Below are 70,617 nucleotides of genomic sequence, written 5' to 3'. Positions count from 1 at the left end.
TGAGCCAAAACTTCATCCGTGATTGTCAAAGAATTCTCATTCGAAGGAACAAGAAATAAAGATTATTCTTTCAATATTCAATTTTTTAACCCCAGAAGCAAGGTGAAGTTGTACTTGAAGATTATGTGACAGATTACATTGAAGCCTCTTCAATCAATTTGCTGCTATCTATGTACCTGCTGAAGTGATCCAGAAGATTCGTTGTCTCTGATATTATCTCTGAAGATTCTCAAGCCGAGAATCTCTACATGAAGCCTCCTCACCCAACGTTCGTTCAAAACCAAATTATGAAGAAATGCCCATCCGTTCAAGATGAAGTCATTCAGCTAGAAGATTCAGTTGTTCATCTTGAAGTTGTGAAGAAATTGACGATTAAAGTTGACGACAAGCTCCAAATGAAGATTGACAAGAAAAGTCAGATACATTTTTAGGGGGAGTTTGTTGGGTCAATAGAAAAGAAAACTACAAACCAGAGGGGTGGGGGGTGGGGGTGAGGATTGTTGGGTCTGAAAATATGGTTTATACTTTGTATTTCTAGGATTTAATAATTTTTGGTCTAGAACCGAAAACAGCCTTGGGTTTACGGTTCATGTGGTGTTTACGGTTGGGTGTGTTTGTGACTGCAAATTCGTTTGCAGCCATTACAGATGAAGTTTTCTTTTAGTTTTGTTTTTATCTCAAATTTTTCTGTCTTGAAAAGTGAATTCAGATGTAAATGAGACTCATGATGACTGTATTGAGATTTTCTGATCCAAAACTTCATCCGTGATTGTCAAAGAATTCTCATTTGAAGGAACAAGAAATAAAGATTATTCTTTCAATATTTAATTTTTTAACCCCAGAAGTAAGGTGAAGTTTTACTTGAAGATTATGTGACAGATTACATTGAAGCCTCTTCAATCAATTTGCTGCTATCTATGTACCTGTTGAAGTGATCCAGAAGATTTGTTGTCTCTGATATTATCTCTGAAGATTCTCAAGCCGAGAATCTCTACATGAAGCCTCCTCACCCAACGTTCGTTCAAAACCAAATTCTGAAGAAATGCCTATCCTTTCAAGATGAAGTCATTCAGCTAGAAGATTCAGTTCTTCATCTTGAAGTTGTGAAGAAATTGACGATTAAAGTTGACGACAAGCTCCAAATGAAGATTGACAAGAAAAGTCAAATACATTTTTAGGGGGAGTTTGTTGGGTCAATAGAAAAGAAAACTACAAACCAGAGGGTGGGGGGGGGGGGGGGGATTGTTGGGTCTAAAAATATGGTTTATACTTTGTATTTCTAGGATTTAATAGTTTTTGGTCTATAACCGAAAACAGCCTTGGGTTTACGGTTCATGTGGTGTTTACGGTTGGGTGTGTTTGCAACTGCAAATTTGTTTGCGGCTATAAACGTTTTTGCAGCCATTGTTCCCTATATATATATATATATATATATATATATATATATATATATATACAGAGAGAGAGAGAGAGAGAGTCATAGGGGGGGTGTTCAAAACCAAATTCTGAAGAAATGCCCATCCTTTCAAGATGAAGTCATTCAGCTAGAAGATTCAGTTCTTCATCTTGAAGTTGTGAAGAAATTGACGATTAAAGTTGACGACAAGCTCTAAATGAAGATTGACAAGAAAAGTCAGATACATTTTTAGGGGGAGTTTGTTGGGTCAATAGAAAAGAAAACTACAAACCAGAGGGGTGGGGGGGATTGTTGGATCTAAAAATATGGTTTATACTTTGTATTTCTAGGATTTAATAGTTTTTGGTCTAGAACCGAAAACAGCCTTGGGTTTACGGTTCATGTGGTGTTTACTGTTGGGTGTGTTTGCGACTGCAAATTCGTTTGCGGCTATAAACGTCTTTGCAGCCATTGTTCTATATATATATATATATATATATATATATATATATATATATATATATATATATATATATATATATATATATATATATATATATATATATATATAGAGAGAGAGAGAGAGAGAGAGTCATAGGGGGGGGGGGGGGGGGGGCTAAGTGTACGTGAGAATCTCATATGTATAGAGCATTCATTCATAATCATATTGTAGAGACAGAAAGTTAGAGAGAATAAATATGTGTGAATCTTGTGTTGGAGCACCAATTTTATCATTAATATATTAATACATCATACATTCTTCTTCTTCTCCATTTGATATTCTTGATTGAGATTCCAGACCATCAAGTGGATCTAATTGATATATCAAACTAATATTTAGGACTTACAATTGTATTTTTTAAACTACAAATATCAATTTAATGATGTTTTATTGAACCGAATAACCTGTCAAAATAGTGCTTTCTAAACAATAAATATAAATTTAAATATAAATTGTATAAAAAAAAATAATACTTTATTAATTAAAAAAGTTATTTTCCCTATTAAATAGTAAAGTTGCATTGAATTTGTACACATTTTCTTAACCATCGGTATACCCTGCTATTTCTCACGTAGTTATCTTGGGAGTTGGATTCGATTGAAGTCACGGAGATCGTTATCCTTTTCATATTTTAAAACTTTTTTTGTTAGACTAATATAAATATAAAATTATAACTAAAAATATCAAAATGTAATAAACAAAACAACAAATTTTAACAAATAAACTTTCTTAACGTTTTCCAACCTTCTAGGCTATTTAAACTCCTAAAGATTGTAAATAGCATGTCAAATTATGTAACGATATTCTACTGTATCCTTATTGGTCAGATCATTTCAGTGCATTTATAATGTCACCCACTCCTCACCCGGCCACCGCCGCCACTCCACCGCTTCACACCTCCCACCTCCTCCGCCGCACCACCATTAACCGCGCATTCGCCATAATCTACGCTTCCGCCATCTTGGCTTTGCTCTACTACCACCTCCTCACCCTCCGCCATTCCACCACATTCATCTCCTCCGCCACCACCGTCATTCTCTTGGTCGCCGACATCGTCCTTGCCTTCATGTGGACAACCACCACCTCCTTCAGACTCTTCCCCACCGACCGGAAAGTTTTTCCCGAGAATCTTGGGAAGGTTATTGAGAAAAAAGATTTTCCGGCGTTAGACATATTCATCTGCACGGCAGATCCCTACAAGGAGCCGCCAATGAATGTGGTGAACACGGCGTTGTCTTTGATGGCTTATGATTATCCGCCGGAGAAGATCTCTGTGTATGTCTCCGATGACGGTGGCTCTGAGCTTACACTTTTTGCTTTCTTTGAGGCTGCAAAGTTTGCAAAGATTTGGTTGCCGTTTTGTAGGGATAATAACATCACCGACAGATGCCCGGAAGCTTTTTTCCGATCAAACGGCATTACATTTTCCGACGGCGCCAAGATCAAGGTATATGACAATAATTCTACATTACACATTTAAAGTTGTACTATAGTTATTGAAGTATTCATAGGAGAAATTGGAAAGGTATTGAATTTCTTTTAAAACACAATATAAATATTTGGCCTTAAATTTTATGACTATCACAAATATTATCGAAAACTCGTTAAATTTAATGTCCTAATTAAGGTAGGTGTTGTTTGATAGTTGACGAATAAAATACAGATTTTTTAATAGACATACATACATATCAAACGTGTAGTTACGAATTTATGAAATTGAAAGTAACAGACGAGTATATATGAGTATGACTAGACGCAGACAGCCTTATCCTGTCATCATGTGTCATTTGTTGAGTTTTTTATTTTAAAATTTGTCCACCAAACAATTCGATTTGGGGTCTATATAAAATGAGAAATTAAATTGCCTCCTACCTTTTATTCCTACAATTATTCCTACCCACTCAAATTATGACAAATCACCATTCAATTTAATTGTATTTGATATATTCCTAATATAGTGTTAATGATTTAGTTTAAAAAAATAGAAAGATGACAGTTATCATAATTTTATTGGGTATTAATATTTGTAGGCATAAAAAATATATAAAATATATTTTATTCTATTTTGAATAAGTATTTATTACGTTAATAAATGATCATTAGTTTACGTATATATATATTGATTTGCTTGTTTTGTCGATAATTTTGCCTTTTCAATATCAAGTAGGCATATAAAGCCAAAAAACCAGCGAATCTAGTCATGATTTGTAAAGAAAATTGCGGAATAGTCCCTAAGACTATGATTTTATTGCGGAAGTATCCTTGTACTTTGGAAATTAGCATTCACGCCTCAAAATTAGAAATAAGTTTATCGACCACTTTTCAAAGAGTAGACTGTATCATGAATGTAAAACAATCATGAGGTGTGCGGAATTTGATTAAACTTTTTTTTTTTTTATATTTTCTTATATAAATATTTCGCATAAAAATATAGGTTTGAGGGAGAATGTTATACAATAACAAAATGGACACATCAAATAAGTGGAATATACAGTCAAAATGTGGTTGGGTAAAGGACAATATGATTACAATAATATGGCTTAAATATAGTTACAAAAATAATAATATGATATGGTTACAAGATTTATATCATCAAAACCAATTAGCATATAGTAAGAATTTGTGTGCACTTTAAAATGACTTTCAACCGTTTTTTATGTTATTTAATTTGTTTATTTTACTCATTTTCACTCGTTAAAGACAAATATAACCAAATTGACTTATCTAGTGCACATTGCTTTCATAATCGACTTGAATTCTTATGTGTTTTGTGGGTTACATCTAAATCCTATTTGCCTTATATAATTTTGTCTCATTTTTTTCAAAATTCTTATTATAAATCAGTCAATGTATGAGAAAATGAGAATAAAAGTCGAAAGCGTAGTCGAAAGAGGAAACATAAATCCTGAGTATATCACAAATGAAGAGGAACAAATAGCTTTCAACAAATGGAGCAAAGGGTTCAGTCGTCATGAACATCCAGCCGTTATTCAGGTTGGTTTTATAAAATCTATAAAATTTACTACAACTTATGCTACACTTTATAAAACTTATTAAAATTTATAAAGATAACTGAAACAGGTTTTGTTAGAAAGTAGACAAGATAGAGACATTGAAGAGCATCCAATGCCAAATCTTATATATGTTTCAAGGGAAAAAAATAAGGCCTCACCACACAACTTTAAGGCTGGTGCCCTTAATACCTTGGTAAGTATTTATCGTGTACATGGATTTTTTTAAGGATTTTTTTCAAGGTTAATAACATATATGGGTAGCAAACTATTTGTTTTTTTTTAAAACATTATTGTTTAACAAAAGTATTATCACAAGGTCAACAATTAGAACGTTCTATTCACAAAATACAATTAAAATAAGGACACTTTTGTTAAAAGAACGGTGTTTTTGAACATCTCAAACCCGTTTATGAAATTAACATGTTAATTGTTTTGGAGTAACGATATTCTAAATAGTATTGTACTTTTATTTTCTGATTTGTGGTTTTGTAGCTTCGTGTATCGGCTATAATGACAAATGCACCTATAGTCCTAACTCAAGATTGTGACATGTACTCAAATGATCCAAAAACGCCTCAACAAATGCTATGTTTTTATGCCGATGAATCAATCCGACACAATTTAGGGTATATTCAATTCCCACAACGGTTTCATGGTATAAATAAAGCTGATATTTATAGTAGTGAATATAAACGTCTTTATGTGATAAATCCCGGGGGTATGGATGGTCTTAAAGGCCCGTGTTATGTTGGGAGTGGTTGCTTTTTTGTTCGTCGGGTGTTTTTTGGCGGGCCAGGATCACCCGAATTGCCCGAAGCACGTGAACTTTGGCCCGATCATGTGGTTAAAAAGCCCATTAAAAGCCAAGAAATTCTTGATTTGGCCCATGGAGTTGCAGGGTCAAATTACGAAAATAATTCCTCTTGGGGTTCAAAGGTTAGCCAAATCGAGCCCATTATTTTTCTTGCTTGTGTTATTAACCTGTTAAATACCGACTTTTTTGTTGTTTTTTTAGATGGGTTTTAGATACGGATCATTATCTGAAGATTTTTTTACGGGCCTTCATCAGCATTGTAGGGGATGGAAGTCATTATTCTTCCATCCCAGAAGACCCGCCTTTTTAGGTGATCTACCAATTACACTATTCGATGCACTAACTCAAAACAGAAGGTGGTGCATCGGTCTGCTAGAGGTTGTATTTTCAAAATACAACCCTTTAACGTTCGGAAGTCGCTTCATGGGCCCTTTAATGGGCCTTGCTTATGCACACAATGCGTTCTGGCCTATTTGGTCAATTCCAATCTATATATACTCTTTCATCCCTCAACTAGCACTCCTCAATCGTGTATCTGTCTTCCCGAAGGTATGCATATACCTAAATTTACTACACTCCTTGCAATACTAATCCATATCCTAATTAAACATTTGCAATGATTGAAATGCAGGTTACAGATTACTGGTTTCTTTTGTACGTTTTTTTGTTTCTTGGGGCCAACATTCAAGACTGTCTTGATTTTATGTTGGCCCAGGGTACATTCCAACAATGGTGGAATGACCAACGAATGTGGTTCATACGAGGTCTCTCATCGTATATATTTGGGTTCATTGAATTCTCCATTAAACGTTTGGGTATTGCTTCGAAAGGGTTTCATGTGACAAACAAAGTGGTTGACAATGAACAAAGCAAGAGATACGACAATGGGGTTTTTGAATTTAGAGTCCCCTCGCCAATGTTTGTGCCTTTAGCAACGGTTGCAATCGTCAATTTGATTGCATTTGTGTTTGGCATTTTGCAAATTTTAAAAGGAGGAAACGTTAATGGACTTTTTGGGCAAATGTTTCTAGCTTGTTTTGGGCTTGTGAATTCTTGGCCCATTTATAAAGCTATGGTATGGAGGACTGATAATGGGAGAATGCATAGAAGTATAAACGTAACTTCTACATTGTTTGGACTCACATTGTGTATGCTGGTTAAGCTTGTACCAAATGCGTAACACGCATCAGTCACTTGTACTTTTAATGTTCTTGTGCAATTCACATATATACTTCATGTATTAGGACAACAAGACTTATTACATGTGATGAGTTTTTTATAGTATATGAATTGTTGTGGACGTCTGATTTTTTATTAGTTATAATCGACACACAAATACTTCATAGTAAAATGACACGTGTGATAAGAATGCCTAAAATGATGATTTCCACACTAGTATGAGATCCCTTGGACATAATATTAAGAAATAAAAAGTTATTCCTAGCAATGCAACCATAAAAGCTGCTTCTGAATTTACAGAAAAGATTATAAATAAAAGTCAATTATAACGAATATTGCTGCGAAGTTTGGATTATCTTCCATCTTTTTATGAAAACATAATAATGCACATATCAAAGTGCCCATTAACCAACTACCTAACCTTTACGTATCTTGTGTGCTAATATGATACGATCGTAGCATATCAATAGCTCTAATTAACAACTTTGTTCGACAAGATCCAACCATTATTTATTCAAGCGTAGGGTCTTAAGTCACATATGTGTTACCATAAATTTGGAAAGGGGCACTATCTCCTGAAAATAATATCTTTAAATTTAAATAAAAGATAAACATATAAATTGATAAGCCTTATAATCGGATAAGGACCCAATCTCAATACTTATAAATACTAACGGCTATGAACATCTCCAAACACACTGGAAAACACCGAGAGGGAAAACATGGGATTAGGACCACCTCTTCACACATACAAGCACATGCCATGCACTGTCTTCAACCGTCTATTTGCAATTATTTACATTTGTGCCATCGTCGCCCTTTTCTACCACCATTTCCTCACCCTCAGCCACTCCACTACCTTCATCTCCGTCGCCATCACCACCTCCCTCTTGATCTCCGACCTCATCCTCGCCTTTATGTGGGCCACCACCACTTCCTTCCGCCTCCGCCCCATCCTCCGGCAAGTCTTCCCTGAAAACCTGGAGAAAGTCCTCGACAGAAAAGATTTTCCGGCCATGGACATATTCATATGCACGGCGGATCCCTACAAGGAACCACCCATTAACGTAATCAACACTGCGCTGTCTCTTATGGCTTACGACTATCCACCGGAGAAGATTTCTGTGTATGTTTCAGACGATGGTGGGTCGGAGCTTACTCTTTTTGCGTTCATGGAGGCTGTAAATTTTGCAAAGATTTGGCTGCCGTTTTGTCGGGATAATAATATCATGGATAGATGCCCGGAAGCATATTTCAGCTCTGAACGCCATGGAAGAGCTGAGCTAGAGAGTGAGGAGATTAAGGTAATATTTAGAACTAAGATTTTAAAAACTATTTTATTATCTATATATGTTCTTCTTGCATGATTTTTTTTATTAGCTACTTCACTCGCACTAACACTCACATACATTCATATATCAGAACCACCAAAAATTAATTTGTCCAATCAAACTTACCAGCCCAATTAAAATCGATTGATTAGTGTCACGTATCGAATTGTAATTGGATTCGGTTTAAACATTTTCAAGATCCAAATTAGAGATTGACATAGTCATGATTTGCTCAAATTTAGATATGATTTTTTATAGCCTTTTTGAGTTTTGTGTTTGTCTTTTTGCTAGATTTTTTTGAAGTAAATTATTGCCATTCTAAAATAATATATTGAACATGTTCCGTGTAGAGAATCATTTTTATTTTTCCGAATGTGTTATTATATGCGCGCATTTATGTTAATACCACGTAATTCTTTTCTACAACGTGTTTGTATTGAGTAAGCTGAGATGTACGGATTCATAGATTTTCCCTCTAAACGATAATCGATGATGTTCATGAGTTTTTACATCAGGCGATTTATGAGAGCATGAAGATGAAAGTGGAGAATGTGGTTGAAAGAGGTGAAGTATGCCACGATTACATCATGAACGAACTACAACGTCAAACATTTAACAAATATCGAACCCCAGGGTTTTCTCGTTCACATCACCCTCCTATTATTCAGGTATATTTGCTCTTTAACTTTATATGTATAGGTTAAAATGATATATCGATCCGACTACCATATTAGACAATATAAAACATTATGAACTTGAGCCATTGATTCAAGTAGTCATCCTATATGGTCTTTGATTTTGTTATCCATAGGTCAAATCACCATGTTTATGAATGGTCCTATACTTGTTTTATCTCATGTATTAATGCTAAGTTTTCATATCAAAAGGACATTAAACATTCAATGGTCTTAATCATTTCTTTGTTGATAGGTATTGATAGATGGTGGAAAAGAAAAGGACAAGAAAGGGCACTCCATGCCAAATCTTGTGTATGTATCAAGAGGAAAAAACATCAACGTCCCACACCATTTCAAGGCGGGTGCTCTCAATACATTGGTAAGATTCCGAAACTTGTTTTCATTCTTTTTGGTCCAAAAAGACGTCTTTAGTTTTATTGGACCATATTCTTAATAAATAGATATAAAGCTAGTAGCGTTAAATGTTTGGACACATGACTAATAATTTGATTAATATCGATAAACATGACATTTTCAATCTAAAATTTGGTAAACCAACACATCTTAGTGGTCTAGGTAAGCCTAATCAATTAATACTAGCAATATTTTAAAGTAAATTCAGGACATCATGACGAAATTATATTTCTCAACGACTCCTATTAAAGAGTAACAGTTTCAATCTAATTATGATAGATGATATAGGGGTTATGTGTTATATCTAAAACACAGTAGTGTTTTCCATAAAAATATAGAAAAATTAAGATTGTTTTGACCCGGACCCGGCCCCGCCCCGCCCCGCCCCGCCCATTTCATTTATCTTGTATTCTTGGAGGAAAAAATATTCAACTTATTATTCAACACATCTATTTCGTCACTCTACTTTTGGTAAATTTAAAGTACCACGACCCATTCCATTTATCTTGTAGAAAAGAATATTCGACTTATCATTCAACACATCTATTTCGTCACTCTACCTTTGTTAAATTTAAAGTACCAAATGACGGAAAATAATATATATATATATATATATATATATATATATATATATATATATATATATATATATATATATATATATATATATATATATATATATATATAAGTCGGGAGAATTTTCAATAGGTTTTTCCAACCTCTCTGTTTTGTATCTATTGATATTATCCGTTTTTTTTTTTTTTTTTTTGTAAAATTAGATTTTCTAGCTTATATTTTGTAAAATATCATTTTTATTCTTTCAAGTGGAAAAAATTTTAAATTACTTTAACCCCCATTATTTCCACCTCTATTTTTTTTTTTAAAATTTTGCTTTTATCCTTCAACTTTGAACCTTTTAAAATTTCACTTTCATTTATTCATGTTCTAAATTTTTGTGTTTAACATTGGTAGTATATATAATCTAATTTGTATATGGTTACTGCCCTTCGATTTTGTAAAATGTCATTGACCCCATCGGTTTTAAACTTTGTAAAATTCGCTAAGTTAAAATAAAAAAATAAAATAAAATAAAATAAAACTAATTTATTACATGTTTATTTTTTATGTATGTATCGGTATAAATTCAAGATGGTCAATGTTTCGACATAAATTTAGAATATTTGTTCGTTAACTAAAAAAAAACTTATTTGCTTTTTTTTATGTACGTGTGAAGTGGATTGAATAATGAAGGAGATGAAAAAACGAGGGTGTTTCCCCTTGCTTATCCACGACCCGACAACCGTGAAATCACAACCGCTCGCTGGTTCTTCCCACCTGCATCGCTTAGCTCTCGTCGACCCGGAGACTTCTCCCTCCTCACGATCTACAATCACCGATACCTCCCTCGATCCTCTTTCTGGCCTACGATGAGCAAGGAACCAAGGATCGAACCCTCCAAAATCGAACTTGGTGTTCGATTTCTCCTCTACTTGCAATGACGCTTCCTGTTTTCTTGTTGTACGGCGTCAAACGAAGGAAGGGAATGGTGTTGAGTTAGGTTTGATCGATGAAGGCAATGGGCCAATGGGCGGTGGCAACGGTGATGTTGTGGTGGAGCAAGGTGGTCCTCGGTGGTGTTGGGGTAATGGAGGTTGTTGCCTTCTTTTATGTCTTTAAAAAACACTAATGGTCCTTTATGGGGGAATAGAGAGAGAGAGAGAGTGTGTGTGTGTGTGTGTGTGTGTGTGTGTGTGAGAGAGAGAGAGAGAGAGAGAGAGAATTATTTTCTTTTTTATTTTTCTTTTAATTATGAAAATATTTAAATAAATAAAAAAAACTGAAAAAAAAAACAAGAAAGAATGGTAAAATCGCCATTACAAAATATTTTAAAGTAAATTGGGTCAAACTCGCAACAAAATGAAAACTTTGGACCTGTGATGCTAGTGCAAAACTTTTTGGACCAAAGTGGTAATTTTCAGCAAACCACAGTAACCATTTTTGCAGTTTTGTCTATAATTTTTTAAACATATATCATTTCATGGTATATCTTTTTAATATATTGTTTATGTTATATTTATCTAATTTAACTAAACTATTTAAAATAAATCATTAATAATCCTATCATACACAGATCTAGCAACATACTGTTGTTGAATTGGAACCGATTAGTGGTATTTAGTTGGTTCCTGATTCTATCAATCCATTATTTTCGGTTTTCGTTTATTTTGGTTTCGATACGAACACTTTCTTAGATAACACACTTTTAATAGACCAAAACAGGAACCGCTTAGTGGTGTTCGATCCGATTCTCGATTCCATGTTCATTCTTTAATTAGTCTTCGATTATTCCGGTTTCGGTCTACTTCCAAAACAGATTACATCCCTGTCAATTTTAATACATAATACATGGATTAGCAATTAAATTTAATAATATATAAAGTACATTGCTAATCATAATTTAATTACCGACTGTGTTTCAAATAGTAAATAAATTAATTAATATTTTAAGGGTCATGTATTACCCTTCACAATTATTGATTACAATAAGAATAATCATAATAATAATTGTTATTATTAGTATTTTTTTAGAATGGATTACGGATTATCATAGTGTTTTACTCTTAAATTTACACCTTAAGGATGGTGGACGTAATATCTGATCTTACCACACTTTTGGCATGTTACGTTAGGGTACACATCATTTTCCCCTCATTCTCCCCTCACCCCACAAAACTGATAAGGACAGATTTTGATTTATATATATATATATATATATATATATATATATATATATATATATATATATATATATATATATATATATATATATATATATATATATATATATATATATATTATGTTTTTATCTATTTTTCCATAATCAAGACTTATTGTTGTAAATGGTAATGGAGTAATCTTACTTTAAAACTTGTTTTTACATAATAATTGAGTTTAGTTTTCTGATCTAATTATTACTCATGTTTTTTAAGCTTCGAGTATCGGGTGTACTGACCAATGCACCTATAGTTCTTACTCAAGATTGTGACATGTACTCTAATGATCCACATACGCCTAAAAGAGCGTTGTGTTATATTTCCAATCCATCGGTTCGACCCCAATTAGGATACATCCAGTTTCCTCAACGTTATCATGGGCTCAACAAAGATGACATCTATGGTGGCGAGTTCTTGCGTTTATTTGTAGCAAACCCTGTTGGAATGGATGGTTTACAAGGCCCTTCTTATGTCGGAAGTGGTTGCTTTTTCCGTCGTCGAGTTTTCTTTGGTGGCCCCACGTCAATGGTGCTGCCAGAAATACCAGAACTCCGACCAGACTGTGTGGTGGAGAACCCCATTACATCAGAAGCCATTATTGAATTGGCCCACCATGTGGGTGAATGTAACTACGAAAACAACACCAAATGGGGATTCGAAGTAAGTCATATAAATTCGAAACTTGTTATTTGTAATAACATAATATGAAAATATTTGACTTCTTTTTTACGTGTAGTTAGGCTTTCGTTATGGGTCACTTGTGGAGGACTATTTCACCGGATATCGATTGCAATGTGAAGGATGGGAGTCTATATTTTGCCACCCAAGTAGGCCGGCCTTTTTGGGTGATGTTCCAATCTCACTCATCGATGCAGTTAGTCAAACAAAAAGATGGGCTATCGGACTTCTTGAGGTTGGCTTCTCCAAGTATACACCGATGATTTTCGGGTCACCATACATGGGTCATGTCATGGGTTTATGTTACGCACACTATGCCTTTTGGCCCATTTGGTCAATTCCCATTGTTATATACTCATTTATCCCTCAAATCGCTCTTCTAAATGGATTATATATATTCCCGGAGGTACGTATTTCAATTTTTGGTATTTGTAAACATATGTTCGAGTCCATTTAATTACCTTTGAACATGTTCTTTTTAACTGTAGGCGACAAATCCATGGTTCTTGTTGTACGTTTTTTTATTTCTTGGAGCATATGCACAAGATTGTTATGATTTCATCTTATTTGGAAGCACGTTTAAGAGATGGTGGAATGATCAACGGATATGGTTAATTAAGGGATTATCGCCTTACTTGTTTGGACTTGCTGAGTACATTGCTAAACATTTAGGGATTGCTTCACAAGGGTTCAATGTGACAAGCAAAGTGCAAGATGATGAACAAAGCAAGAGATATGATCAGGGTCTTATGGAGTTTGGGGTCCATTCCGTAATGTTTTTACCCCTCGCAACAGCATCAATTGTTAGTTTATTCTCGTTGGTAGTTGGAATAATTCAAATGTTGAGCATTTGGGAAGTGGAGAAGTTGTTTGGGCAATTGATTATAGCTGGTTTTGGGGTATTGAATAGTTTGCCAATATATGAAGCCACGATATTAAGGAGTGATAAAGGAAGGATTCCTATCAAGACTACGATCAGTTCAATATGTTTGGCAATCCTTCTCTGTGGTGGAGCTTTTCTTGTACTATAAATCTTGTGTTAGTAATTAGTTATGATAATAATAAAATATATTTGTAGCAACTAAAGCTTTAGTAGTAACAATCTGTTTGGTATATTTGAAGACAGATTTATTCAAGCATATATAATATCATGTATTAGACTATTCAATACCCCATAACCATTCACTAAGTCTTAATTATCATATATCCTTGTTCATACATTTAGTGTAACAAATATCTTCTTTTTCTTGGCTATGATCTGAGAAGCAAAAGTCCAAAACAAAGATAAAGGAAACACGATGAGTACGTGGGTGTGTGTGTCTATTGTGCCATCAACAAAAACAGACAACAAGAAAGGGGAGCCACACAACTTTTTGTTTAACTAAACTGAACCAACACATGAGGTAAAATACAACTAATCTTTATAGATCAATTAGGGTTTATAGATCTATAATATTTTAAATTTATGAACGATTCAAATTGTAGGATGATAATCAATCAACCTTGGATTCACAGGTTTTACCTGGTTTACTTTTATATAAAGTCATAAATTAAGTAGTGGAATTGGGAATGCCTCTTCAAAATATTTATATTTATAACAATAAACATGTATTATTCAACAAAAATATCATTATATCAAGGATAAAATTACATTGTTATTTGTAATGAAAGTTGCAAGCAATAAAAATCAAAAATAGTGATATTAATTGGTTTGGCACATATTTGGTAAAATTAGTTGGAAGTTAGTAGCTAGAAACTGTAGCTTTTGGCTTTTAATTGTGTAAAGTTAGATTAAAAAAAAAACAAAAGCTAAAAGCTCACAAAAGTTACTTGAAGTAGCTTTTGGATATGAATTTTTTGTTTAATAGAAAAGCTAAAAGCTCCTATCGCCAAGCATATTTTTTATTTTTCAGGTTTCTTGAAGCTTTTACAATCCCTTAAAAGCTACGTGCCAAATTCGCCGATATTATTACATTATTAGCTTCATAAAGTGGTTGGCATTAGTTGATAATGGCGGGTCAATTAAGTGATAAATGGGATATATGTGTTAATCTCTTAATGACTTGACCATATAATGGAATTAAGAATTAAAACTTTGATCATATTAGGTAGTAATGTCATGGGACATGACAGAAATATAACATATGATTTGACATAAACAAAAACATCAACAGAAATAGCTTTAGCTTGTGACTAAATGTTAGAAAATAACATCTACATTATTATACATCACCGCATTTTATTATAATACGTTCATTTTAATAGGAATCCAATGCCAAAAGTAAACATATGGTTATGTGATAGCTCATAGGTTAATATAGACAAAACTATGTGATTGGTCATTGGTCCATGTGGTTTGCCAAAACAAACTGATTTAGTATAACTATCGAAAACGCTACATGTTGGGTTTATTGTGTGTGTTGTAGAAGGGTTTTGATTTTGAAGGGGTTGAAGGAAAAATCGTTTGAAGGTCATCACATATATAGACACAAATTGGAAAACGTTTTGAAGGTTTTCCTAGTTTTGCATTTTGAAGTCATTTTAAAAATTCATTTTTAGTGGGAGCAGATGATGGTGTTGGTGATTGACGTTGTTCGAATTTTGAATTGTTTCTAAAACTAAAGTTGATTTCCAAGTATGTATGTGTTTGTCGCGTGGTGGTGGCGGTTTGGTAGTGGAGCGGCAAATGCCGATGGTGGCAATCGACAGTGATGACAAAGGGTGGTCATTGTTCTTGAATGTGTGTTTATAAAGATGCTCATGAATATGTATGCGCACATGAAGATGTTTTTTAGTATGTGTATTCATTAAGGACAAACCCACATGAATATTCATTAAGTGTTTTTTTATTTTTTGTTTTTTAATTAAAAAAAACAAACAAATAATGTATAACAAATAAAAAATGATAGTCATTTTATATGCAATAAAAACCAACCATATAGTAAATAAAATAACAAGGATCCAACATGTAGAGTCTGCGGTAGTTATACTGAATCAGTTTGTTTTAGCAATATATTTCAAAATAAGTATACACTTCAAGACTTGAAAAAAAAAAACGCTCTTACTATAATTCATTCTTATATATGAAATGAGAGCATGACTTTGTGAACCGGAAGATCACTTTAATTTCAAAAAACCTTTCCTTCATATCATTTTGTCTCACAAGGAAATCCTTCAAATTACATATTTTAATAAATTATCTATATGTAAAATATGATTAAAAAGAGTTAACTAAATTAGCAATTAAAGTCTTTCAAATAGATAGATTTACTATATGGTATGTGTCTAAAGACATAATATGACTCAAAACTACCTATTTACCAAACATTTTGGCTAATTTTAGTTTATTTGATGTCTCGTACTTCAATTGTCTTTCCAAGGTGTTTCTGACTTTAGCTAATGATCTAAATGTATTTATTAAACCATTACATTGTGTTATATATTGATTAGGTCTTACAAAAAGGAGTGCAACCTGTGGAGATAAAAACTAAAAAGTTAATTGTTCATTATTAGTTATTACTTTTGTTTTTCATTATACGGGTGTGTAATTAAATCTTTACATTAAATAAATAAAGCGAGTAGGATCGATGAGGTGACATAAGGTCCATAGAAGTCGATTTTTGTCTCCAATCTTAATGTTTATGATGAAAAAATAAGAATTCATAAAACCAAAAATGATTAGTTTTTAAATTTTTTATCATAGAATTCCACACGGGTCAAAAAGATATAGGTCCACAAAGATTAAACACATCGATAATTCTAACAAATTTGATAGAGAAATCCCAACTAGAATGCAAACAGATTTGGGGTTTGTAATTTTGTATAATTGCTTATGGTGGACCATTTTTCACACTTGGATTCTTTTAAAATTTAAGCAGTTGTGGCAAATTGGTAATTACGCTTTCCTATATTCTAAAAATCTTTCACAACGATTCCCTCTTCTTCACGCACCCAATTATTGTTGACCCTACATGTATTTTCTTGCATTCCCTCAACCTCACAAGTGTAATACTAGGTTTTATAATGTCGACTAAAGAATTAATATTATAAATATGACCATAAAGATTAAATTTCATTTGCGTTAGGTCAAGTAAATGAACTAAAACAAGCATTAAGACATTGACTTTTATTTCCATAGCGTAAATGACAAATTTGAGAGCAAACTACAACCTTCAATGAATGATATACACGTTTTACATCATTATTTTCATTTCTTCCTTAAAATGGCTTTACCTTCTTTTAACTCAACATCATTGAAAAACTACCTTCCTCAAGACGCAATAATCCAATAAACTCACCACTATGAGACTAATCATGAAATTTGTTTGTGTATGTGTGTGGCCTAAGTGTATATATATATATATATATATATATATATATATATATATATATATATATATGACCCACTCTCACTCTCACTTACTCACCCCTACAACAAGTGGTCTGTCTCTATTTAAACTTTAGCCACTATCAAAACTTTCATGTTTTGTGCTTAGGTGTCATAATGGAGGGTAAAATTGTAATTGATCTTCTTCCCCATCCCATCTATGATGAAGGTCTCTTTGCCAATGGTCTCAAGGTCTCTTTTCACTTTCTAAAATGTCAAATGCTTTTTTTCACCATGTTATACTACTGATATTAATATGAGAAAGCCTTTATAAATCGGTTGTATTTCTATAGGACTTAAGAAATGTGAAAGAACAGTTGTATTCAGCTGCAGATCATTTTGAAGATTCGTATTACAAGAATGATCAGAAACAAATGTGAGTGTCGTTTTTTGTGATATTTTTATCCACTTTTGTTATGTTTTTCTATTTGATTAGTTTTTTTGTTTTGCTTAAGGTTGTTTGAAAGCTTAAAGAACTACATCTCCAAATCTCTCATTAAAACCATAGACCATTTGGGGTCTGTCATGTATAAACTCAACAACTTTGTAGATCACAATGTCAACGAAGCTTCCAGACTAAACCTTCAACTCTTATGCATTGAACAGGTAATCTTTTTATAAAAATATATATTTTTTATAATTATAAACTTGTATTTTTTTTATATATTATTATTGCTTGCAGAGGTTACAAACATGTCAAGCATATGCTAACAAAGTTGGATTATATCAATACTTAGAGACTCCACATACACCCAAGTGTCCTAAGAAGTACACTCTCCCAGGTGGATTTTTATTTTTTAATTTTTAAAAAATTTTCATGAATCTTATTGAGATTTTTTCTAATTATTGCTACAGAGAATTGTGTTTTTGAAGGAAAGGCTGAGTCATTTGGTGTAAGGTAACATATATATACATACATATATATATATATATATATATATATATATATATATATATATATATATATATATATATAATAAGTAAATCATATGTAGGCATTGTCGTTATAAGAAGTTACCTTTGTAACAGCAGAAAGGGGTATTCTGGACAATTCCCACCGGGTTCGGTTGACTTTTCATTTAGGAAGGCTGCATTGAACAAAAGAATAGGTGAGCAGAAACAAAGTTCTTTCCACTTTCCACTTTCCAGTTTGATAATATATTTTTTTTAAAAACAATTTTTTTATTTACTAATTAAATTCACCTGAAAAACCAGAAAAACGATCAAGATCAATTTCACCAAATCAATTCCGGATTAAGCGATCAGAGTCTGCATCTTGTGTTCATCGATCCATGAGTCCAAACATATCAAGAAGATCTTGTTCATCGTATCCACAAAGAGAAAGTCCAAAAGATATGGAAGCCTACTCTAAGAAAACCAGAAATCTTTTCAAAATGTTGCTAAACATGTACAAGTCAAAGAATAAGGCGTAAAAAGATCCTGAAAAGCGTACAACTTAATTTGTTTCTATCGATGTTTTGCTAATCATTAACCAAAAATAAACAATTTGGTTCTTTTCCTTTTGGGGGAGTGGTTTTGTGAGAAAAGTGGGGTCTAGTCAAATCCAAGATCAAAACTTGGGAAGTCTGCATTTCTTGAGTTTGTATTCTTGAAATCATTCGGATCATTGTAATCATCAACTGGTTTGCAATTTTCCTCATTGCAAATTGCCACGTCAGAAGTACTAGTATATGAGTCTTTTTGCTTCTCTATTTCACCACTTTCTTGAGTAGTAGGTCTTTTTAGAATGGACAAAATCGAACGTGCTGCTTAGAAAAAGAAAAAGAAAAAGAAAAAGAAAAAGAGAAATGAAGATAACACCCAAATTTTAGTGCAAATCCAAATAGAAATTGAAATAGGGATCAATTATATACCATCACGTAAAGGCTTGTTGTTTAAGATAGTTGTTGATACAGCTTCATCTTCCAATTGCAAAGCTCTTTTTGGAGGTTTTTCTACAAATATAACATATAAATTTACAAAGGATAACTTCATAACCACATGATAAACCAAAAGATAAAAACAAGTTACAATTTAACCAAAAAGCAACCCCTGAAATAAATGGAATGTTAATTCATATTACACAACATAATTGGTATCATGCATCAAGATAATGATTGGTATATGCAGTAATCAGATATGTGGAATGGAATTGGAGCATTATGATGGAAAGTGAAAATCATATTTGTTTGCCACATAGGAATGGAATGGAACATTTATCATGCAATGTGATGCATTCCATGATGGAATGGAATGATATATCATGGTTATAGATTATTTTATTTAAAAAATCTTTGATAACACCAATATCTTTAAAATTAAGTTTAATTACATTGCTTTTTTTTATTCTTTTAAGTCTACTTCAAGATTCCATGGTATATTTAATTTAATTTATTTTTTTATTTGTGTAAACAATTTTTTTAAAACGAAAATAAACTTTTTTTACTACGTGAAATATATATATAGTCTACATTTGAAACGAACATGAAATACTTTTATATGTCATTAACTTAGCAATGCAGTTGATTAAAGTTTATTTGTATAAAATAACATTTTTTCTTTATCAATCAATTTAAATTCATTTAGTTTTCTAAATGTACATAACAAACAAGATGTTTGAATGACTTATTCCATTCCTTCAAGGCAACCAAACATGATAATGGAATGTAATCATCCATTCCATTACTTTGTTGATTTTATTCCATCATACCAAACAGACTATTAAATCTTACCATCAAATAGAGGTCTGTTAGCTGGGATTCTCTTAGATAATTTGATATTCTCTACATCTTCATTTTCCAATGTAGAAGCTTTCCTTGAACTTTCCCCTACACATTTAAGCCAATAACAGAATAACAGATCATCATCCATAGTTTCATGTAATTTCACACAACTATGACACTAAAGAAATATAAAATCTACCTTGAGAACATTTCCTTTGTTCACCAATTTCCACCAAGTAATGTGACATGTTGAATAAACTTCCACTGTTGATGCCTTCAGAGAGTTTAAGGTATCTATGTGACAATATTGTTCCATCTTCTGCTAACAAAGTAGCCTCCTGTGATGATATCCTCCCATTGGTAAACAAAAGAGATAGAAACATGTTTGTATAATAAAAATGACAAATTTGACCTCTCTCCCTTGTGATCCACAACTTGCAAGTTTTAAGACACCATCATGGAACTTCTTGGCCTTTTGGGTTATTTGTGTAGTGTACATCACATTCCACTCTAATTGAAAAAGACAACGATAAATCATAATAATGCAATAGACATAACAGAACATTGTGGATGCTTAAAGTCAATGAGAAATGTGCCTTGCAGAAGTCAAATAATGTATAGAACTGACCTTTTAAATCTGTTTTTGTGAAAGACATGTTTGTTTCATGTTTCTTGAACTCTGAATTTACATAACAATGACATAAGATAAATAAGATTCACCAAAAAAATGCAACAAAATGAATAGATGAACAAACCAGCAAGATGCTCATTATGATTCTTGGAAGGCATTGTGTTCTGTTTATAGAAATTTCTTCCATCAGCATCTGTATCTTTGAGAGGTTTATGGTCTCTGAGTTCTATAATGTCAACTATATGACCATCAAATTTCATTGATTCGCCAGCTGTAATAGTTTCCTCCTTTTTAAGGAATCTGCTGTCTAATTGTGCCCTTGTTTCATCATACAGAATCGCCTAAGGGAAAAAAAAAAAAAAAAAAAAAAAAAAAGTATGAAAATGTGTAATTTTGTTTGGTGAGTATGCAAAAATGTGTTGAAATTTAACCTGCCTCCCCCGCAACCCAGAAATTAAAACTTTTAAGATTCCATCGTGAAATTTCTTGGCTTTTTGTGTTAATTGAGTAGTGTATAAGACCTGCCATTCTAATTGGAAAAAAGAAAATGGAATCAGCAATGTGAAAACAATATGCAACTATTTCAGAAATTGTTCATTTAGAAAACAAACCTGTTGAATCATCTTTAGATGTGTCTGGAGAACAATACTTCTTGACTTGACGTTTCTTGAACTCTGATATCATGAAGGTTAACATGAGTGCAATGGCACTTAACATTGTTAAGTTACATGATTATGAATGTAATATAACTAACCTCTGATAATTTTCTGTGATGGACTCAGATTGATTGATGGTGTTTTACCGATTCGTGAGCTAACCTTGTTGGTTTCTAAATGAGAAAATAGAAGCATGAAAATGTGTAGTATTTAGTTATATACCAACTAAACATCATAAAAACAAGTTGTTATGCATCAACTTCTGCAATATATGATAGATAAGGGCAATATGAGAAATTCAACAAATAAAAGGACATTAGGGGCAGTTTAGGTATTTTATATTATTTAGTATAAGTAGAGGGTAGTGGGCAGGCAGTGAAAATCTATCTTTGGAGTGAAAACTGGAATTTATTCCTATCTAGAATCAGCTATCCTATCTTCAAACTTGTAATCATTTGGTATTATAGAGTGTTTCTCAATCGTTATTAGAATCTTTTGATTGTTTTATGTTATTGAATCTGTTCTTATAAGTCCAGTCTATAACAAATGGTATCAGAGCATTCATCTGGGATAAGGGTTGGAGATAAAGGAGGCAAGGATGCTGGAGGAGCTCAACTCAAGAGGGTTGAGTTGCTTGAGACAGAATTAGGGCATTTGTATGCTCGAATGGAGAATCAAGGACATCAGATCCAACAGAACGCTGAATCCATAGCCTCTCTTCAGTTGAAGATGGATCAAAAGTTTGAGGAGATGGATCAAAAGTTTGAGGAGATTTTGGGTGCCATAGCCAAAAGTCGACCAACAATCAACAATGAGAAGAAAACCGTTAAGGGGGAGCCTAGCAACACGCCGGTTCTATCCATGGAGGAAGCTCCAAGGGTTTACAGTGGAGTGTCGCACACTGATATAGGAGGTCGTTCCGCCAGTGGAGGCGGCGGCTATATTACCGGAGGCGAATACAGAGGAACGACCAACCGGAGATTTCACAAACCTGAGATTCCCTTGTTTGATGGAACTAACACAGAGCAGTGGATTTGTAATGTGGAAAGGTCTTTTTGCTCGCATGAAGATGAAGAAACAATGGAAGCTGCCGTGGGGGCTCTAGAAGACGACGTCCTACTGTGGTATGAATGGGAGCATCGAAGACGATCCATTAGAGATTGGCAAGAGATGAAGAGCTTGATTCGTCGTAGATTCAAAACACCCACGTCATCACTTCCGGGAACTGGAAGCAAGGAACAGAGAAAAGAGAGATTCGATTTTGAAGCAGGAAGGAGCAGTTGGGGATCGCCGGAAGCTTGTCGCGTATTCTCAAGCCGCCGCAACAGTAACGGAGTACAACCCTAACATGACAGCTCCGTTAATAGAAGTAACGGACGAGTGTTACCTAGGTCATCGAAGGAATGGGCTAGGAAATAATGAGTGGGCCAAAATTAGATCTGTGGGCACACAATGGAATCAAACAGCAGGAGACTGGCCCATGAATGTTAAAGAGAAATCAGGCCCAACTGCAGTTAAACCTACGACAACAAAAGTAACCGAGTCGGCATTGATATCACCTAATCGTACCATCGCCTCGCCCTTACCGTCGTGTCACAATTCTTCATCTTCCTCATTCTATCGAGAAAGCTTGTCTACAGATAATGCATTAAAGAAGGGTAAGGAAATTATTCACACTAGCATTGACATTATCGGACATGTCGACTCCAGCAAGTCTACAACCACCGATCACTTGAGCTACAAGCTGGGAGGTATCAAGAAGGAAGCCTTCAACCTATTCAAGGATGGATACGGTTGCATCACAACAAATGAACTGGGAACACTTATGAGATTACTTGGGAAAAATAGAATTGAAGTTGAACTTCAGGATATGATCAATGAATTCAAAGCAGCAGGTAATGGAACCATTGATTTCTCAAAATTTCTAAACCTGAGAACAAGGAAGATAAACACTCAAAGGGGTGCAGTTTTCACAAACATAAAGAATAATGTTAACAAGTTAGCTAAATGGACCACTCCACTCGTGACTAGTGCTCACATGGTGAAAATGGGTTATACAACCAGGGTTCATCCTTGTGATCATTTTGATCAAGTGATATTGGCAATGGTTGGGAACAAGCGGAAGGGAATTGCTGGTCAGATCGGAACAAACCTTGTTGATCAGTTTACCCCACACGAAAAGGTTCTACTGTTACCATTGAATCTTAAAATAGTAAAACTCAAAGAAAAGCTCACAACCAGCCGGAAAAAACAAGCATCACTTGTGATGGAGATAGAAGATAAAAACACTTCATTTATAGGGTCACGAGAATGGATTGGTGCCTTTGAGGTAAGTTGTGTTTTGGATAAACTCATTTGTGTAAGCTACAAGTTCGAAGATACCATATCAGGGGATGAATTAACCGAAAAATATAGAGAATTCGTGATGAATTTTGAGATCCCGGGAACATCATTCAAGATTGATGGCAAGGTTCTTGCATATATATATTTTTTGGAACTGATTACATTGAATCAAGTGGAAATTGTGTAATGTTAATAGTTGACCCTCCAAACTTACGTCATGGGTTTGAGGAATTAAGCATCCATCAGTTGGGAGCTCTCCTTGACCAATCAAACCTAACAACTAAAGAATATAGAGTTGTACACCGAGCAAAAGAAAACATACTTACATGTGGTAATTCCCATATAGTTTTAAGTCAACGGTTTGAAAGACGGATAATTGCAGATCCAATTGAGAATTATAGAGAGCTGAGAATTGGGAATCCATACATGACTTATTTGCAGGCTCAAGGGTGTATTTGGGTTGGTTCAAGTCCTCAAGTTCTGAATCGTGTGAAGGATATAGTGGATAGACTAATTGTGGTTACTGAGGATCTAGAAAGCTATTTTCCTCCTTCAAGGAGAGGGGTTGGAATGATAGAATGTGTTTATGTAAACAAGAATTTTGATCTGATTGCAAGTGGTGGTGACCGTTCATCTGCTGTGAATCTGATACAACTCACTGGAAAGGGGCATACAAAGGGGGTTTCTGCAATTTGGTTCTCTGCGAAGCATTGTCACTTGATTTTGTCAACTGAGAAAGATAACAAGGCCAATATTTAGGAAGATTTTAATTCAAACATGTATGAGGAATGGATAGAGGTTAAGGTTACTGATCCCATGAAGTTGATGATATCTTATTTGGAGTATGTGGCAGAGACGTCCCTCACATTAGATTTAGTGGAGCAAGTGAGTGGGACGTATGTAGGGATTGATGATCATGGCAAGGCAAAGGGCAAGACAAAGAGGTCACCAGGGAGCGTTTGGATGCTATACACCATTTCTATCCACCTTGAGGACAAGGTGGTTCTTTTGGGGGTGGGGTATTGTTATGCATCAACTTCTGCAATATATGATAGATAAGGGCAATATGAGAAATTCAACAAATAAAAGGACATTAGGGGCAGTTTAGGTGTTTTATATTATTTAGTTTGTTATGTCAGATAGTATAAGTAGAGGGTAGTGGGCAGGGAGTGAAAATCTATCTTTGGAGTGAAAACTGGAATTTATTCCTTGGAGAGTAGCTATCTCGAATCAGCTATCCTATCTTCAAACTTGTAATCATTTGGTATTATAGAGTGTTTCTCAATCGTTATTAGAATCTTTTGATTGTTTTATGTTATTGAATCCGTTCTAATAAGTCCAGTCTATAACACAAGTGGAGTTATTGTTTAGCTTACTACTGTTGGACATGTGAGCCTTATCAGTAGTATATTTGTCTCTTTGAAGAATCAAGTTTGGAATGGGTTTACTATCTCCATGAGGATCACCAATGTCAACAAGATAAGCACCAAGTGTTATTGTTTCACCCAATTTAACAACATCATCAAGCTTCACAATTTTGCTATCCAAAAGTTTATCGCAATCGTCATATAGCTTAACCTGTTAGAAGACTGATAAAAGTGAAAAAAGTGGCAATGCTCTTTAGATATGAGGTAATTGATCAGTTGTTAATATCACCCATAGCAATCACTGTACTCTTTTTCTTTTAAGTGTTCTATTTGAAAAGGTATATAATCTCATAGGAACCAGAAGTCCAAAATATAATTATCTTATGGTGTTATAAGAAACTTGCAGATTCTTGCAGTGACACTAGCAATAGAAGTGGGCTATGCTATTGTAGTGTTATGAACAAACCATACTTTTCTATCATCTGGAAATGAATTTCTGAATAGTTTTTATATAGAATCTCTCGAAATCAATATACATAAATTATGTATCATGTGAAAGCATAGATAGATTTACTAATTCTGCATCTACACCACTGCTATCTGTAAATTGGCAACATATATGGATTTTTTGTGGTCTAACAAAGCACTCGAAGTATCAAAAACCATCATATGTTCTCGTTGATTTCTAAAGAACAGTAGGTGTAGCTGTTGACTTGTTAGTCGTCGACTTGTTTCATAACGTTTAACATATATCACGTCATCAATTCGGCTGTTACAGATAACTTATCTGACTATAAAAGCCAAAATCACTATTAGGAAGTCAAATTCAGGTCGATTTTTCCAGATGAGAGGATAAGATGTAGACAAAACTTAAAAACAAAGTTCGAATCAAACAGACAGTAGAACGAATGAACGATCATCACGATGATTAACATTGTGTGTCCTCGCACGCAATTAACCGACACAATAAACAAATTAAGTGTATGATGCGAAAGCAACCTTATGACTAGATGATTGAACATCTAAGAATCCGTCTTGATAAACTTTACGCTTCTGTTTTATGTGCTTCGTGTAGGTCACCGACCATCTCGTTACATCATCCGCCATTTTTCCTCTTTTTTCACTGCTTGTTCTTGTATGAATAACGATAATCCAAACTTTCAAAAGCTAGAATTCGATTGCATCAAATTGAAGCCAGAATTTCAGAATGAATGAACAATTCGACTTGAATTTGTATATTTTGTAATGGCGGGAAACTGATAAAAATGTTGGTGTGAAAGAGATTCGTCGTCTACTTCGTCATTCGGTAAATGGATTTTGGCCGGATAGGCAATGACCCATATCTGACTCTCGACCCGGTCTGATAATCTAGGATTTTTTGTGGTCTAACAAAGCACTCGAAGTATCAAAAACCATCATATGTTCTCGTTGATTTCTAAAGAACAGTAGGTGTAGCTGTTGACTTGTTAGTCGTCGACTTGTTTCATAACATTTAACATGTATCACGTCATCAATTCAGATGTTACAGATAACTTATCTGACTATAAAAGCCAAAGTCACTATTAGGAAGTCAAATTCAGGTCGATTTTTCCAGATGAGAGGATAAGATGTAGACAAAACTTAAAAACAAAGTTCGAATCAAACAGACAGTAGAACGAATGAACGATCATCACGATGATTAACATTGTGTGTGCTCGCACGCAATTAACCGACGCAATAAACAAATTAAGTATATGATGCGAAAGCAACCTTATGACTAGATGATTGAACATCTAAGAATCCGTCTTGATAAACTTTACGCTTTTATTTTATGTGCTTCGTGTAGGTCACCGACCATCTCGTTACATCATCCGCCATTTTTCCTCTTTCTTCACTGCTTGTTCTTGTATGAATAACGATAATCCAAACTTTCAAAAGCTAGAATTCGATTGCATCAAATTGAAGCCAAAATTTCAGAATGAATGAACAATTCGACTTGAATTTGTATATTTTGTAATGGCGGGAAACTGATAAAAATGTTGGTGTGAAAGAGATTCGTCGTCTACTTCGTCATTCGGTAAATGGATTTTGGCCGGATAGGCAATGACCCATATCCGACTCTCGACCCTGTCTGATAATCTAGGTTTCGGTTTTCAACAAGGGTTTTTGTCATAAAAGACCCCGAATTTACATAAAAAATCGGTTATGCTCAAATCGAGTTTTTTTTGCAACAGATGCCTAACACTTATCCCTCATGTTTCATTTTAACGTTTTTTACGGGTTCCTCTTTACCAACCAATTACATCCCCCCTTTAACCCCCAAACATCATCGTCTTTTGTTAACATCGATCTAAAGTCTTTCCCCCGTCTTCTACCCTAAGCATATGTAAAATGTCAACTTTGTCTGCCAAATCAAGCTTCCACGGTGGTCCAACATCGAGAAAGAAAAGAATAGTTAGATGTGGTTGTGGAGATGTATGCAAGGTATTTGTTGCTCGAACACCTGAGAACTATGGAAAGAAGTTTTACGGGTGCCCTAATTACAAGGTAAACAATTTGCCCTAATTTGTAAATTTCTTGAGAAACCTTGAAAAAAGGTATGTAATTCATACAAATTATTGTTTTTTTTTCTAAGTGGAAGAAGAGGATTGTGGTTTTTTCAAATGGTACAATGAAGAAGATGGCCACATTATCGACCCAACTCACACGAAGCAGGGGTAGGGGCATGGACCGTTGAAGACTTTGGTGGAAATAATTGTAGGTCTCTTAGTTCTTATTTTTGTAATGGTGGCAATAGTTGTTTTGAAGATGTAAATCATTTTGTATTGGCTTTTGGTAGAATGTTTGGATCGACTTGGCTTTTGGTAGAACGTTTGGATTGATTTTAGATGCAAATGGAAGTACAATGTTGAAATTGGTTGGTAACTGTTGTTTTGGATGAAGATTTTAGATACAAATTATCTGTGAAATGCAAATGGTAAACTACAATGATGAAATAGCACAATGATGTGAAATGGTAAAGTACGATGAACTCGTACAATGTTGTGAAATGGTAAAATACAAATTATCTGTGAAATGCAAATGGTAAGCATAACAAACATATGGTTCATAATATAGATTAAATTGCTAAATGGTAAAGTACAATGCTGAAAATAGCTAACTGTAATTACAAATGGTACATAATATAGATGCAAATGGTATGGATAAAAAAACATAATATAAAATAACAAACATATTATAACCATAATGGGGGGATTCATTACATCATATTCATGTACCACTACAAAATATTATAAAAGATCAACTAACATATACCATCCATCCATTTGTACTAGGGCTTATGGTCTGTATTTTTTCCATGTTTCTCAAGAAGTCACCTTCAACACAACTCATTGCACAAGCCCATAACAACTTCTTAAACTCTAATCTCGATAAAGATTTATTAAAAGTTGCATAAATGTGTCTAGCACATTGCCTGTGCTCCATATGTGGCAAAATAACCTTAACATATTCAAGTAAACCCTATGAACAAACATATTATCTTAGTATTTATAACCATATTGAAATAATCAAATTGAAATATACTATAATTATAAAGGAACTTACTTTATGTTGATCATAAATAACAACCAAATCTACACCAGTACCAAGGTCAAGATCATCCTTCGGAAGCTCCATAAACCAAGTCCAATTATCCTTCTTTTCCACATCAACAACAACCCAAGCTATTAGGAACACATGGTTATTAGCATCTTTACCTATGGCTGTGAGTAATTCACCTTTTTCCTGGCCCTTTAGGAAGCATCCATCCAACCCTATTACCTTCCTACACCCTATTTTCCAACAAACACTTAAAGATTTGAAACATATGTAAAACCTTTTAAAATAATTCTTATCATCTGGATTGTTAGTAACACCAACTTTGCATGTAAACATAGGGTTTGATCTTAATAACTCTTGGGTATAATCCCAAATTTTTGCATAGTGCTCATTTAATTTACCCTCAACCAGTTCTTTTGCCCATTGTTTTGCCCTTCTAACCTGTCCTATAGATACCACACATCTATATATTTTTTTGATGTCACTTATCATCTCCCTAAGTTTAACTTTGGGCTTATTTGCTATCTCAGTAACATAATGTCTTCCAATCCATTCCGGGGTAACAATAGACCTAAATTTAAACACTCTAGAACAAAGATGCTCATAATTTATTGCCTTAACCTGGAAGGTTTTGTCATTGTACATCCAATCTGCATAAAGTCTAAAAGGGCATTTATTATCTTCATGTACCTTACCACATCTGGCAACAATTATTCTATTGTCACTCTTTTGAAAGTATATTTGGTACCCCTCCATTTACTGCATAGTTTGTCACACATAATTTTAGTTGTGCAGGTGATTCGAACACGTCCCCTAACTTAGGTTCAATCTTATCTCACCTAACATTTGGATCATGTATTATATAGTTGTTTGTCACTTCTTCCTCTGCATCCTCATCATTTTGCAAATCATTACCATGGTCCACTCGATCTTTCACCTCATCAGTCATACTTGCATTTCTAATGTTCGCATCACAAAGTAAAATGTTAAGAAAATGATCCTTACATTTATCAAGCCTTGATACAAACTCCTGTTGTGGTTCATGATCCATGTAAACCTTGTGCAGCTCAAAATTCATCTCATTTAACCCAAAAAATGGCTCGTAAATTCCAAAAAATGGGTCGTCGTAACCATCGTCTGAAGAACCCATTTCTAACCCCTACTGTCACAACTTGCAATTTTGCTAGGAAATTATACGCCCATGCAATCATTCACCTAGGGTAATAACTTGTACTCTAAGTGAATACTATACTCTATTCTCATCCAAATATATTTCATATGCTCAAATAAGAGTTGAAAACCCTAGACATCCCGGTTCAAGTTCACTATGGACTAGGATTCTCTTATTGGGCCTAATGGACCAATAAACCTTCAACTTGAATATCTTGGGCCTAGAAACCCTAGTTGGGCTCTAAATAGACCACATTCATAAAACTTTAGCATTTTGGGCCATGTGAGCCTAAAATAATCCATCTTATCTCTAATGAGCCTTGTTGGGCCATAAAAGATTTCATTTGCCCCAATGGGCCGAAAATTTATTTTTGGGCTTCATAATTTCGAGTAAGGACCAAGATAAGGCCCAAACTCCTCCATGATTACTCCATTTCGGCCCAAGTGTGTAAAAATAAATAAATATCTTAACAAGGAGGACCAAACTAATCTAAACATGACACCTCATTATTGTATGGAGGATAACCAAGTCTAATACACATCATGTATCTATGTATTTCCCATGTTTCCATGCAAAAAAATATCTCCTTTCTCTCTCCCTTCTTAATCTCGGCCTAAGGCCATTCTCCCTCACCAAAAATCATTCATGTTTCCTTTCACTCCCAAAAACCTCAATAACTCCTCCATTTTCTCTATAAACCCGTGAGTGGGTGTGTGTGCATAAGAAAGTTCATCAAACTCACATGCTAGGTAAGTTACTTCACCCTCAAGTTGTATAAATTCATCTATGATCAAATCCTCCTAGAAACATCACAAATCTCTTGATTATCCTACTAGAAACATCATAGTTTTGAGGATCCTCTCAAGAAGCAAGCTAGGCCGAAATCTCTCACTTTCTTCATCCAAAAACCGAACCATCAACTCCAAGGTGAGCTTCATACCCCCTATTTTCTGTTTTTATGAGTTTTGTGGGGGGGGGGGGGGGGATACAAGTGAAAGTGTAGATCTATATATGTTTTGTATGCCTTGTATGATTTCTATGCTTATATGTGTGTTTTTGTGTGTTATAATGTTGGATCTAGCCTTAAAACCCCTAAAAACCGAGATATACTTTATGATTAATGATACTAGCATCAAGTATATTTCTACATACAAAGTGTTCCAAGAAAAATAGCTAAATGGCTTAATAACATTTTATTTGGACTAAAAACGCAATTTTTGGACATAAAATGATAAAAATATAAAGTTAAAGGGTCCAAAATGTCATATCACGAATTCTGATGGATGAGGAGTGTCAAAACAGTTTCAATGAAATATTTTCTGAAAATATACTCATTTGGAGGATTAAAAATATAAATTTCAAGCTTAATGGGCTAAAAATGACAATTTCAGCCCAATAGGGCCCATTATGCGAAATTTTCTGTTTTGGAGGGCCAAAACTGTGTTTTTCTGTAAAACAGTGGACTATTAAGGTTCCAAGTACTTTTCAAAGGTTTAAAATGCTTTTCCAATTTAAAAAAGGACCAAAGTTGCAAAATTTTTCCAATTTGGGCCAAAATTGTAAAAACTGCGAAAAAGATGGGCTATAACCGAGAAAACTGCAATTTCAGGGACTTAAATTGTTTTCAATGAAAAATATGCTGAAAAATATTAATTTCAATAATTTTTGGTGTAAAATGTCAAGAAAAATGATTTAAGGACCAAACCGGAAAATTATTTAATTAGAGGGTTGAAAAGAGTAAATTTTACAAACAATGAGGGGCTAAAAACAGAAAACTTTCAAGGCTAATTCAATGCACGCAACTTGATTAAATATTGGGACCGCGACTACCTACGTAATACCATACACAACAATACCAAAAATCGTTGTTAAACGAATTGATTCGGTCTCGAATCAGTAACAATTCGAAAATACTAACACGACAATAACTCGATTCATACACGAAAACATTTGGTAATTCAATATACACGTGAGAGTGCACAGACGTCTACGCACCATCTTTGGGCCCCAAAGTGTAAAATCTTGTTTGTTGGGCCTAGCTAGCCCAATGACCTGATCTTAAGGCCCGAAGACTTCTACCTTACGAGTTGTTGGGTCTTACATGATCTGACACAGCGTAAAAGGACTTTCAATGGCTTATATACTATTGGTCCCCAAGGGTCCTATGGTATTGCTAGTAAAGTCGGTATTTTATGCGAGGCGGGTCAAGGACCCCTCGTACCCTTTTTTTTTATCCCCAACCGGTTAATGGAGTCATCGTGGTCTTCGTGCCCTTTTTCTCTTCGGATGTGGGACTACAAGAAGTCAGGGCGGTTGGATGACGTGATTAGTACGGACGACGCCTACGGGATTGTTAGTATAGTTATAAACGGGTCGTTTGTGTAACGCGTGTTTATAGCAATTAATCATGCGCAAAAATAATCCGACGTCGCCTGGACTTAATGACTTCGCGCGCTACAATGGTTTTATTTTAACTTCATGGAATCCAAGGAATTAGGAAAACATCGGGTTTTCCTAGGGTTTTTCAATACACACGATTTTCAAAACGTACACAATTTTGATGAACATTTTTCTTACAACTATAGAAACAAACAAGCATACCTATGGATCTTCACAAATGTTTTCAAAAGCTCTTTTCAGAAAATATCGGATTTTCTGGTGGTTTTCAAAACGATACAAAACATTGTTTTTCAAATACCGCTTATGAACTCACCAACATTTCATATGTTGACGTTTTTCAAAATACTTGTATTCTCAGGTAACAGATAAAGTGAAGGAAGAATTGTACTCAATGATGTTTTGCTGTGTGTTAATTAGTATCGAACAATCTACTTTTGAGAATGTAATGTTTTGAGACAATGTAATGGATGTAAACACTATCAGTTGTAATATTCAAATGTTGGTGACGAATGATGTTATGTTTCATGTATATTCATTGTGATGGTATTCAATTAAGTCACAACAGCTCCCGGACGTTTCCGCCGTCTGGTTCGGGGGTGTGACACCTACTCAATCGCAACCATAATCATGAAAAACAAGTAACTAATGGAGATGATTTCTCGTAAAAGCCATGATCATACCGTAATTTCTTACCTCTTGAAACATACCCCTACTCAATCACAACCATAATCATGAAAAACAAGCAACCGGATGGAGTTTAACGTTTGAGTTCCTATTACCCACGTCTAAAGAAGTAGTAGCATGGGAGGGTACTAGTCAAATGGCCGATTGTCTTCATTTAGAAAAAACCGTTTTTTTGTCAAACCAGTACCGGTTTCTAACCGGTTTGTTTAAAACCGCCGGTTTTTTACGGTTTGCCAAACAAGCGGTTTTTAGGGCATTTGAACCGGATTTGTTACCGGTTGAACCGGCCGGTCTGGTCCGATTTTCAAAACAGTGCAACTCAACTCATACCCTTCACAGAAGGGTTTTGGGGCAAGAAACTGGCCTGACTCACCGAATCCCTCAATGTCCAAATCTATTCTGACGATTTCAGTCAAGCACAAGGCATCCAGGACCCAGATCTAACCTCCTAGGGCCGGAATAACACGCAAAGCTACTACCTTTGCATCCATACATGGCCCTTTTTGCTAAAAAGGCCATAACAACCTCTTAAACTTTGCATGGGGAGTTCTAATGGCATAAAGCTTCCACCTTTATGCCTTAACCACTCTAAATGCTCTCAGATCTAAAAGGATCTATGCATGGGATGTCCAAATCCCACAAGTAATCATTCTTGGTCCAAAAACTTCATAAAAAGGGCTATAAAGAGATAAAACAAACTAAAAGTCAAGATGAAGACTTGATTACCAATAAGTGCAGCAAATGGGGTGTATCTTCTGGATCTACTCCTTCCTTCTTGAACCTCCAACCTTCTTCTTGTTCTTCCAAGCTTCAAGAATGCTCAAAGTCTCACAAAATGGCTCACAAACTCAAGGGAGGCTCTAGGGTTTCGTTCTGGTCTTGAGAGAGCATTTAGGAGGCTGAGGGAATGGGAATGACATGCTTAAATAGGGCACCAAGTCCCGAAATTAGGGTTTCCCAACCCAGACTAGACTCGCCGAGTCAGTCCCTCGACTCGCCGATTCGGCCACTTAATTCGCGACACGGAACTCGCTCCCACTCGTCGAGTTCTTCCTTGGACTCGATGATTTGACTCCTTGATTTAGGGTTCTCCCTTCCTTTCTTGGTCTTCTGAATTTGGGGTGTTACAGAAAGTGGTCGCGGTCGCGGTGGAGCAACCGGAAGACGTACCTCCAACATGGTGGACTGCGGAGGAGGAATACGCATTGGCGATGGTATGATGCGGGACATCAAAAAATCCAACGCAAGGAAACGATCTGAGAAAAGTTGTTTTTTGGGAAGATGTGATCGGAAAATTTCTGACAATTTTGAAGAAGGATGCAAATTATTGCAATCATGATATGTTGAGTAGCAAATAGATTAAAATAAGCAAGAAGTGCACTAAATGCAGTTTCGTCTACAACAAACTTTCCTCGCACAAGCAAAGTGGTGCGACCGATTTTGACGTTTATAGAGCGGCTAGGGACCAATATCATGTCGAGACCGGTCACTTTTTCGAGCACGAAAAGATTTGGAAGATTGTCAAGGAATACTTAAAATGGAATAAAACAGACACATTTACGGAACAACAATCGAAGAGGTCTCGCGACGTTTCGAACGCACGCACGAACATCAATCTTAATGCGGACACGGATGAGATACTGAACGACTTCAACGACATTGAAGAGATCTCCCCACCTCGACGACTGATAGGTCGCGACAAAGCGAGGCGAACTCAACAACATGCAGAGGAAGGTGAAAGTAGACGTCGAGAGCAAGCGGAAATGAAACAAAAATTTGACGATCACAACGAAATCGCGCATAAAAGATATGACTTACAACGGGAGCATTTGAAGGCCATTCATCGTGAAGCCGAGGAAGATCGCATTGCGAAGGATTTGGCAATTCTTCAAACTAGCGAGGAGAATATGCCACCGAGACGATTGGAGGTGCACCGAAAAATAAAGGCGAAGATCGAGCGGAAATACATAGGCAAAGAATAGTGTATCAGTTTTATATTTTTAAATTTATTATGTTTTGGTCAATGTTTTTTTTTCATTGTAATGTCGTTTTTATTTTTAAAATAGTATGTTTAATTAACTATTTAATTTAATTATGTTTTATTTAATTTATATGTTTTTTTTAAAAAATATTATGACATAAATTAAAAAAATAAAACAAATTAGAAAAATGGTTTAGGTCATTTTTGGTCACCTAACTTTTGGTTTTGTGCTCATTTGGTCACTTAATTATTTTTAAGTTTTAAAAGGTTATTAAACTTTTGACTTTGTGTTCATTTAGTCACTTAACTTTTGGTTTGGTCACATTTAGTCACCTAAGTTTTAGATTTGTGCTCATTTAGTCACATAAATTTTAAAATTGTGCTCATTTAGTCACTAAACTTTTAATTTTTTTAAAAAGTTTAGTGACTAAATGAGCACAATTTTAAAAGTTTGGTGACTAAATGTGACCAAAACAAAAGTTAAGTAACTAAATGAGCATAAAACCAAAAGTTTGATGACCTTTAAAAACTTAAAAAGAATTAAGTGACCAAATGAGCATAAAACCACAAGTTAAGTGACAAAAAATGACCTAAACTCTTAGAAAAATAGAAATTAAAAACATAAAAAAAAGAAGAAAATGATAGGTGTTATCACATGTTATTTGGTGTTGTCATTTCCACATTGGGTGTTATAACACCAAAAATATGACTAGGATGATGAGGTCGAAACTTTTGGTGTTATAACATGTAATAACATATTGCTCGCACCCAATAGTCTTAGACTCTATTTTGTGTGATAGTTCGAAAAACCAACTTATAAATAAGTTAATTTAAATAGTTCATCAAAAACTAGTTATATGTTATAGTAAGTTATTTTTATGATTATACCAACCATTAAATTAACGATAAATGCTTATCACCATAAGGGTGACAAGGGTGACACTTGAACAAAGAATATAGTTCATTGGTGTTTTTTTTTTAAAAATGATTTACTTGGATGATTTTTTTTGTAAAGACCAAATTTGAATGATGTTTTTAAACGATTTTTAACATAATTACCTTTATAAGTCATTTTCCCTTTATTCATTTGTTTTTACTTTTAAGGGCAAGTAGCAAACATGTCCATAATGGTTGATGCCTCACAACGTTAGAAATATTGAGCCTAAGATAATACAAAAACCATACAATTACTTGCCTAATCTTCATCTATTCCCATGTCTCAACCTTGGATTTTCCTTCGACATGTCATTTCTTCATTAATGATGTCGCACAAATGGAATACATGTTCAATGGTGTTTAGTCCATTCAATGAAATCTGTTCACGTTTGTATATTAAAATCTTCCAGAATAGAGCTCAAAGACATACATACTCGTAATGATTCCTTTATGTAAAAAAAAATAGCATCAAAATATAACATCAATCAATTAATCAAGATCCAGCAATCCCACATTTTTTTTAACAAAACAGTGAAAATTGAGTACAATTTCAATGCAGAATTTTATGTTTTATTAAAATCACAAACTACCAATTCCTTTTTATATATTAACTAATAAAGACATCAACAAGGAACATTCATTCTTCTTCAACAACAACACTGATCTCACCCTTCTCCAGAAGATCATAAAAAGCCCTTGTTTTTCTCTGCTCATTCCAGTGGTGCATCTTCCACAAACCACCAGCAGCCAACCCAAGCACCGCCCCAATCACCAGCTCCTTCACCACACTTGGCCCTTTCAACACCGGATGAGCCACCCTTCCACCACCCATTATTATACTTTCTACTAAAAAAAAACCTGTAATCTGAGGAAAAAATAGTAACAATCACAATAGTAAAAAAAAAAAAAAATGCAAATGTGTTATTATTATGGGAAAATAAATGTATGTAAAGATTAAAAAAATCCGCAATGCGAAAGGCAAGTCAATTTGGTTCTGTTTTGATTGATTTGACTTCTTTCTGGATTTGTTTATGGTAATGGAACTAAAATTTTGGATTTGGGTTTCTTCATTTCACATGTGTCGACACAACCCTAACTTTTTACAAATTCCTCAATTTTAATTCTACCAAAAGAAAAAAGATTTACAGAACAAATTAATTTCCTGTTACACAAACGGATAGTGCTATTTATACGTTCGATTCACATGTCTTCAATGAAGAATGAAGATAAAACAATTACAAATGAGTTAACAACAATCAATCAAGTTGATTAACAAAGCCACAAAGCCAAAAACAGTATGACTAACTAACTCCACAATATCATGATAATCGTAACAATAGCAAATTTTAAACAAAAAAAGATGAAAAATCAAGCATGCACGAATCTACGATTTTAACGGATCTACTTGTTTCTGATTTAAATCTTTGTTTCCTAGAGACAAAAACATGCTGAGAAAAAAAGTTGACGGAAAATTTACCGGAGACGACGACGACTGGCGGACGTTTTTCGCCGTTCGCTTGCCCTACGGATGCGCCTTCTGTGACGAGTGATTTTAGTTTTTGACTTTTTGTTTAGTAAAGTTACGGGTCTAATTTAACGAAAGAAAATTTGCATTAACACTCCTTGTATTTTGTTATATTTTCAAATCAGTATATAACTTTCTTATTTTGGACAGATGGATCCCGTACGTTTTAGTTGAGGTATCATATAGCCCCTTTGTGGTTTCTTTATTATTTAAAACTTCTTAAAATGAACAAAATTGGCATCGGGCTTAATATGACCTAATGTTTTTGTTTAATTTATAAACGTAATTCTAAACAAATATCATTTTCTTATAACAATACACATATAACATTTTTTGTTTTGGTTTTAGTCGATTCAACTTGTTTTAATCGATGTAAATCATATTTAATTGCTATTGCTTTATTTCATAAATCATGTCACATTTCCAACCCTATATGAAAACAAGTCAATTTGGCTTCTATGCAACTCATACAGGTAAAACTGAATTAAGAAGCCATGTCAAAATGTATTTATATATTTATAACCTCTAACATTATATTATTATATATTTTATGCAAACATGGTTAAAAACTTAAAATATATAAATCTAGAGATATGTAATATGCAAAATCTTAAATCTCTACATATCCATATTCCATTTCCCATGTCTAAGAAATTACTTGGTGTAAATTAGAACCAATGAAAAGGGGTCCAAAATCCAAATATTTTTTTAAATAAACAATAACATGTTATATAACTAAAGAAAAAATAAAGTTATCTCTTCTTTTTGCCACCCTTTCCAGATTTAGAAGGTCCAGTGGTTGACGTGGCAGCAGGCTCCTGTTTCTTTACCCTGCCAGGGTGTCTTGGAACCAATTCAGCAACATGAAGCATCAGGTGTTTTTCTGCAATTCAAAATTTCATAATTAACATTAGCATGTTTGTATGGATAAAATGTTGTAACATAAGGTTTGTTTGTTTTTTTTATGTATGAGATTAAATTACCATTTTACCCTTACACTCCAAAAAATATTCATCGATTTTGGTTAATGTCTTAATACATTAAACCAAGTTTTCTGGCTTAACCTATTAACTCATTCTGTCCAGATGAAGTAAAAAAGAAACAACTATTTATAGTTGTCTAGATTAAGTGCTTAACTCATTAAGCCCATTTACTCAAGAAACAACTATTTTCTTCATATCTTATGATGTTAAAATATTAGGGTTCCTATTTCCACATTTATACTGGGTGTTGCACAGACTTTACATTCATTAGTCAAATGATCATACAACAGAAGCAAAAAACAGGAACAAAATGGAATAAAACTCAGAATTTAAGAGAAATCAATGCTTACTAGATGAGATAGCTTGGTTGTATAAACTCCCATCTGACCTTTTCAGAATGAACCTCACCCTTCCTACTTGCATGAAGTCCCGTGGATATGCCTTATCAAGCTTTATAAAAATGAATGTGAATTAGAACCCTAGATTACAACAGTTAATTTAATAAAATAGCTCCTTATACTTGATAAGTGCTACAGAATGTTGATATGTTGCTGTTTCTGTTAACAAATTACTATTCTTCATATGAATATGGATAGAAAATCAACCGATCCATGTTTGGATCTTTCAATCAAGTTGTAAGGATATTGATACCAAATCAACTTGTTGATGTCATGAATAAAACCTCAACATTCTAATCAATCATTCTTAAAACGTGAAAATCGAGTTCACCTTAAAGTTGAATGTAAACTATTCGATATCAGAAGTAGAATTATAGCTTCGTGTAAAAGAAAATTCAGAGTGAAGTCGAGAAAACCTCAATAGCGAAAGGAATTTTCAGGTGGCTGCAACAATCACCGATTTCTACCGCGGTAGGGTTTTCGCATGCTTTTGCTGCGCAGATTCGTCTACCTTCAGCTATAGTCTTCTTCGAGTTTATGTAAACAGGATATAATATATTCCATTTTTTGAAATTAGGCGTCTCTCCATCCATAATTTTCTGTTACCAGCCTAATCGCAATCAGAAATCTGAATCGATCGTATAAAGATAGTTACTAAATACAGATCCTTAGGAAAGACACGATCAACGACATACCTTTTTCCGATTGGACGCCGATCAAGGACTTTAAGAGGGAGTAGCCGGAGACGGCAATGTGGTCCACTTCCGGCGAGAATCCGAGAAATGGGACAAGGCAGCTGCAAAAGCAAAAACTGTCGTCGAGAAAGAAACTGCTAATACCAAAAGGCTAAAAGCCCAAAATGTTGGACTAATAAGATAATATAAGAGGCCCAATTATAAAGGTATAACAACAGAGTACCACTGTAACAGGGTGTTTGGATTAGTTTTTTATTCCTAAAAGCTAAACTAATATTTGGTATAAAATAACCATATGATGCTTCATCGAGTTTTTGCTATTTTGATTGTTCATTTTATGTATATAAGGAGTTTTTGTCAAAAGTACTTATCATTTTATCGGTATATATTTCTAAAATAGTCTACATTAAAGAAACAAATCATAGTCAAACTAAATTGACCAATTATGTTTAGTTTAGAGGTGCACAAAAATAGGATCTCTAATCCTAATAAAAACCTCTCCTAAATTACACTTGTCAAACTATTAAGCTACAAATTTGACACGTGGCATCACAATAAACAATAACCAAAAAAAATTCCTGCCCATGTACACATTCAGAAAAAGTAAATCAGTCAATTTAGCAATCCATATCCAAAATAAATTTAAAATTCAAAATTCCTTATTCAATATTGAAGATATTGAAGATTGAAGATCACGATCCTGTATCCCTTAATTTCAGCAACCGAAATTTATGCCTGTCAATTATCCTCCAATCTTCTGATCTTCTGATTCAAATATACCGTAGATAAATCCCTGAAAATCAGGTTCAAAATAAAGGCATATGCATATATCAGTTTATATAATAATAAATCGGTTTTACTATCACTTAGTATTATATTTCACACATTCTTTGACGGCATTCTCTGTGAGCTCTGATGACTTCCATGGAACAGGAAAAACTAAGCACAATCGATGATAATAATAAAAGGTTTGTGTTTCATTTCTATTGCCACTCATCTATATCTTTTAATCATTAATTAAGATGTCTATATTTCACTGTCTATATTTCAATTTCGATCTTTATGAATTATCTATACTCAAGAAATTGATGTTTATGTAACGAATATTCATCTTTTGCAGCTTTTTTCATAACTTATTCATTTAAAACAACTTTTGATAAGTACAATGCTTAAATATTCATCTATTTTTTATGTTTTTGACTCATCATTTTAATTTTGCGGAAAAACAGTTTTACAAAGTTTCGGATTGTTTTCAATTTCTTTCTTTATGAATTATCTATACTCAAGAAACTGATGTTTATGTAACGAATATTCATCTTTTGCAGCTTTTTTCATAACTTATTAATTTAAAACAACTTTTGATAAGTACACTGCTTAAATATTGACAGAATATACACACTTTAATGTTTTCAACACAATTATGTACACTAACTTATTGATTTAAATAAACTTTTCATACGTACGATGCTTAAATATTCATCTGTTTTTTATTCTGTTTTACTCAAATTCTCATATTTTGCTAAAGCTTTTATGTCTCCATACAATTTTTATATTTTTCTTCAATTTTACCATTTTGAAATTTTTTGAATATAAGGTGTTGATTGATTCATCTTTGCTATGTATGCATCTTTATGTCTTTGAAGAAGTGTACATATATACTATTACGGATAATTTCACTAATACTCTCTTGTAGTTACCAATTATTTGGCATCTAACTTATAGAATGGATTCTGATATTTGTAGGGATATGTCTACAACAAATATTACTTTCATAGCTGACTTGGATGTAACAAGGGATGATTTGAGTATCAAGGTTCGTGTGATAAACCATTGGAAGCAAATGTCTTTCTACAACAAGAATGAAATATGGTCCATTGAATTAATCTTGGTCGATGAACAAGTATGTTATATATATATATATATATATATATATATATATATATATATATATATATATATATATATATATATATATCTTTACGTATGTGTTAAATATAAATATTTATCTATTTTAATGTTTAATGCTTATAATATATTGTGTTTTTAGGGGAGCGAAATACAAGCATCGGTCCCTAAAAAATTCCTCTATCGATTCAAAAAATTTTTAAAAGATGGGAAGTCATATTACATCACATCTCCAAGCTTTGCATCTCTGAAGCCTAATACTTTTAGGTTAATTCCCCAAGATCAAAAACTCACGTTTGTGCAGGAAACCGTTGTTAAAGAATGTACCCAATTTAGCGGGCCTAAATTTGGTTTTTCTTTTGTTGATTTTCAATCTGTGCTGTCAATGGTTCATCCTCAAAATTTGTCACTCGGTATGTTTATTTATTATATTTTTTACTTAATGAAATTTCAAGTTTTCATATTTAATGTTTATATATGATATGATATGATGTTTCCATATTCTCAACACCACTTCATTCATGTTTTTCTTATATCTTAGATGTTATTGGATTGGTTGTTGCTGTTGGGGAAATGGCAAGAGAAAGCACTGATAAGTCCAAACACAAGATTCACATCTATATCCAGAATGAAAAGTATGTTTTTCAATATGTTTATATGTAATACTTAAAAGATTATATGTTTATATATAATTAACTTAATAACTGTTGTTGCATTGTCAGTGGTTTGGAAATACGCTTGGTTTTGTGGGGTGATTATGCGTACCAAATGCAAGAGTATATACAAGACAATCCACACAATCTTCAAATCATTGTTATACTTCAGTTTGCGCAAATTAATGTTTGGAGAGGTAAACTCAATTACTCAAAAAAATAAAATTTTATAATAATTTTTACATTAGTTATACATTGTCTTATAGACCGTCAGTTATATGTAAATAATATTTATAATTTTTTTTATAGATCGCCCCAGTGTCAACACCTACTATACATCCTCAAGATTGTTCATTAACTCCGACATAGATGAAATTTCTGTTTTCAAGAAAAGGTAATTTATGTCATATGGTGTGGTTTTTATCATTACATCCTATGTATCTAAATTTTTTGTAATTGTATAAAAAAAAAGGTTACAAAGGGATGATCGTCCTGATTCCTCTTCACATACTTTTTCACTTATTCCTGCCAACCAAGTTTTTGAATATGATGACTTCATGGTTAAAAATAAGCTCAAGACTATTTCTGAAGTTTGGGAACCAGTGGAGGTATATGTGATGGTATATTTATTAATATACTTTTTTTCCTTTGCATATTTATTTTTTGACAAACTTACTTTTTTTATCCAGATATGTACATTCATTCTTGTGGGCACTATAAAAGGAATATTACAAAATGAAAAATGGTTCTATCAAGCGTGTACAAACTGCAGTAGCAAAGCAGTCCCTAACAATGATCAAGTAGATGGAACAGCTAAATCTTATGAATGTCATAACGTAGATTGCACAAAAACTACAACTTCTGTGGTTCCAAGGTTCTTACCGTCCATAAAAATCTTTAAATAATATCTAATACCAAATATATATTAGTATATTTTTTTATTTTCTTAGATATAAGATTCCGATCCGTGTTCAAGATAACACCGGCACTATCACCTTAACTCTGTTTGAAAGAGAAGGAAGGTATTTGTTGAAGAAATCAGCCAAAGAGTTTTTTAACACCGCAGCCAAGGTCATTTCAACTTATTAGATAAAATGTTGTAAATTTTGTATTTATTTTCACTTTAATATACATATTTGATAATGTTGCATAACTGCAGAATGGAAACAATGTTGATTTGTACCCAATGGAGATGAATGCATTGAAAGGGTTGAAATTTGCCTTTAAGATTTCTTCAAATAGATTCAATGTGTCCAAAAAAACCAACCAATATGGTATTGTTAGAATTTCTGATGATGAGAGTTTAATCGAACAACTTGAAGATAAATTTAATTCTTCTAAAGTAAACACATTACTTATTTTTTTGTTTTATCTTATTTAGCTAAACATGAAGTATTTAACAAATAATTTATTTTGCTACCTATTTTCTTATACAGGCAGATAATTCACAGTCATTAGATGTTAATTCATCTGATTTTCAATCTCTTGACAACAAGACTTTAAAGGTATTATACATTTTAAAATATCGAATATAGTATAAAATTCTAATTTGTTTTATAAAAGAATGATATATAATTGTTTTTTAGGATGCAATTTCTGCTACGGATGATAACATAACTCCCAACACTTTGGACAAAAACTCGGTAACAAGTCCACTGAAGATTTCAACAACACCAGTTTTAAAGAGAAATTTGCAAGAAGTTTTTGATTTGGAGTCTAATGAAAATTTTTCATCGTCAAAAACTCCAAAGACATCCCCAGATGGTCCAACAAAAGAATTGTTGAAAGTAAAGGTGGAAAAGAATGTCTGACTTAAGGTTTCGTGCTTAATTTGGAATGCTTCTTTGGAATGGATTTAAATAATCATAGACTACTTTTTATTTTTCATTATCGTATTTTAACATCCTACTTTTCAATTTGAAAACTTTTGTTTTCCGGTGCTGGTATTTTTTTTTTTTAATTTTTCTTTATTATACATTCATAAAACATTCAAGATTCATGTTTTAGTCGTTTTTTATTACAATATGATTTGTTTGCTTATTATTTATAATACTTATAAAATAGGTAACACTACGACTCCATGAATGATGTTTGTGAATTCAATTTAAGGACATTAATTAAATTCCTACAATGACTTCTAATTACATTCATAAACGGTGTAATACTACATAAAATACGTACTTATGTTCTATCTTACGCAAATAACAACCAAAAATTAGAAGGGATTCTTTATTATAACATCGTATTATTTGACCAACATAAACGTGTTTCTGAAAAGAAATAACCACCACTGATTTTACGATATATGATTTTGATCAGTATCTTATAAATTATAAATTTTTTTTACGTGAATCAATTAACACAATTTTACTTGATTTTGCATCCTTATGTTGTACCTTAGGTAAATAACAACCAAATTTACTTTCTTTTATTATTATACCATCTTATTACTTGACAAACATAAAGCTCTTTAACTGTTACTAAAAAAAATGATAAAAACTAATTAACAAATATCTTATAAATATTTGTTAATTGACTCACATAACAGAATTTTACTTCATTACTATTTTAAACTACAATCCGTAAATATAGCGAATACAATCTGAAAACTAAAATGTTAAAAAAAATCGATATACCAGTGATTATATTATTTTATAGACTTCATTGCTATTACTATGTATATCTCTAAATTTATAATGCTATTACCAGTGATTATATTATTTTATAGACTTCTTTGTCTGGTTTCTTACATAATATTAGCTTTATACATTATTTCTTTGGCATATTATCTTTGCTGTAGATACAATTATTATTAAAAGACAGCCTACTTTACCATGTTTGTATTACAACCAAAAAAATGTACACTACATAATATATGCCTAAATGACAATTCAAACCTTTTTTCTTTAAATTATTTTACTATAGTTTTAGGTGGGTTTATCCTTATAACTTAACTTATTACAGCAAAGTCATGTATTTTGGTTTCTGTTTGTCATCATTAACTACAATAATTTCTTGTAAAACATAACTGTTTTTTGTTATAATAATATATCAGAACAAGATAAATACAATACTAACTATTTTGAAATGCAATTTCTAATGTATTACTTCCCAGATTAGCATCTTGCAAACAAAACTTTCTTGCCTAACCTAACACCAATCACATAAATACCCCAGTATACTCAGGTAGAAAACCCTAAATGATTATCAAAAGTAATAATTTCCAATTTTTTTAAAGGATGAAATTACTAAAAAATTAACAAATTGATTAGGAAGTTCGGCAAATACAAGAGCATGACAGGATAACAAATATTGCATAAGAGGGAGACTAACAGCTTAAGTAAATCCAATAATACCAACCCATAAAAGATCAATAAACATCATCAGCTCAACTAAACCAGGGAAAAAACTCATGAACTGGATACAAGTAAGGGTAAAAACATCTAAACATTTATTTTAAAATATTATAAACTTTGACCATTCGTATTTGGAAGGTGTATAACATAAAAAAATTAACTTACTTACTTATACTAATAACAGTAATAATCTGCACAAATTGAACCCTAATTTATAGCAAATTTGAATTTTAAATTTCAAATTAATACACACTCACAATGAATTTCAGAATTTAAATCAGATTGGAACTTACCTGATTGTGTCTCCAGTGTTGAGTGTTAACCTATTCGTCACTAGCACTTCATTTTTCGCTCGGAACTTCAAACACGTCTTTGCTGCAGAAAAATCACAGGTAATATTATCTTTCAAGTAATGTGTTTTCTCTGAAAGAATCTAACAATTAACAACGATGTAGATAACTTCTTTCCTTCGATTTTACCCTCTTCAACCCGAATTTTTTCCTACCTTAATTCGCCGACTTCTAAATTGCACTATAACTTTCATTTCACTTTTAAATTCTACTATACCTGTATTATCGTATATGCCTTCATCCTTAGCAATTGACAGCTTTCCATACCATTTCTGAAATCGATCGTTTTAGATGAGTCGAAAATAGAGATTTGGTTAGACTGGAAAAGGGAATGGTATTCCTTTCTATTACAAGAAAAGGGGGAAAATGGGGTTACTCAACACTCATAACTCTTCCTTTAGTATATTCAATAATATAAAACATAAATATATATTTCTTATTTTTTTTAAATAAAAACAATATATATACATATATGAACACTTATACGAAGACATCAAATACTTTTTTTTTTTTTTCTAATTTTATCTTTTAATCGTATGTATCACAACTCAATCTTAGGTTAAATATACATTAAATAATAACCTAAATCTTTATATTATAATGTCGATTCTTATTAAAGTGTGTTTTAAAAAAACATAACATTTTATATTTATTAAATTGTAATTTAAATAAACATAAACTTTTTAAATTGCCATTTTATATAATATGTTAAAACAATTTAATAAGTAAAGATTATTTATATATCATTATACAATATTATTATTTACATATTTCATTATCAAAAAAAATTTAATTAGTATTCAATTTTCAAATTCAATTAAATACAAATTAATTTACCTATAAATCCTATGTAACAATTACTTTCAGATCCTTAATTTTATTTTTAACAGTTTTTTTAAAATTTTTTTATTTATCAAACAGGAACATGGATGAAAATGACGCTAGAGGGAGAAGAAAAAAGAGAAAGTTATATTTGGATAACAGAAAATTTTAAAAACCCAATACTACATCATCATCTCATTATACATCAGCAACACATCCTTTTCATTTTAGCCAATACGGTACTTTTCTTACTTTATTTTGCATTGATAATATGTTAGTTTCTTATTTATTTTAAATATAAGATTAATAATTTTATATAAGTGAAATAAATACAATACGTTATATTTAAATTTATATCAAATAAAAATATCTTTAAGTTATTTTATGCTATTTTACAGGTTCAAATAACAATATCGAATCTACAACCGCTAAAGAGAGGAGAAAAATTAGAAAGTTATATTTGGATAATAAAAAATCCAAAATATTACATAACACATCACCCCATCAAAATTCATCTATTCCACATGTTTCCAGCAAATCGAATAAAGGTATATATATTTCTTTATTTTACAATTCATTTGCAAATATAATATAAATAGAAACTTTGCATACTCTTTAATTTAATTTATTTTTATTAATTAATATATTTTTTTTCTTACTAACAATTTCTTTGTTATATAACATATGTCTACAATTGTCATCGTATATTACAATCTACAGATAACCATGCAAAAGTTACATCAAACAAGGAAAATATAAACTCAACCAACTCATGTGTATATCAACATATACGTACTCAATCTCCTTCAACAAATAAATATGTTACAACACACTTATCAACAGTTTCAAATGGTATGCATTTCTTTATTCAAAAATTAAAAAATATATGCTTCAAAATTATATAAAACATAACAATTCCTAATGTTCTAATCTGTATTTTCATTTTATCAAACAATTATATTCTCAACAATAACGTTCAAACACCATTATCTATTTACAAAGATAATTCAGTGTTTCGCATTGGAAAGACATCTACCAATCCCTCGACAATAATTCATAATTCTTCTTCAACAAATATAAATGTTAGAACTCCATTTTCTAACATTTCAAATGGTAAGCATTTCTAAATACGCAAATTTATAAATATATGATTCAAATTTATATTAATCATAACAACTATTGACTTTTTATTTCTATTTTTTTTTACAGGAAATTATATTTTCAATAATAACTTTCAAACACCACTATCTATTAACAAAGATAATTTGGTGTTTCGTAATGTCACGGCATCCAACAATCGTTCGACAATAATCCAAAATTCTTCATCAATCAAGTTACCAAGAGGAAAACATCATCTAAAAAGGAAGACTCCAGATATATCCTCTATACCTGTTTTTGACTTGACATTAGATGAAGAAATTCATGATGCTCATATCGTTCACGATATTTTCCATGGTATATCAAAAGGTGATCATAATTCTATATTTTTTAATATTCTATTTTTTTTTAATTTTTTTAATTATATAATTTTTTTTTGCATTTAATAGATTACTTGGATCATGGAGACAAAACTGTTACATGTCACCTTTGTCATGCAAAATTATGGATAGATGAATCGCTTAGAGGGCAAAAAAAAGGCAATACATCTTATTCACTATGTTGTGGTTACGGCAAAGTTGAGCTACCACCCTTAAAAGAAGCACCGTCATCTTACCAAAATCTTTACAAATCGGTAGATTCAAAAAGCAAGCACTTTATGAAGAACATTCGACGTTACAATTCAATGTTTTCATTTACATCGATGGGAGGAAAAGTTGATTCATCCATCAACAAAGGCAACGCACCATACATATTCAAACTTAGCGGTCAAAACTATCATAGTATGGGAAGTCTTTTACCTACACCTGGATCAAGACCAAAATTTTGTCAGTTATACATATATGATACCGAAAATGAAATTTCAAATAGATCGACAACTATTGGGTATATTTTTACAATTTCCTATTCTTTAATAAATCAATTTATTTCTTTTAATTCTTTTAATAGCATTAAATATGTTTAATAATATTTTTAGTGGACCGACAAGCGCTTCTACATCAACTTCAATATCATATGATCTCCAGATTATCAAGTTTTTGAAGGCTATGTTAGATTCAAACAATGCGTTAGTCAAGTCTTATAAGATGGTAAGAGACAGTCTTCACGAAAACCCTGGTGCTAATTTGAAGTGAAGATTAATAGGAAAAAGAGAACAAGATGGAAGGACATATAACTTGCCAACTTCTTCGGAGGTAGCCGCTTTAATTGTCGGTGACATTTCTGATTCGGTTGAAAAAAGAGATATCGTTGTTCAAACCTCATCAGGACTACTTCAGCGTATCAGTGAATTACATCCTTCTTACCTTGCTCTTCAATATCCATTACTATTTCCATATGGTGATGATGGTTACAGAGTTGACATTCTTCATAGAGGTATTACATCTTCGAGTAATAGCAAGCGCCCAACCTGTACAATGAGAGAATTTTTTGCTTACAGAATTCAAGATAGAGATCAATCATTCTCATTACTTCTCAATGCAAAAAGGTTGTTCCAACAATTTTTAGTTGATGGTTATACAATGATTGAAAGTGAGAGATTATTTTTTATACGTAAGCAACAAAAAATTCTTAGATGTGAGTCTTATGAGAAATTGCGTAATCACCAAGCACTTGGGAGTACAGATATATCGAACGTTGGGCAACGTGTGATCTTACCTTCTTCATTTACCGGTGGTGCACGCTATATGATGCAAAACTATTTGGATGCCATGTCGCTTTGTAAATGGTTTGGATATCCTGATTTCTTCATAACCTTTACATGTAATCCAAAATGACCAGAAGTTCAAAGGTTTCTTAAGGACACTCCACTTCATCCAGAAGATAGACCGGATATATTATGTAGGTTATTTAAGATCAAGCTGGATGCATTTATTAAAGATTTAAGGGAAAACAAAATTTTTGGAACGGTCCAATCAGGTATCTAGAATTATAGTTTAATATATAACTATAAAATATTATCATTTATATTTTTCCTATAGGTATCTAAATTATGTTTTTTTATTATGTATGTATACATAGATACATAAACACAAAATTTGTTTAATTCCTAACTTCTATCCTATTTGTATAATTTTATGTGCAGTTGTTTATACAATTGAATTTCAAAAAAGAGGTTTGCCCCATAGTCACATATGTCTTTTTATGCATGTTGACTGCAAGCTTCCTACAGTTGAATATATCGACCCGTATATTTCTGCTGAGATTCCAAATATCAATGAAGATCCAGAATTGTATTCACTTGTGAAAGACTTCATGATCCATGGTCCTTGTGGAGCTGAAAAATTCAATTGCCCATGCATAGTGGACAGAAAGTGTTCTAAAAACTTTCCAAAACAATTCTGTAATCATACTTCAGTTGATTCAAACGGTTTCCCTTTATATAGGAGAAGAAATGATGGACATACCGTTGAAAAATCTGGGGTCCAGTTAGACAACAGAAATGTTGTTCCATACAATAAATATCTTTTGAAAAGATATCAAGCACACATTAATGTTGAATGGTGCAATCAAGGATCTTCGATAAAGTATTTATTTAAATATATAAACAAAGGTCCTGATAGGGCTACTGTTACTATGGTGCAAAACAATAATGATTCTGATAACAACGATGCAGTGGATGAAATCAAAGAATACTATGATTGTAGATATATATCTGCATGTGAAGCATCATGGAGGATCTTTAAATATGATGTTCATTACAGGTATCTTGCTGTGATCAGACTACCGTTTCATCTTCCTGGACAACAACAAGTTGTATATGAGGCAGACGATGATATTGAAGATGTTCTTGACCGGCCTTCAGTTGCTTCTTCAATGTTTACATCTTGGATGAAGTGTAATGAAATCAATAAAGAAGCACGGAAACTTACTTATGTTGAATTTCCTACAAAGTTTGTTTGGAAACCTAAACTTCAAATTTGGAAGCCAAGGAAAGTTGGATATTCAATTGGTAGAATTCACTCGGTTTCACCTAAACTTGGCGAAGCGTATTTCTTAAGAATTCTTTTAAATAAAGTGAAAGGTCCAAAATCATTTGAAGAAATTCGCACAATTAATGGTGAAATATGTTCTTCTTTTAAAGATGCATGCTATAATCTTGGGCTTTTGGATGATGACAAAGAATACATCGACGCAATTAAGGAAGCAAGTTTCTCTGGATCTGGTTATTATTTACGTTTTTTATTTGCTACGATGCTATTGTCCAACAGTTTGTCTAACCCGGAGATTGTTTGGGACAACACATGGGAATATCTGTCAGATGGAATTCTTTATACTCAACAACAAAGATTAAAATCTCCAGGTATTATATGTTTATTACATTTTTTTTATAACTATAACATATAAATTTCAAATTTATGGTTAATTACATTTTACTTTCATTTATTATGTTTTTTAATTGACTGTACGTAATATAACATTATTCATACAGGTTTATCACTAAACGAAGATCAAATTAAAAACTTGACTTTGTTTGAGATAGAACAAATTTTACTCCGAAACAACACCAGTCTCAAGAACTATAGAAGGATGCCTTGCCCTGATGCTGATTCGATTTCATCTTCAAACAATCGTCTGATAACTAAGGAGCTAGATTATGACATACCAAATTTAAAGAATGAGTTTGATCGTCTTTTTGTTTCATTAACAGACGAGCAACGCAACATTTTCCTTGATATCATGACTACGGTTAAAGATAATAAGGGAGGTGTATTCTTTATTTATGGTTATGGTGGAACAGGTAAGACATTTCTTTGGAAGACAATTTCTGCAGCAATTAGATCCGAAGGTGAGATTGTTTTAAATGTAGCTTCAAGCGGGATTGCTTCATTATTATTGACTGGAGGCAGGACAACACACTCTCGGTTTATAATACCCATTAATCTTACCGAGGATTCTTATTGTAGAATAAACCCAGATAGTGATCTCGCCAATTTAGTAAGAAAAACATCATTGATCATTTGGGATGAAGCACCTATGGTACACAAGCATGCATTTGAAGCTTTAGATCGAACTTTGAAGGATATATTAAAGCGTTTCAATCCTACGAACTCGAATACTCCTTTTGGAGGGAAAGTGGTTGTTTTTGGAGGTGATTTCAGACAAATTTTGCATGTTGTTCCGGGTGGCAGTAGACAAAACATTGTTAATGCTTCTTTAAGTTCTTCATATTTATGGCAACATTGCAAAGTCCATAAATTAACAAAAAACATGAGGTTAACTGTTGGAAGCGATCCATCTGGTGTTGAGAAAATAAGGGGTTTTTCAAACTGGCTTTTGGACATAGGAGAAGGTAATCTTGGTGGTCCGAATGATGGTCAAGCAATTGTTGATATTCCAGAAGATATTCTCATTAATGATCCATGTGATTCTATTGGTTCATTAATCAAGTTTGTATATCCTTCAATTATGGAAAACTTCAACATTGCAGGTTATTTTCAAGAAAGAGCAATACTTGCTCCCAAAAATGAAGTTGTCCAAGAAATAAATGAGCGTTTGCTAAAATTGATTCCAGGAGAGCAAAAAGAATATTTAAGTTCAGATAGCCTCTGCCAATCCGAGTTTGTTCATAATCAGTTTGATGCAAATTTATACTCACCCGATGTTTTAAATGGTCTTAAAGTATCAGGTCTCCCAAACCATAAGCTCATTTTAAAAATCGGTGTTCCAGTTATGTTGTTGAGAAACATTGATCAGAAAAATGGCTTATGCAATGGCACTAGACTACAAGTAAAATCTTTGGGCAAACGTGTTATTGAGGCGGTTATCATATCTGGAAGTAATATTGGAAACACAACTTTTATTCCAAGAATGTCTTTAACTCCTTCTGAAGACAAGATCCCGTTCAAATTCCAAAGAAGACAATTTCCATTAGCTGTATGTTTTGCAATGACAATTAATAAGAGCCAAGGACAATCTTTGTCGAAGGTTGGTCTGTTTCTCAAAGAGCCCGTTTTTACACATGGCCAATTGTACGTTGCTTTATCCAGAGTGCAAAGTAGAGAAGGATTAAAATTATTAATTTTAGATAAGAGTGGTAGACTAACAAATAAAACATCAAATGTTGTGTATAAAGAAGTTTTTAGATTTTTATAAAAAATTTGTAAAATTAAATTTTATATATCAATTTTTGTTTCTATTTTATTTTCTTTTTTATGCACTTATACAAAAATGATATTTTTAAAAAATATCTACAAAAAAATGACCATTCAATATTCATAACAATATTTTTTCGTAATTTTAACGAATCAGTATATCATCATCAAATTACTGATAAAACATCTATATTTGTTACTTATTAAAATATATATTATCATTCCTCAATAAATAAATATTACTTTAAATAAAACTAATTTTATTTTACTCATCCCCACGGATTATAACCTAGTTTATCTAATCCATTTTTTAAAATCCTATCTAGCGGTAACTAATTTCGGAGGTTTTCGGATATCAAATGAGTTGGTCCAGATTTATCCGGATCTGGGCCAGGTATGTTCGGTTTCATATAAGTTTAGAATTGGATTTTTGAAGTTGTATATCCAAAATTTCAATGTATATTAAAAAAAATAACCCCAACCAAATATATATATTTTTATTGTATTTGATTTAAATAGAAAATAAAAAACAAGTATAAAGTTACAATAACATAAACCTAGAAATTGATGATACAATTATGACAAGTTTGGTTTGCAAAATGTCTAGAAAGCAATTGGAATTTTTCAAAGGAATTGAGTATAAAGAATTTTAAATTTCTTATGAGTTTAGTTGATATTGGAATATAGATTTTTGTTGTTCTATGTTTGATTTATAGAGTTATTGAAAAAAGTTGAAATGTAAAGTATATTAAGTTTTGTTAAATTTTTTTGTTATTATTTCCAGTTTTATAGAAAAAGACTAAATTATAAACATACTATATTTGTTACTTTTAAAAATATATTTTTAAACCCAAATAATAAAACTAAATTACTCAAATAACAAGCAAAATAAAATCGATCATAACATAACTAAATATTGTAAATTTCTTGCTAGTCTAGTATATTTAATTCCACTACCGTTAAAAAAAACTAAATATTGTAAATATGATTTCAAACAATATTGTTAGCCGGCTAACTAAGATACGTATGAAGTATAAACTATTGTTGTATCCTACCTGTCAGGAAGTATAAACTAGTGGTGTATCCTCCCTGTTAGGGTTAGGGAGGAGAAGACAGTTTCTAAAATCGATAAACAATTGGAATCTTCTTGAAAGATCGTGTAAACACTTTCCGAATATGATATTTCTACCATATGATTGAGTTACATGAAATCCATATTATGAGTATAATCTTTTAACAAACAATCAATAAAGGCCGCGAACTAGAGTTTTATAACATTCATAATTTTATGATTATCAAATATAAGTATTAATCAACATTAAATGATGATTTTATCACTTAAATTAATGATGGTGATTTCAAAAATAATTATGGAGAATATATTCCGAAAATATAATTATGGGACCCCACTAGGGGCACATCTCCCTTGACCCCTACCATTTAGTTGCACCGAGATCGATCTAACTCATTTTATACAAACATGAACTCGTTACCTTATAACTTGTAATAAAATCATAAATCGAAAGGTAGAGAGAAGGACCCCGATCTAGAGGCCCAATACAAAGGGTAATAGAGTGATCATGGTTTTTCTTGTTTTCTTTAGGAGATTGATTATGAGTTATTACCACATTAAGAAGTAAATCAAACAGAAAAGAGAAACGGATAATATTTTCTCCTCATTAGAGCTTCATATTACACATCTAACATCCCCAATGCACCACACGATTAAACACTCAAAAGAAGAAAAAGAAAAATCAGAAACAGCATTGCCCTTTCGTGGTTCTTTTATAATGGGCTTTTGCGTAATGGACCTAAGTCTAAAATACTATACCAATAAAATCTTCTAAGGATATTCATTATGGGCCTGGCCCACACTGTTCACCTTCGTCGGACCCACCTGTGTACCCGTTTCAGCCAGACCCATCTCCAAATTTGCTTTCCTCTCAGCCAATTGTCTCTGTGTTGACTTGTAAAAGGTAGCGTACAGTATTAACTGGGTTATACCCAATAGTGATCCAAGCCCATTTGGTATCTGTATAAAAATAACTTCATTAATATCATATTAATCATCAATGTTAGCGTATATTCTAAGCAACTTTAAAAAACAAGTTGTTACATATGTATTTAAGTTAATGTAATTTGGAAGTAACCTTTCAAGCAAATTTCAAATTTAATAATTAATTATTGAAAAATAGAGAAATAGCGACTTACAACAATGTAGGGATCAAAGCGAATGAGTGCGTAGATAGTCCAACTTATGCCATTCAGCATCGAAAACAAAGACAAGAAAAAAGGCATATATTCCACGCTTTTCGTTGTAATCACAAGTTTCTGATAAAAAAAAATATATTTTAATATTTTATAGAGAGATAAATTAATTGGAGGGGGAGTAAAGAAGAGGCATACCATAACAGACAATGGAGACGCATACATCATAATATTCCCAACAATGGCAATACTTCCGACAATATCTGACCGGACTTTGGTGGAATGGGCAACGGTCAGGACCAGGGCAGACAAGACGCCGAGAAACACCAGTTCGCCGGCAATGATCAGTAGCATTTTGATCCTCTGCTTGCGGTCACAGTATATCAGGAAGAGCAGCAAATACACAGTCTCGATCAACAAACCTGTGCCGTTGATTGTGATGACCAAAAAGCTGTGAGGATGGACCACCGGAAGTCCGTACAACACCCACACCCCGCAGTTTATAAAGGTGGCGAGGTACGGCACCGGCGAGAATTGCTCCACCGTTCTTTTCTTCACAATTTGAATGAATGTTGGCCTGAGAATTTTGTTTGACTTTTGGTCAAAATTAGAATTTGTTTGACCTTTGGTCAAAATTAATATCTTTACGTTATTACTTGTAGGATTTTTATAAGTAAGAACAAAATTGTAAAACTAACTATATTTCTTCCCTTACACTCAAAATTTATAAACAGGTAAGCTTTTGTTCTTTTCGTTACATTTAATTGTTGTCCTTTTCTTTCTAAACAAAAGTTGATAACAGAATGTGAGATTGTGAGTGATAATGATTATGAGTGTTTGTTTTTTCTTTTAATTATTGTTAAAAAGAGTTTGATGCCCAAAAAGGGGAAAAATTAAATAAAGTACTTTTAGTTGAAAAACTTTACAAACGAAAAAAATAATGAAATTTGAGGTTTGACTAAGTGGACCTCTTACTTTCAATATTTTATCACAAAAAAACTTTCTATATTCATGAAAAGACTATTTTTCGTGGTTTCATTATTTGAAATATATATATATATATAATATAATATCTTATTTTATGATCTAAAAAAATCATAAATTATTTTTTGAATGTAATAAAAGCAGCTCAGAAGATAAAAGAATGTCTCACATAAATCATAAATATGTTATATATCAAATGTAATTAAAATTTTAATATAACTTTCGTTATTAATCCTTTTCGATAAGTTACAAATGACTAAAATTATTTTTTCGGAGTTAAATGTTACTTCATGAGTGTACTTGAGATTTAAGTTTTTATTAATGGCGGAAGAATCACAAAAAAAGATGACTGTACTCAGGACTAGGTAGTTGGGCTTCATATTTCACACCTACATTGATGCAAATGTCGGATTTACCCTTTCACTATTCGAAGTATTTAACATTTTTGCACAAAAAACACTTTTTCTAGAGGGTAAATCCGTCATTTGAACGACATACTAAACTCGTGAAGCGGCGAAGGTACATCCACAGAGCATGGCGGTGAAAAAAATGCAAAACTTATCATGTTTCCATAAAAAACTAGAGCAAAAATGGAGATAAGAACAAGATCGTGTGTGTGTGTGAGTGTGTGTGCGAGTGTGAGTGAATTATAGTAGAGAAAACTTACACGGGAGATAAGAACAAGATGAGTGCAATGACATTTCCTGAAAAGCAACAATTTAGATCAGATTTAGAATACGAACAAAAAACACAAATTAAGAACACCGAATGCACTTCAATAACGAAATGATTTCATCACTCGCTGAGTCTCTCGATCTCTAAAACAATTTCACAGAGGGATCGAATGCCATTGATGAATTACAATTGACATGATTTGAAATCGAAAGTTTAAAACAGCTAGTAACAAAGCTTCCGAGAATGAAATTAACCACTTAAAAGGACATGCAGAATCATTTAATCAAATATATTCTTAGATCGATCGATCGAGAGATAGAATGTGTGTGTGTTTTACTCACCGATGATGCCGACAGCTGTGCGTGCGAATTCTGATGAAACCATGGTGAAGAAGCAAATTAGTGGAGTGTGTGTGTTTGTTGCTGAAATGAGAGGAGGAAGATAGGGTGTTATATGGTGTTGCTTATGGAGATAGAGAGAGAAAGGGTGACGAGTGTGTGTGCAAAATTATTAATGACAATCGGTTGAGTTTGGATTTTTGCACTTTAATTTCATCCATTTTTTTTTTTTAAAAAAACCTACTGGATAACATATTAAATATAAATTTTATGTTGATGAATTCTATATTGTATTAAAAGATGCAAATTGAGTGCAAAAAAAGAAAATGGGACATGTGTTAAATTTGTTTTGGATTAATATGTTTATTTTATTTTTTATAAATTATAAATTTGTTTTATTATATAGTTTATGTTTTGTAAAAAATAAAAGTTTTGAATCACTTTTGATCGGCTAAAATAGCAATTGAGTTCACATTATGTAAATTTTTTTTGATCGGCTACAATAGTAATTGAGTTCACGTTATGTAAATTTTTTTATTGAACTAAAAACATACATCTTAATCTCTTAGATGTTAGTTTTTAAATTACATTTATAGCCACGGATTACCTAAAAAAATGTTTTTCTCAACTTGTACGACATGTCGAGGATACCTTGCTGCATACTTTTTTGTGGATTCATTGTATTTATTGTTGAGACCAGAGGCGAATTAAATGGTCGATTGGATATTTGGAGGATGATATTTGAATATCAAAGGGTTATTTATCATAAAGTTAAGACAAATTATATTTCATGGAAGAGAAATTAAATATCTTCCTACTTTTATTCATATGTATCATTTTAGTATACTTATATATCATTAAATGAGCATTAAACGTGACACATATTATCATTTTATTACAATGAGCCTAATGATGAAATAGAAATTTAGAGTAGAGAGCAAGTGCTACACCCACAATGTAAAGTAGGTTGTAACACACAACTTTTAATTTTATTTAAATGGAATCAAAAGCCAAAAAGTAATAATAATTATTGGAAAAATTAAATATCATCCTTTTTTTTCCTACTTATCTTTGTATCTATATGAAATCTTAAGGAATGTCACATTTTAATAAAAGTAATAATATTTTAAAGTATTTGTTATATTTTCAAATAGATAGAAAGATAATTTAGAAGAAAAAATAAGAGGATATTTAATTTTGTAATTATTATTCTCTATAAGATTAGAGAGAATTGTACCACATTTGACACAGTCCATATAGACACCACATAAGATTTGTCATGCTGCTACAGAAGTTTGTGATTTAGGTCATCATATCATATCATCACAGTGTCACGTCATAACCACATCATTTTTTCTCTCACCCTACAAAACTGATGGCTGCTATAACACACCTTACCACATTGTTTATTCTTTTTTTTTTTAATTGAAAAAAATATAATTGAATAAAATCTAATTATATAAAATTAATAAAAAGAGAATACTTCATTAATTAAAAATAAAATAGTGTTGCTCGCATAACGTCTCCGATAAACCTTGTTTCCCCCAACGTCAATGTATCCGACGAAGTGGTCGACGACGATAAAGACATTTTAAATACAAAGGAATGTGTATATATAGAGAGTTTGATGTTTACTTTGTGTTGTAAAATGAAAGGTGAATGTGTGAATTTATAGCGAAGTTTAAAAAAATGAAAAGTAATCAATGAGAGCCTTTATCGGTCGAATAGCCATCACCAACTTGCAGTAAGCCCTTCTTTTGCAGTGGTCATACGACAATGTAAATTAGGGAAGGGGGGGGGGGGGGTTGTAATGATCCAATATTTTTTACATTTAAACTAAAAGAATTATCAAAGTTTTATCTACAATATGTCGAATTCTACTAAAATTAATACACTTTAACCCATTGTTTAAACACGAGCTTACAATAAAATCTTACATACAAATTAAAACAATAAGGAAATGGAATCTATTTTAGGTTCTTGTGCTCCTGTTTTCTCACGTACAAAATTGTTACGAGAACCTGCAAAACATGAAACATCTAGTACATTAGACCATAGGTCAGGTGAGTTATATTCTTATTTGTTTTCATGTTTCATCTACTCTTTCTTTCTTATCTCTTCTTTCTCTTACCCTGCAATCTTACTCCTTTTCTAATAACATACACTACTATTATTTCTTTCTTCATTTATCTCTTTTACTCTTCTCGAATCTTTATTTTCTACTCTTTTTCATCTCATCTATCTCTTTTCTTTCTATACTCTACTCTTCTTCTTTACTCTTTTCTTCTTTGTGAATTCTTTTTCTTAGGCTCATCTCATACGCTACACATATTCTATCTTTCATTTCTTTCTTTCACATATACTATCTATTCTAAAATTTCCCTGCTCTCCTCTATACTCTATGCATGCTCTTTTATATCTATTACTTTGTTCTTTTCGTATATCTTAATCTTAGCGTGTCTACATCATAATCTACTTACTCTTCATTTATTCTTCACACTAATACCTTTACATTATGCTTCTCATCTAGACCCAACTATCACATCTCATAATCTAATCTCATTCGCCTTATATGGGAAACAACATCCCACTACACTACTGGGTATACTCATCCAACCTTACACCTTTCTCTTATGATCCACCGTGGATCCTTAATCTTTTTTCTTTTATTGCATCCCTCACGGATTCCTTAATCTCAATCCCTCATGCATTATCTCTAAGTTCTTACAAACAACTCTCTTATATTGTTCCTCTCAAGTAACCTTTTCTCTTTCTTCCCTAACTGTACACAAGCTTTATTCCCGTATATGAATCATTTATATACATCCCCGAAAGAGATCATCATCTCTTTTCTCCATAGGGACATAATCTTATTCCCAAAGGAATCATACTCTTATACCCGAAATAACCTTTATCTCATTCATAAAGGAATCATACTCTTGTCCCCAAAGGAACCATTATCTCATTCTCTAAGGAATCATACTCTTGTCCCCGAAGGAACCTTTATCGCATTCCCGAAGGAATCATCTTTCTACACATCTATGTCTTTATTATGCGACTCATCACATAATACTTATCCCATGAACAATCTATCTCTATATCTCATTAAGAGATCTTTTACTACACATCTAGTACTTAACTCATTAACTACTTAATATTTGTGTGTGTGTGTGTATATATACATATATGTATTATACAAAATACCATGAATGCTTAAACATACGTACATACATACATACTCTTATGATTATATTACATATAAGCATATTCTATTTCTTTCTACATCTTCTAGGTATTTAACAAATATCTTTCTCATCTAACTATATCTAGTTCGGGTATACATACATGCTTTGATACATGTTTCTAAACGTATACCTCATACATACTCTAGATATATATACATGCTCAACTACATGTTCTTATACGTATATTCTTAAACCATCTTTATCTAACAACTTGAGGGAATTCACTTAGTGCCTCAAGGTTCAACATATATATATATATATATATATATATATATATATATATATATATATATATATATATATATATATATATATATACATCTTTATCTAACAACTTGAGGGAATTCACTTAGTGCCTCAAGGTTCAACATATATATATATATATATATATATATATATATATATATATATATATATATATATATATATATATATATATATATATATATATTGATGACATGCCCCTAGCACGCACGAAGAAGCTGCGTCCGGATGCGTCAGAGAATGCCCCAGGGCATGCCTGTTGGATAAGGTGTCTAAGTCCATAACTATATTTGGTATGTACTTGACCCGATTTAGCTTGGTCCATTTGGGTTGCATTTCACCAGAACAATTTGGATATTTTCAAAGAGGATTTTTATAGTTTATTAATATATTGTAACTTATAATATATTAATATGAAATCATATTATTTAATTAATATTGATCAAGAATTAATTTAGAATTAATTTTGTGATCAAAAGAGACTAACTAAATAAATGGGGATTGATTGTGTAAATCATTCATTCTTGTAAAGTGGGCTTATGATCCATAATTCTTAATATTGGGCTAAACCAATGTGGTCACCCATGGATACTCCATGGATGTTAAAACCCATGAAGCATAAGGAATGTGGAAAGTCATGCACATTAGGGTTTACTTGGTGTAACCCTAATCATGACTCAATATATAAGTAACCCCCTAGCTATCAAACTCAGTACTAGTGAGTGTGTGCAAAAATGTGGATGATTTTGCGAGTAAAGGAATCATCTTCCAAGTCTTCCAAGTGTTAGTGGTGATTTGTGATTCCAATTGATGCATTCACATTATTGGTGCCAGACTCTTAAAGCTCCAAGCAACAAGCTACAACAAAGGGTATGTTATCTAACTTGTTTCATTACCCATGTATGAAAGTTTTGTATGCTAGTTAGGGTAACACCTTGGAAAATGAAAGTTTGCATGTATAATAGAGAAAACATAGATCCAATGTATTTAGGGTTGCATGTACACCTTAGGAGTGTTAGAATGCTCAAAACCCTTCAGTGGTATCAGAGCCTAGGCTTTATTTCAATTATACTTGATGCTACTTGCTTAGAAATGTTTTAAAAATAAAAAATTTGTTGTCTAGACAGTGGACTCGCCGAGTCCCTTCACAAAACAGGCCAACTCGCTGAGTTTGTTCATACACTCGACGAGTTGGAGCCCATGAGTGCATATTTTCGAGTTTTAAAGCTGGAATTGGACTAGGATCATTACCCTAAACTGTTTTTAAACTTATAAACTTGTTTTTGATGTGGTAATGATCATGCTTATCCAATTCAAAATATAATTGTCAAAATTTCATGTTTTGTATTAGTTTATATGATTAGTATAATTACATGAAATTTGTTTGATATTTGAATTGTCTTGTTCATATGAGTTTAATATGGAACTTGAACATGCTTGTTAGTTAATTGATATTTTTAATGGAATCCATAACTTGTCCTCAAGTTACGAAATCCCAAAACTTTTTCATTTAAATGAATGATTAAAAATCATAGGTTATAGAAAAATGAAGAGTTTCATTTTAAAAGTTATTAAACTCATATGTTATGAAGTTGAAAAGTTTTGAAAAATTTCAAAACTTACCCTCAAGTTTTGGAATTTGTAAAGTCATACACAATTAATACTTTAATTCCAAACCCTAGAATTTTAAAACTTTAAAATTCAACCTTTATACTATTATAATATTATAAGTTTAATATATATATATATATATATATATATATATATATATATATGTATAAGAACACGTCAGTCTTACCATTAGTGTAACGATCGAAAATTTCAACAAATTTTTAACTTTTCAAAAACAACCCATTCTAAGAATGTTATTACAAAAAGGTTTTCAATACATTTGTTATCAGAGTATTCCCAGATCCACATCATAAAACACAAACACGAGGAGCGGTACGATCACGCCTTTGCCTTGCCACAGTCTCCTGAAGAACCTGAAAAACATTAAACCACAACTGTAAGCCCGAAATCTTAGTGAAATACCACCAAAATACCAACCACATATACCACACACATAACATGCTATATCATATCGAATTACAAAACAACCATGCATATCGGGTCTACTGTGTGACTGGTCCGCCGCACCGACCAACAGTCCACCTGGTCCACTCTGCGCGTCTAGCCATATACATCGAGTCTGCAGGGTGGTTGGTCCGCCCGCACCGGGCCTTCAATCCACCTGGTCCACTCTCTGAGTCTACAGTATGACTGGTCCGCCCGCACCGGGCGTTCAGTCGGCCTGGTACACTCTCCGAGCCTCGGCACGTCTGGTCCACCCTCGTGGGGCCTACAGCCTATCCGGACCGCTCGCTGGGCCTTCGGAATAACCGGTCCACCCTAGGTATGTTGGCCTACAGCACAAAGCAGGTCCCGCCTCAACCTAACCCCAGTCAAACAACCATGTGCACATAAACATACAACCATATAACAATTCATATTCAATAAAACCGATCTAGTAGATCGCGTAACACAACATACTCTAAGCAGGATATCGACCTAACCGGTCACTAACATAGCATCATCCTATATACCAGGATACCGACCTTAACCAGGTTTCTAACGAATACCATCCTAACTACCAGGATGCAAACATAGTAAAACAGCAACATAACAACAATACCCAGATTACAATCCGCTAAAGGGCCGACCTTGGTGCCTTAGACCCCGTTGATATAGTGAGGATAACTCACCTCGCAACTGCTGACTGGAAAGATAAGATCGAGATGCTACGACCACTAACACGATCTCCACCACTGGCTAGCACCAACACTGAACTCAAAATAAAAGCCAATAATTACCAAAATGCCCTTAGAAGTCAACTGGTCAACTCTTGGTCAAAGTCAACCTTCTGGCTGACCCTACTCGCCGAGTCAGCTCACTGACTCGCCGAGTCCCCAACATTGTAAAGGACCCCCTTCCAACTCACTGAGTCATCCCTTGACTCACCGATTCTTAGCTTAACCAGGAAAGGCTAAGACCTCAAGAACAGACTCGCCGAGTCCAAGAATAGACTCGCCGAGTCCAAGGTTATCTTCAACAAACTCGCCGAGTTGTTCTTCAAACTCATCGAGTTCCTACTCGCCTTTAAGCAACTCGCCGAGTACACCCTTGTGACACGCCGAGTACCACTTGTTCTTAACCCATACAGAAGCCTTTCAGGCCATGCAATTGATCCAAAACATAGATCTACCCTTCTACAACCCTTCCATCACGTAAAGTGGCAAACTTTACGTGAATCCAAAGAGATCTAGGCATTTTACACTCTAGGGCTAGGGTTTGGGACAAGATGGCTTCACCAATCATTTAATAACAGGGACTTTATTGCACCCTAGACCTTCTCCATTCCATATCTAAGGTGGCAACCTCAGATCTACCCTTCAAACTCTAAATACCACAAGCTAAACTTTCCATACAACCCAAAAATGATGAATCTAGATGAATAACAGCCCACAAAACGAGATAATACCTTAAAAGGGAGCCCCAACAGCAAGGAAATCTAAATCTAAGCAAAGACCTTTGCTCCAAGCCTCCTAACTCTCCAAGATCTTCCTCCAAATCACTTCTCCAAGGCTCAAAAGCACTCAAATCCTTCACAATCACGCTTCTAGGGTTTTCTGGACTTCAAGGGAAGGTAAGGAGGCTGGGGAGAGGGTATAATGTCCTTTATATAGGGCTCATTCCCCGAAATTAGGGTTTTCTTCGTACAATGCCTACTCGCCGAGTCCAGCTTTGGACTAGCCGAGTTGGCCACTTAACACGCGACCTGAGTCGCGACCCTACTCGTCGATTCCACCCATGGACTCGCCGAGTTGCCCTTCAAATTTACACTTTGAACCCCGGACTTGCACTCCTGGACTCGGTATGTTACAATTCTCCCCCACTTAAATTAGATTTCGTCCTCGAAGCCGACGACAACACAACTTCAGAACTACTCATGCAATGCACCTGCTGGCATTAACCAGACCAGATTCTTCAAAACACAGCCATCGAAACCCAAAACCCAACTTTCCCTCTTGCGGTGTCCTTACCACCGCTTCAAGCCGGCCACCGGCCTCATCCTTTGATAACCACACCTAACCACCGAGTACCACTCCCTGATACTTCACTCGCTCCAATTCACAACAATCATTTGACTCATGTGAGTTAGAATTAATCCCTGAACCACCAGAATCCCAGTCTGAATTCACTTTACCCACTCCATGCTGATAGGATGATGCATCCCTCAATCTCATAACAACTCTCATGAGTTCCCCTCCGCAATCTCATACCCATGCTGAACTGGCTCTAGTATCCTCGGGTTGGGAAAACCCGATACACTAACAATTCCTCCAAACATCCCCCAGGATGAATTACCACTACATACACAATTTCTTAACCGAAATCGAGCTGGGAATCCAAGACTCCATCTCTGCATCCCTTACGAGCATCTTGACTTTACACCCTCGGAATTTCCTTCCGTGACCTCGATAGGCATCCAAACCGGATGTGATTCCATATCATCGCCGCACACACTGCGCAATAACCATAATTGAAACACTCCAGTCATAACTTCGCACTACTGATTTCACTTCCGTGACTTACACTCCCTCTTGGAGCTACATTCCTTTCCTTTTTCCTTACCAAGGAGATCCACTTGGCTGCCTTGACACTACCACAAGTGCCACAGTGCTCACCCAATACTACACCATTTCCTTATGGCATAACCGCTATCCCATGCACCATACATACTCTGAATCCACTCGCGAAGACTCTCAAGTCCATGCTCAACTTTCCATCATGGTCAATATCTGGGGCCAGACCTTCTAACGCTAACATATCGCAACATACTCAATCCATTTCTTCGCACCGATCTAACAACACATGCAGAGTCTTCAGCATGACTGGACTGCCTTACCAGGCCTTCAGCCAAACTGGACCACTCTCACAACCTTCAGCAGACCTGGACCGCCCTCCAGGGCCTTCAGTTTGGCTGGACCGTCCTCCGAGTCTTCGGCCTGACTGGTACGCCTACTGACCTTCAGTCTATCCGGACCGCTCAACTAGGAATCAACATTCCGAGTTACTCCTTCGGGAAACTTTTCCCATGCATACTGTTCTAGCCCTCTAGGGGTTCCGAACTCTACCTCAATCCCATATACTCAGTCCCGGCTCGATCCTAGGCCTTCCACAATCAATCGCTAATGGTCTGTATCCAGCCCCGCACACCTGCCATTTACTCATACCAGCCTACGTCTTTGGCTGACCGAGACACTACTGAATCCCATGCAGCTAAACGACCTTTCATAATCATCGATTTTTCCCAGAGAATTCTCCAATTCTCCCCCACTTAGAGTACTGACTATCAACCACCGATCGCCATTGCCGACCTTCCTCAACAAACCTTCCCGACACAAACACTTACACACGAACCGATTCCCACTAACACGAGCAACCTTCACAAATCACACATCAACACTGATCATCCCGGACTTGAAAGAAACTCGATCTTCAGCTACCCACTCCTCAGACTGCAGATGCTACCCGATATCCAGACCAACACCCGATTCCTACGAACAACCCTCATGAATGATAACCAATGAAATTTCTATCACTAAGCCCATAACCATGCCATAACCCTCAAAATCAAAGAATACAATACTGAAAACCATGCAACGAGACTAGCAGATAAACAATACTCCACAATAATCATAAAATAATAAGACATCAAGAAGAACATACCCGCAGCTACATCCGACACTGCCCTGACCTCCTCCGCTGTAAGCTGAAAAGCACGACCCTAAGCCCTTGGGGGCTCCGCTCCACCCTGACCTTCACCCGTGATCCTCAATGTGGCCGGTGCTGGATCCTGCACCGGTCCCACAACAAGCTGTGGATAGTTGACTCTCAAGTACCTAACCTGATGACAATGATAACAAATCCTCAAATCCCGACTCAGGACTGCCTGCCGATAATCCCTCGCGTAGTGCCCCTCCTTTCCACACTTGCGGCATGCACCACCGGGTCGACAAACTCTAGTGTGACCCCTCCCACACTTCCCACAAGTGTGGATGCTCTGATCTCCTAATCTAGAATCAACGGTCTTAGACCGTTTCGGCGCCGGCTGCGACTGCACCGGAGCCTGCCTTTGCTCTCGCAACTGCAACTCAATCTCCAACTCACGCCGCCTGGCAGCCTCCTGCAACTCTAACAAGGTCTCGCACCTCTGCGTAGACACAAACTGTCTGATATCCTTCTTGAGCATACTCAGATATCGGGACATCTGAGCCTGCTCCGAAGCAAACTCGGGGCAAAACATTTCCCTCTCAATGAACATCCTGGTGATCTCTGTCACCGACTCCGAATCCTACTTTAGCTCAAGGAACTCCTGATTCAATCTCTCCCTCTCAACCAGCGGAACATAACGAGTGCTAAACATCTCTCGAAACTGATCCCATGAAATCGCAGCCCTCTGAGCATCCGAATATGACCTCGTGGTCAATCTCCACCAATCCTTCGCCCCAAGCCTCAACAGGTTCAGAGCACACCTCACCCTCTGATCAGCAGGGCATGAACACGTGAAGAAACAACCTTCCACGTCTGACAACCATCTCATACCAACAATCGGGTCCTAAACTCCATCAAAGGTAGGGGCTTCGTATTATCAAAGTCCCGATACTGGAAACCTCTACCAGCTCCTCCCCCTGCCGCTGCTACAGTCGCTGTAGCTTCCACGACAGCCGTCTCTGTGAGATCCGCATAACGCTCATCAAAATACTCAACCATGGCGGTCTTGATCGACCCAAACAGTTCCGGCAGCTCGGCCCAGAACAACGCATCAACCTCACCGTGCAGGATATCACGAATCCTGGCATCCAACTCGCGTGTGCTCATCTGACCAATAACCTCGGGCGGTACTGACCCGCCCTGACCTCCCTCTCCTGCTCCCGATCCCGACCCGGATCCGCTCCCAGCATGCCTCGTGACCACCATACTGAAAAACATCACAAAATCTCAGATACTTCCCACTAATCCGGGAACCAACTCCCAACCCAACCCTAGAGGTCATGGTTTCCCTGATACGCGTATGGGTCATGTGCTTTCAGTAGTACGGGCCCATACTACCTTCCACACCTACCCATATTTGTATGAAGTACTACCACAACACCCTAGTGACAAATATACATAGCAAGCGCTCAATCCTCACTCCTAGAGGAACACTGAAAATCTCATACAGAAGGAAACCCTAGGCTAGCAAGCATCATAAAACAGGAAACATTATCATGAAATCCTGAAGATCCCTAGCCTAGTACTAGCATGCTGTTCTATCAAAGCTCGAAAACAATTATCATGCATGATATTTTGGGGTTACTTACTGGCTCCGGCTGATCGTACCTCCGCATCCTCCATTTACTTAATTTGAAAACCATTTTAAATTCCCTTTTAAAAACTCTCCCTGATTTGAGACTAGATTCACACGAATGTTCCTCGAATTCACTCAAACCAAGGCTCTGATACCAACTTGTAACGACCGAAAATTTCAACAAATTTTTAACTTTTCAAAAACAACCCATTCTAAGAATGTTATTACAAAAAGGTTTTCAATACATTTGTTATCAGAGTATTCCCAAATCCACATCATAAAACACAAACACGAGGAGCGGTACAATCACGCCTTTGCCTTGCCACAGTCTCCTGAAGAACCTGAAAAACATTAAACCACAACTATAAGCCTGAAAGCTTAGTGAGATACCCCTAAAATACCAACCACATATACCACACACATAACATGCTATATCATATCGAATATCAAAACAGCCATGCATATCGGGTCTACTGTGTGACTGGTCCGCCGCACCGGCCAATAGTCCACCTGGTCCAACCTCCGCATCTAGCCATATACATTGAGTCTGCAGGGTGGTTGGTCCGCCCGCACCGGGCCTTCAGTCGGCCTGGTACACTCTCCGAGTCTCGGCACGTCTGGTCCGCCCTCATGGGGCCTATAGCCTATCCGGACCGCTCGCTGGGCCTTCGGAATAACCGGTCCGCCCTGGGTATGTTGGCCTACAGCACAAAGCAGGTCCCGCCTCAACCCAACCCGAGTCAAACAACCATGTGCACATAAACATACAATCATATAACAATTCATATTCAATCAAACCGATCTAGTAGATCACGTAACACAACATACTCTAAGCAGGATACCGACCTAACCGGTCACTAGCATAACATCATCCTATATACCAGGATACCAACCTTAACCAGGTATCTAACGAATACCATCCTAACTACCAGGATGCAAACATAGTAAAACAACAACATAACACCAATACTCATATTACAATCTGATAAAGGGTCGGCCTTGGTGCCTTAAACCCAGTTGATATAGTGAGGATAACTCACCTCGCAACTGCTGACTGGAAAGATAAGATCGAGATGCTCCGACCACTGACACGATCTCCACCACTGGCTAGCACCAACACTGAACTCAAAATAAAAGCCAATAATTACCAAAATGCCCTTAGAAGTCAACTGGTCAACTCTTGGTCAAAGTCAACCTTTTGGCTGACCCGTATTCGCTGACTCGCCGAGTCCCCCAACACTGTAAAGGACCCCCTTCCAACTCACTGAGTCATCCCTTGACTCACCGATTCTTAGCTTAACCAGGAAAGGCTAAGACCTCAAGAACAGACTCGCCGAGTCCAAGATTATCTTCAACCAACTCGCCGAGTTGTTCTTCAAACTCGTCAAGTTCCTACCCGCCTTTAAGCAACTCGCCGAGTACACCCTTGTGACACGCCGAGTACCACTTGTTCTTAACCCATACAGAAGCCTTTCAGGCCATGCAATTGATCCAAAACGTAGATCTACCCTTCTACAACCCTTCCATCACGTAAAGTGGCAAACTTTACGTGAATCCAAAGAGATCTAGGCATTTTACACTCTAGGGCTAGGGTTTGGGACAAGATGGCTTCACCAATCATTTAATAACAGGGACTTTATTGCACCCTAGACCTTCTCCATTCCATATCTAAGGTGGCAACCTCAGATCTACCCTTCAAACTCTAAATACCACAAGCTAAACTTTCCATACAACCCAAAAATGATGAATCTAGATGAATAGCAGCCCACAAAACGAGATAATACCTTAAAAGGGAGCCCCAACAGCAAGGAAATCTGAATCTAAGCGAAGACCTTTGCTCCAAGCCTCCTAACTCCCCAAGATCTTCCTCCAAATCACTTCTCCAAGGCTCAAAAGCACTCAAATCCTTCACAATCACACTTCTAGGGTTTTTTGGACTTCAAGGGAAGGTAAGGAGGCTGGGGAGAGGGTATAATGTCCTTTATATAGGGCTCATTCCCTGAAATTAGGGTTTTCTTCGTACAATGCCTACTCGCCGAGTCCAGCTTTGGACTCGCCGAGTTGGCCACTTAACACGCGACCTGAGTCGCGACCCTACTCGCCGAGTTTCCCTTCAAATTTACACTTTGAACCCTGAACTTGCACTCCTGGACTCGAGATGTTACAATTAGTAGGCCTCATTCACGAAGCTGGTCTATAAGGGGGGTATAAGGTTACTGCTTATAAAATGGTGGTTTAATTGTAGGAATCGAAATGTGTTGTAAAGTGTCAAAAGTTTTTTAATGTTCGTGATGATATATTGATATGTAATGTTATTTACAAAGACATTTTTGTTTCGAAACTATAATGTTTAGTCATTTGTATTTTTTAGTATGCTTTCTAGTTCTCCAATAAATAGGGGTTGATACTTAGAGTTAGATAAGAACTTTACCATTGTATTATGTATAAACACTCTTTGTATTCAAAAGCATAATAGAGCTGAAACAAAATTATATTTACTCTCGGTGTTCATAATTCATTACAACTCTGATTTCATTTCATTCTTGATTGACAAACCTCTTCAATTGATATTAGAGCAGGAATCATATTGCAATGATCTGATTTTCATCTTGTATCAATCGTATTTTGAGTCTTATTCTAGATTCAAAAATTTGCGCTTGTTTGATATTGAAAATCATCTTAGATATTTAGTTGTGATTCGATTCTGCAACTCGTTTGTTTAATTGAGTGTTCTGTTTGCATTTTCTGAACAATTCCATTCATAATTCTCAAATTTCTGAAGTTTTTGCAAGAATTCATTCATTCATCAATTGCGAATTTCAATATGAACGCCATGACGTCGTTTTGTCTTCTGCTAGGATCTTCAACTAAGATTCTTATGCTCATTCTAGAATATTATGATCAATGGGCTGATCGCATGGAGGATTATCTGAATGGATTGGATGAAGAGCTTTGGGATTGTATTGAAGGTAACAATCTTCCACCAAGGAATGTT

General features: G+C 34.1%; 9 protein-coding genes across 14 annotated transcripts; 5 read left to right on the top strand and 4 right to left on the bottom strand.

Annotated features, from left to right (window-relative positions):
- Positions 1–2,673: 2,673 nt before the first annotated feature.
- On the top strand, positions 2,674–7,010 carry LOC145001420 (cellulose synthase-like protein G2). Of its 2 annotated transcripts, XM_078960795.1 has the most exons (6): positions 2,674–3,345; positions 4,743–4,892; positions 4,980–5,105; positions 5,405–5,848; positions 5,928–6,275; positions 6,358–7,010. In XM_078960795.1, the coding sequence occupies exons 1-6, from the start codon at positions 2,746–2,748 to the stop codon at positions 6,904–6,906; spliced, it is 2,217 nt and encodes a 738-aa protein (XP_078816921.1). In that variant the 5' UTR covers positions 2,674–2,745; the 3' UTR covers positions 6,907–7,010. The 2 variants fall into 2 exon arrangements, with proteins under 2 accessions (XP_078816921.1, XP_078816922.1); XM_078960796.1 differs by lacking the exon at positions 2,674–3,345 and having other exon boundaries at positions 4,782–4,892; positions 4,967–5,105.
- A 565-nt stretch (positions 7,011–7,575) lies between these two features.
- Positions 7,576–13,981, top strand: LOC145001533 (cellulose synthase-like protein G3). Its single transcript, XM_078960903.1, has 6 exons — positions 7,576–8,209; positions 8,752–8,904; positions 9,167–9,292; positions 12,318–12,761; positions 12,838–13,185; positions 13,268–13,981. Exons 1-6 carry the CDS (start codon positions 7,628–7,630, stop codon positions 13,808–13,810), a joined length of 2,196 nt encoding a protein of 731 aa, XP_078817029.1. The 5' UTR covers positions 7,576–7,627; the 3' UTR covers positions 13,811–13,981.
- A 3,220-nt stretch (positions 13,982–17,201) lies between these two features.
- LOC145001535 (protein ABIL3-like) lies at positions 17,202–18,878 on the top strand. Of its 2 annotated transcripts, none has more exons than XM_078960906.1 (7): positions 17,202–17,358; positions 17,460–17,542; positions 17,622–17,772; positions 17,849–17,948; positions 18,022–18,064; positions 18,199–18,275; positions 18,382–18,878. In XM_078960906.1, the coding sequence occupies exons 1-7, from the start codon at positions 17,284–17,286 to the stop codon at positions 18,597–18,599; spliced, it is 747 nt and encodes a 248-aa protein (XP_078817032.1). In that variant the 5' UTR covers positions 17,202–17,283; the 3' UTR covers positions 18,600–18,878. The 2 variants fall into 2 exon arrangements, with proteins under 2 accessions (XP_078817032.1, XP_078817031.1); XM_078960905.1 differs by having other exon boundaries at positions 18,196–18,275.
- Positions 18,536–22,330, bottom strand: LOC145001534 (uncharacterized). Its single transcript, XM_078960904.1, has 11 exons — positions 22,168–22,330; positions 21,275–21,349; positions 21,132–21,194; positions 20,952–21,049; positions 20,645–20,861; positions 20,518–20,568; positions 20,302–20,399; positions 20,089–20,227; positions 19,899–19,994; positions 19,041–19,121; positions 18,536–18,932 (listed from the first exon to the last, which is right to left on the bottom strand). The coding sequence occupies exons 1-11, from the start codon at positions 22,328–22,330 to the stop codon at positions 18,721–18,723; spliced, it is 1,293 nt and encodes a 430-aa protein (XP_078817030.1). The 3' UTR covers positions 18,536–18,720.
- A 13,796-nt stretch (positions 22,331–36,126) lies between these two features.
- Positions 36,127–37,241, bottom strand: LOC144999623 (cytochrome c oxidase subunit 5C-2). Of its 2 annotated transcripts, none has more exons than XM_078958749.1 (2): positions 37,115–37,241; positions 36,127–36,502 (listed from the first exon to the last, which is right to left on the bottom strand). In XM_078958749.1, exon 2 carries the CDS (start codon positions 36,467–36,469, stop codon positions 36,275–36,277), a length of 195 nt encoding a protein of 64 aa, XP_078814875.1. In that variant the 5' UTR covers positions 36,470–36,502; positions 37,115–37,241; the 3' UTR covers positions 36,127–36,274. The 2 variants fall into 2 exon arrangements, with proteins under 2 accessions (XP_078814875.1, XP_078814876.1); XM_078958750.1 differs by having other exon boundaries at positions 36,127–36,495; positions 37,115–37,216.
- A 522-nt stretch (positions 37,242–37,763) lies between these two features.
- Positions 37,764–39,395, bottom strand: LOC144999854 (signal recognition particle 19 kDa protein-like). 3 transcript variants are annotated; one of them, XM_078959011.1, is made up of 4 exons: positions 39,239–39,395; positions 38,960–39,142; positions 38,496–38,595; positions 37,764–38,045 (listed from the first exon to the last, which is right to left on the bottom strand). In XM_078959011.1, the coding sequence occupies exons 2-4, from the start codon at positions 39,134–39,136 to the stop codon at positions 37,915–37,917; spliced, it is 408 nt and encodes a 135-aa protein (XP_078815137.1). In that variant the 5' UTR covers positions 39,137–39,142; positions 39,239–39,395; the 3' UTR covers positions 37,764–37,914. The 3 variants fall into 3 exon arrangements, with proteins under 3 accessions (XP_078815137.1, XP_078815139.1, XP_078815138.1); XM_078959013.1 differs by having other exon boundaries at positions 38,960–39,171; positions 39,239–39,388; XM_078959012.1 differs by having other exon boundaries at positions 38,960–39,153; positions 39,239–39,388.
- Positions 39,396–40,961: 1,566 nt separating this feature from the next.
- Positions 40,962–46,435, top strand: LOC145002935 (replication protein A 70 kDa DNA-binding subunit B-like). The gene is made up of 13 exons (XM_078962111.1): positions 40,962–41,138; positions 41,286–41,556; positions 41,685–41,778; positions 41,866–41,993; positions 42,106–42,190; positions 42,269–42,404; positions 42,486–42,670; positions 42,747–42,867; positions 42,956–43,138; positions 43,233–43,301; positions 43,383–43,601; positions 45,422–45,544; positions 46,424–46,435. The coding sequence occupies exons 1-13, from the start codon at positions 40,962–40,964 to the stop codon at positions 46,433–46,435; spliced, it is 1,803 nt and encodes a 600-aa protein (XP_078818237.1).
- A 2-nt stretch (positions 46,436–46,437) lies between these two features.
- Positions 46,438–53,318, top strand: LOC145002934 (uncharacterized). The gene is made up of 9 exons (XM_078962110.1): positions 46,438–46,468; positions 46,723–46,872; positions 47,534–47,779; positions 47,872–48,307; positions 48,399–48,510; positions 48,616–49,183; positions 49,506–50,723; positions 50,853–52,392; positions 53,300–53,318. The coding sequence occupies exons 1-9, from the start codon at positions 46,438–46,440 to the stop codon at positions 53,316–53,318; spliced, it is 4,320 nt and encodes a 1,439-aa protein (XP_078818236.1).
- An 841-nt stretch (positions 53,319–54,159) lies between these two features.
- Positions 54,160–56,876, bottom strand: LOC145000961 (bidirectional sugar transporter SWEET7-like). Its single transcript, XM_078960271.1, has 5 exons — positions 56,724–56,876; positions 56,375–56,411; positions 54,922–55,300; positions 54,727–54,846; positions 54,160–54,547 (listed from the first exon to the last, which is right to left on the bottom strand). The coding sequence occupies exons 1-5, from the start codon at positions 56,764–56,766 to the stop codon at positions 54,359–54,361; spliced, it is 768 nt and encodes a 255-aa protein (XP_078816397.1). The 5' UTR covers positions 56,767–56,876; the 3' UTR covers positions 54,160–54,358.
- Positions 56,877–70,617: the final 13,741 nt, after the last annotated feature.

Source organism: Lactuca saligna, chromosome 6 (genome assembly GCF_052625555.1).
Source record: "Lactuca saligna cultivar CGN05327 chromosome 6, ASM5262555v1, whole genome shotgun sequence".
Classification (NCBI taxonomy): Eukaryota; Viridiplantae; Streptophyta; class Magnoliopsida; order Asterales; family Asteraceae; genus Lactuca; species Lactuca saligna.
Note: the sequence above shows the minus strand (reverse complement) of the source record. Positions and strands in the feature narration are given on the sequence as shown.

Excerpts from the sequence above, each read along its gene's own strand:
- LOC144999854 (XM_078959011.1), bottom strand. The coding sequence starts at position 39,136 with ATGGATGGAGAGACGCCTAATTTCAAAAAATGGAATATATTATATCCT. Across the intron at positions 38,596-38,959 it reads AAATTCCTTTCGCTATTGAG|CTTGATAAGGCATATCCACG; the intron begins GTTTTCTCGACT and ends ATTTTTATAAAG. Across the intron at positions 38,046-38,495 it reads CAACCAAGCTATCTCATCTA|AAAAACACCTGATGCTTCAT; the intron begins GTAAGCATTGAT and ends TTTGAATTGCAG.
- LOC145000961 (XM_078960271.1), bottom strand. The coding sequence starts at position 56,766 with ATGGTTTCATCAGAATTCGCACGCACAGCTGTCGGCATCATCG. Across the intron at positions 55,301-56,374 it reads ATCTTGTTCTTATCTCCCGT|GCCAACATTCATTCAAATTG; the intron begins GTAAGTTTTCTC and ends CAAAATTCTCAG. Across the intron at positions 54,847-54,921 it reads CGTCTCCATTGTCTGTTATG|AAACTTGTGATTACAACGAA; the intron begins GTATGCCTCTTC and ends TTTTTTTATCAG.
- LOC145002934 (XM_078962110.1), top strand. The coding sequence starts at position 46,438 with ATGACGCTAGAGGGAGAAGAAAAAAGAGAAA. Across the intron at positions 46,469-46,722 it reads GGGAGAAGAAAAAAGAGAAA|GTTCAAATAACAATATCGAA; the intron begins GTTATATTTGGA and ends GCTATTTTACAG. Across the intron at positions 49,184-49,505 it reads TTTCTTCATAACCTTTACAT|TTGTTTATACAATTGAATTT; the intron begins GTAATCCAAAAT and ends TTTTATGTGCAG.
- LOC145002935 (XM_078962111.1), top strand. The coding sequence starts at position 40,962 with ATGGATTCTGATATTTGTAGGGATATGTCTACAACAAATATTACTTTC. Across the intron at positions 41,139-41,285 it reads TAATCTTGGTCGATGAACAA|GGGAGCGAAATACAAGCATC; the intron begins GTATGTTATATA and ends TTGTGTTTTTAG. Across the intron at positions 42,671-42,746 it reads ACAACTTCTGTGGTTCCAAG|ATATAAGATTCCGATCCGTG; the intron begins GTTCTTACCGTC and ends TTATTTTCTTAG.
- LOC145001533 (XM_078960903.1), top strand. The coding sequence starts at position 7,628 with ATGGGATTAGGACCACCTCTTCACACATACAAGCACATGCCATGCACT. Across the intron at positions 9,293-12,317 it reads CGGGTGCTCTCAATACATTG|CTTCGAGTATCGGGTGTACT; the intron begins GTAAGATTCCGA and ends ATGTTTTTTAAG. Across the intron at positions 12,762-12,837 it reads ACACCAAATGGGGATTCGAA|TTAGGCTTTCGTTATGGGTC; the intron begins GTAAGTCATATA and ends TTTTACGTGTAG.
- LOC145001535 (XM_078960905.1), top strand. The coding sequence starts at position 17,284 with ATGGAGGGTAAAATTGTAATTGATCTTCTTCCCCATCCCATCTATGAT. Across the intron at positions 17,543-17,621 it reads AAGAATGATCAGAAACAAAT|GTTGTTTGAAAGCTTAAAGA; the intron begins GTGAGTGTCGTT and ends GTTTTGCTTAAG. Across the intron at positions 18,276-18,381 it reads TGCATTGAACAAAAGAATAG|AAAAACGATCAAGATCAATT; the intron begins GTGAGCAGAAAC and ends CTGAAAAACCAG.
- LOC145001534 (XM_078960904.1), bottom strand. The coding sequence starts at position 22,330 with ATGGATCGTCTTCGATGCTCCCATTCATACCACAGTAGGACGTCGTCT. Across the intron at positions 20,862-20,951 it reads CTGGGTTGCGGGGGAGGCAG|GCGATTCTGTATGATGAAAC; the intron begins GTTAAATTTCAA and ends TTTTTCCCTTAG. Across the intron at positions 19,995-20,088 it reads ACAAAGGAAATGTTCTCAAG|GGGAAAGTTCAAGGAAAGCT; the intron begins GTAGATTTTATA and ends TTAAATGTGTAG.
- LOC144999623 (XM_078958749.1), bottom strand. The coding sequence starts at position 36,469 with ATGGGTGGTGGAAGGGTGGCTCATCCGGTGTTGAAAGGGCCAAGTGTG.
- LOC145001420 (XM_078960795.1), top strand. The coding sequence starts at position 2,746 with ATGTCACCCACTCCTCACCCGGCCACCGCCGCCACTCCACCGCTTCAC. Across the intron at positions 4,893-4,979 it reads AACATCCAGCCGTTATTCAG|GTTTTGTTAGAAAGTAGACA; the intron begins GTTGGTTTTATA and ends TAACTGAAACAG. Across the intron at positions 5,106-5,404 it reads CTGGTGCCCTTAATACCTTG|CTTCGTGTATCGGCTATAAT; the intron begins GTAAGTATTTAT and ends GTGGTTTTGTAG.